The 69,339-nt window shown below is 42.7% G+C and overlaps 1 protein-coding gene across 1 annotated transcript; it reads left to right on the top strand.

Moving 5' to 3' along the window:
• Window positions 1-24,669: 24,669 nt before the first annotated feature.
• On the top strand, window positions 24,670-55,131 carry KDR (kinase insert domain receptor). The gene is made up of 30 exons (XM_066549101.1): window positions 24,670-24,736; window positions 25,992-26,082; window positions 26,575-26,771; window positions 27,938-28,062; window positions 28,352-28,520; window positions 29,696-29,835; window positions 30,035-30,203; window positions 31,604-31,715; window positions 31,808-31,971; window positions 32,774-32,930; window positions 34,021-34,141; window positions 34,733-34,841; window positions 35,607-35,951; window positions 36,851-36,997; window positions 37,141-37,272; window positions 38,943-39,049; window positions 39,476-39,611; window positions 39,875-39,979; window positions 40,591-40,704; window positions 41,959-42,047; window positions 43,863-44,019; window positions 45,484-45,584; window positions 46,940-47,062; window positions 47,203-47,314; window positions 47,703-47,802; window positions 47,919-48,024; window positions 49,066-49,217; window positions 52,360-52,456; window positions 52,556-52,644; window positions 53,509-55,131. Exons 1-30 carry the CDS (start codon window positions 24,685-24,687, stop codon window positions 53,711-53,713), a joined length of 4,023 nt encoding a protein of 1,340 aa, XP_066405198.1. The 5' UTR covers window positions 24,670-24,684; the 3' UTR covers window positions 53,714-55,131.
• Window positions 55,132-69,339: the final 14,208 nt, after the last annotated feature.

Genomic DNA, 69,339 nt, shown 5'->3' on the forward strand with positions numbered 1-69,339 from the left:
CATCCGGGATCTAAAGGCTGATTATCTTTCTGGTTTCAGCCAAGAGAAACTCCTCCTGCTAACCCTGCACTGCAGCTGCCTCTGCAGAACCAGAGTTGATTTGAGTGGGCTATGCATTGGCTCATACAGAGAGATGTGCTACAAGCTCCCTGTGACCCTTCAAGTCACCTCTTTCCATTGCTGAGGCATCTTCAGAAAGCTGTTTTAGGAATAATGCCACTTTCTAGCTTATCATTTGTGTCAGTTCTTCTGTTGCAGTGCTTATGGACTCCCTACAGTCCTACACTCTGACAGCAAATACTACTTCCAAGTCTTTCAAATAGTCACTAAACCCAAAAGATCCTGATGACTTTCCAGGTTTGTCCTGCAATAAAGCATTAGCAGTTTGGAGGTGTAGGAAATTTACTGCCAGACCACTACTTTCCCATCCAAATTAGACACTCAATGAGCAGTTGGTTCTTCCTGTGGTCACAAATACATTTATCTGGTTGTGTCTGTACAATTAGCCATTTTAACAGGCATCTCTAACTGAATAATAACAAAATTATGCATGGAAATCCTTTACAAATTCAACATGGCATAGATACTTTCCAAGAATATAAAATAGTAAGAGCAAATAGTTTTTTAGTGTAGCAGAAACTCTTTTCAACTGCATTGGCTCTAGGTCTTTTCAAATATGAAGGCCATGGCTCTACAGAACTCCAGCACTGTCCTACAAACTTGTAGGACATTACTACCACCAACCTGCTCCAGGGCTGCCTTTTTCCAAAGCCAGATGGTTCAGTCCTTCCTGATGTAGCATTGTTCTGGGTTCAGAGTCAGCAGTGACTCCTGGGGTTCATGTAGGCTATTTTGTGTTTGCATGCTTGTTTGTACCGGCATGCCATATAATATCCATGAATTATCAGTTAAATATGTATTGATATACAAAATAGGCAACAAAAACTAAGGCTGGAGCTTAAATCTCATTCCTGAATTTTTCTTTCCCCTCCTGTGTTCTGGCCCCTGCAGGCAGTTTACTGCAGGAAGCCATACACTAATCAGCCTGTAAAATGCTGCTCTGAGGCAGACCGCCTTGGGCAGATAATAGACTTGCCTCACTTGACAAAAAGATAAAAGAGTGCATTTTGTTCCTCATTATTTCACTGGTTTGGGGAGGTGAGTTCTTTCCCTCTCTTGTTTAAACCACATAAACCATGCCAAGTGTCATGACAGGAGTGGGAGCCTGTCGATGCAGCCTTATAATTACAAGATTTCCATGCATGAGGCTAAAGGGGTGTTTCTAGGCCATTTCCTGACTTGCTCATCCATAGATCAAAAACCCAAGTAAGATAAAGAAAAGAAGATGCCCAGGAAATGTAACATGCTCCATACTGCTAATTCAGACAGTCTTGTTTTGTTGTGGTCAGGGGCTGCCTCGCGTGGCTCTTCAGCCTTGCCAGCTCACCGTAACCTCAGTCTTATAAAGGTTAGCAAGACAAAAGTCTGCTGTCCTGTTGGGGCCAAGCATTTTGTCTTCCTTCCTTTGGTCTTCTTTCTTAACCAGAGCACCCTCACCAGATTATTCTGCCCAAACTAGTAGGAGAAGAAAAATCTGCCAAGCAACCCAATGAAATATTACTCCAGTTTAATTTTTCTACTCATCTGGTTGCTTGCTGGCATAATCCCACCACAGGAACACCTTGCTTTTTGTGAATGCCTCAGCTGTACTCTCTTATTTGACTCTGTACAAACACAGAACATGTGAACACAAATAGCAGTTAGGAATATCTGTTTCTGAGTATTTATTTTCTTGGTTAATACTTTTCAGTATTAAAGTCAAATTAATACCAAACTGTTTCAAAGTCTCACTGCTTGGTGCTGGGGTATGGCAGGCTGGTTCACCACAGATGTTTACAGATAGCCAGGGAGGATAGGGCAGGAGGGTTTTGCTGGCACCAGCATCTGATCTGGTCAGACTGATGATCCTGATATCTTAATTCTCATGAAAAGCACCATGGGCTTTTCAGCAGGAATGTGAGGCCAAGACCTTGGTCCTGCAGCTCTGCTGAGCGTGTGGACAAACTTCTCACAAGTGGGAGAGTTAAGATCGTCTGTCAACAGTTCTGTCCCATAATGTGCTGAGAACTCTGGCCCTGCTCCAGGGCTGATTCTAAGCATATGAGTAGCTCCCTTCGAGTCAGTGAGAGCAGCAGAGTGAGCTGCTGGCTCCTTGAGAAGGATGCTTAGGCACTGGTGCAGCTGTACCCTGAGGAGGTAGGGGCAGTACCACCCCAAAGTCTGAGCTCATGGGTTTGCACCCCAGGTTCAGCCACCCCCTTCCCTACATACAACCTCCCAAGGCATGTGAGGTAGTGCAGGGTTGCTGCACTGCTCATATTGCATAGGATTTCCTGTACTGCCTGGCCAGCTCCCATGCACCATGACAAGCATACAGGATATGTTCTTTCCTGTATTTTTGCAGTCCCACTGTCCCAGAGGCTTGGCAGGCTGGCAGCTGTCAGGAAAAATGTTACTGCACACCTACAGATAAATCACTCTGTATGTACCAGCCTTACTGTGCCCATGCTGTGCTACTCATCTGGGTGTGCACAGGGCTGCACAGATGCAATTGTGTCTGTCTGAGAGGAAAACACAGTCAGAACCATGACTTGAGTCTATAAAAGCCTTAACTCCTAACCTTTACTAATGCAAACATCCAAAGCAACGTCAAAATGTTTTACAACATTAGTTTTTTTTTTCACTTGACATGAGTGACATGAGTCTGTAATTTTATGTAGATGTCATGTAGATCACATTTTTAGCAGCCAAAAAGTTTAACAGGTTTCAGCTGCTGGTGTTGCACTTATCTACTGAAACATTCCTGGACATGTACAATTACTAGAACACTGATTTAGTTTCAGTTTTCAGAATTTCCTAGTGAAGATTATGTCTTCAAAGCTAATACAGTATGTCCATCTTTTATCTAAATCACTCATTATCTCAGTGAAGGCCATGTCTATTACAAAGCAGCACTTACATGAAAAACTCTTATTATCTAAGCACATTTAACTAGGTAAATTCTGTCTCTCCCTACAATGTTAGCTAGATAAAGAAGGCTACTGCATATTCATGACACAGCCTACAGAAAAAGCAATATACCCATATGGGTCTCTGCTTTATTAAAAAAGTCTTATTTTTACCCATTTCAGATTCCCATTTATTCTAGGGATTTTTTAGATACATTGATGCCTCCCCAGCTTTCTATTTTCTATGCTTTGTTTCTCTTCTTCCTAATTTCCAGAAGATGTAATTCCTTTCCCTTCCTAGCTGAACAGAAATACTTGCATTATAAACCAGTCAAATGTACCAGATGGGTACTGGCAAATGACTGAATAATTTCTGTCCCTTATTATGTCGAACCAGGCAGCTCTTATGCTTATCAACTCAATTAATGAAAATGATTTCTTTCTGCCCATGTTCCTTTCCTGTGATCTAACCTGGTCAATATGTTGGCTACATTGAAAATACCCTTTGAGGAGCACCTTGCCTTCCTCTTCCAAACAGCAGTGTGGGGCTGAGCAGCTTTCAAAACTGAAGGGTCCTCCAGGCAGTCACAGAAGTTTGTTGGTTGCTATTGTTTTGGCATTTCAGTTCTTGTGAGCTGCACCATAGTCTTGCCCAAAGATGTTTGCTTAAATATCCCTTGCTGCTTCAGAGGCTATGAACTAAAAAATCAAACCAATTAATGCAGTTTATAGCCAGAAAATGTTGACAGTTACGAATCAGAACCAAGGCTTTCTTCAGAGGTGTTTTCTTTACAAGTAGAAATTCAGGAACTTGTGCTATTGACAAGGAAGCCCAGAAACAATGGCTCCTTCCTGTAAGTATCAGCAAAGTGATGACTAAACAGGCACTCAACAGGCAGACAGTGAGCAAGGCCATCTCCAGTGGGCATGCACTGGAGTTAGGGTGGCTGCTGGGAAAGATGGTGAAATTAGACCCTCTTCATTAAGACTTCTTGCCATATTTCAAGAAGGGAAAAGTGACTAATAAGCCAACCCCAGACAGTGACTGCCGGTAAAGTGTGTCAAGGTTATTTGGTAATAAAATGTATCCCCACATGGTCCAAGGCTCTTGTGCAGCTGCATCACACCTGCATTTCAAATTATGTTCAGGAAAAACAACTGCTGCCTCCTGCACACGCTGTGTGGACTGCTGGAGAAAAGGCTTTTCTGGCTCACCCAGACCCTTCCTTGGCCATCAGTTCACCTCCTCATGGCATCCTCTCAGCCATGCCCTCATCCCAGGCTGCAGGGCCCCAGTGATGGTCACCTACCAGAGATGACTGCACCCTGAGTGTGAAAGCATCAGTTGCTTTCACCAGTAAAATGAGTACAAGTTCTCTAGGACTACAAGCAGAGAATAAAGTCCTGTAAAATGCCTAATGGGCCCCAGCTGACTCTTGGAGGCCTCTCCAGGCAGGAGCAGATACAGGCTGTTACCATGGGACAGACAGACTACTGTCTGCAGTGCATAAAGCAAGTCTGAAGGCCACAGGAGGTTCTCAGGGAGGATCCAGCTGACGCAAGAAGGGAAGGACCTATGGGCTGTGGTGTTACTGCTGTTTCTCAAGAGTAACTGGAGATGAACTTGAGCAAACCTGTGTTTGTGCACTGCTGGAGATGATATTAGTAGAATATGCATTAGAGTAAGAGCCTAATTAGAATAAATACAGTTACATCGTCAAGATCAATTAAATAAAATACATTTTGGTACCACAAAGGATGGGGAGTTAACATAAGAAAACCCAAATTTATTTCAACCATCCAAGTCTTGCCTTTTTATTATGACTTTTCTCAGTTCTTTATGATTTTAATTATGATTAAATCTTGCCTCACATTCTGAGAATCTCCTTCTGGCCCAGCCCATACTTCTGCTCATAGTCCTGTTTGCACACCTGGTTTGGGCATTGCTCTGACATTCTCAGCATGACAGCAACCACCTTTGTTTAGAAATAAAGTTACATGAAATCATTTTAAAGACTTGTTGAACTTGGCCCATTATTTCCCAGAGAAATGACTGGTAAATAGATTTATTTGTTATAAATTTTAGTAGTGTAATTTCTGGACATGAGTTTTGGCTGCTGACCATTTGCAAATAGTTTGCAATTAATATTTGACATCTGAGATGATTTGCTGTAGGCTACATAAGAAATTTCTGCACTCTTAGCTAAATGAATATAACTCCTAGAATCAGGTTTCTTGCAGAAATTTTTCTGTGCATAAAAGGCATATTTACTTTCTGCAGATTCTTGAGTGTATAAAAGGATTCTGCAGATTCTTTGTAGTGTAGATCCTGCTGGGGGCTTTTTACACTGTGTCTGCTCCAGAAAATACACTTATACCTGTGCTCAACTTCAAGGACAAGGTTAGTTCCCCAGAAGCCAAGTCAAAGTTAATTTGAGCATGTGTAAGAGAAAAAGCAATCAAAGTTATTTAAGATTATATGATCAAAAGAAAATGGGTGTCCTTTCTTGGTCCTCAAATGATGCCACAGTGCTTGCTCCTGAGCTGGCCCCATGCTTGTGCCAGCTCTAGCCCTGCTCAGCCAACACCTGCCCCACTCTCCTGCTCAGCAGCAAAACCCCAGTGCCTCTGGGGGGGTCTGTGCTCCCTGAGCCCTGGGGTCTCTGCACCTTCTCCATCACTCCCAGAATACTGCACCCCTTCTCCACCCCCTGTCAGTATGGGACAAGCACCCTCCTGGCTGGGTCTAAGCAGAAGAGTTCTGAGATGTTTGAGGTGCAATTTCATCATTTTACCAAGTTAAAGGAAAGGGCACACCATGGTGGTAAAAGCCCTCTATTTGTAAAAACCTCCTCCAGGGATTTTTCTCCTCTTGTTGCAGGATCATGCCACACAGCAGCTATTTATTCATAGAAAGAAATGTAACTTTCTTTTCTGGAGCTGGTAGAAAAAATTACCAGAGCAACAACCTGTTCTGAAGGGGGCTGTGGTTTGTCTTAAGGACAGTGGCATTATGAAAAGCCTAAGGTACAAGGCATGTAAAAGACCAGGGTTATCAATACCAAATATTTACAAAACCTCAGTGAGAGCTTCTGCAAGTCCAGAATGAACAAGCCATACATTTCATAAAGGCTTCTTGCTTTACAAAAGTCCTGTAGCATCACAAACACTGCCTTTGCTTCTGCTCTCTGCATTATAGCAGCACAAGGACCAAGGATATCCCTTGTCAACCCTGTCACCTCATGATACGTTTCTCATTAATGTCTGAGAACTGTTGGGAGAATTCCATAAAGGCCATCCCATAAACAGCTTTGTACTCTGCCTTACACTTGTCAGTTCTTCTAACTGAGCTGCCCACTGGCTAAATTCTTCTCTCATACCTCAAAGGCCGAATCAGTTGGTATAAATGGAGATGGTTTCAGTGACTTTGAGTAAATAACACCAGTTTACACCAGCTCCAGCTTTATCCCATGACACTTCTCTTTCTCCATTATAAGTGAAAACTTGTCCCTTTGTAAAACTGATTACCTCAGGAAGGCACCTGTCTTGAATTTTTTATGATAGATATAAAATCTCGTAGGAGCATGCTGTGCTCTGGAGCCCAGTACAGAAATCCCCAGGCTATGCATCACCATCCTGGGAATGAGAATGCCTCCAGTCCTGCTAGAAGCCCTCTCCAGTGGCAGTGCAGGCAGACCTGCTCATCTGGAGGTAATATGGAACATTTTGCATCCCACTTCCATCGTACAGCCTCAGGATGCTGAGCCCTCCCTAACTGCCACTGTGGCTCCTAATTCCAGAGCTCCAGGCTAAACACTTGCACAATTTTCCAGCAATTTAAATTTCTACTCCTGGGCAAAACTCATTGATCCAGTGTTTCATTCTCCAGCCATTCTGGGTGGGAATGACGGTCATTCATGGTCATGCCATGTGTTCATGGATCTGCTTTCCATAACAGCAGCATGGATGGCCACAAATCCTGCTATGATTACTGGTGTAGTAAGAGACCATGTTGGCCCATTTTGTCTAAGTCTGGGAGACCAGATGTCCTGTGTTGGTGTAGACAGTCCTGATGTACACAGACTTTCCCAGCCCTTCAACAAAAGGCTCTGCACTCCTATCTTGTCCTCATGATTCACAGGGATGCAGGATTTTCCTGGTCTTTGCCTTTTGAGCTGCAGCTTGGGGACCTCACCATTCATCATGCTGCCACAGGGAGGTGGGGAAGGGGGACTGCCCTGCTCCTGCCTGGTGCAGTGAGGTGGAACAGCTCAGCAGGAGCACAGCTTCGTGCTGGAGAGATCCCTGCTTCCTGTTTGTCCCCTTTTCTAAAGAAACCTAATCCAAACGCAAATACAAAACCTATTGCTAAAATCTTTAGGCTTAGGACTGCCTTAAAACTCGAGTAAAATTTAATCTTCCCTTTCCAAATGTTTTCACCTGGATAATGACAGAAAATGCTAGTGTTGCAATTGAGAAAGAATGCCTGTGTCTTTTCTCTGTAAGCAATCAGAGGGCTTGAGACCTCAGACTTTAAGAGTGTGAGCCTGCTACAAAAGCTATTTCTATTAATAAATATGTAAAATTAAGGGGGAATTTGGTGTCCCATCCTTCCACCTCAGCATGCAATAACAGTTGTCAGTAAGCCCCATGTGAGAAATAAGTCCTCACAGCTGCTATCCTGTTAACTTTAGCTATTTTGTTATTTTGGCTAAGTTGTCAAAACGTTCATTTCCTGATGTCTGGGAAACTGGCTGAACAGCATATACAGCACTGGGCTCTGCTGCTTGCTCCTGAGATAGAGGGAGGCTAGCTATGAGACACTGGACTTCAGTGAAAGGTAATGCAAAGAAAGGACTGCTCTTAGTTCCTCAGCAGCAATTTTATCTTATCTGGCACATTGCTCTTTCCAAATCAAGACCAGCCTTTTCATCATTATAAACACCAAAGAGTGGGAAAATATTCCCTGAGGCAAGAAGCAGCACTTGAAGTAAAGCACTGTGGTGGAAACTGCAGCATGCAGCAAAATTACTCACTCCTTAAGACATATTCCTGCTCTCAGTGCAAAAGTCTCTTTTCTCCAAATGACACACAGCCTAGGGTAAGCTCCTCAAGCTCAATGAGCCCATATTAAAGGACAGCATGCTGAGTCACAGCTTTAAATCATGCAAAGCTTGATCTCACAAAGTGCTGCAGATGAGTGTCCAAGCTGCAGTCCCATAGTGCATGTCAGCCTCAAAACACTCCTCCTGTTTGTGAAAGCCATGGGAGATACATACGTGCTTAAAACTGAGGACACAAGCTGAAACCTCTTCAGGAACAGCAAGGGCAGGATCTTGGAAGACTGAAATAAAACAAACCATAAGTAACTGGACTTTTGTGAAGTCAAATCACAATTGTTGTTAGAGATGACGTCCAAATCAAATAACCTTATTTAGCAAAGAAAGTTGCATATTGAAATATAGGGTTTTGTCAATGAACCTTTTGAAATTTTATGACTCCTCCCACCTCTTCTCCTGAGCTGTCATGCTGTTGCTTTTATTAATTATGACCATCCTCATTGTTATTACTCCTACTGTGGATCTGCTTGTTGCTCACTGCTATATGTCCTGCAGTGTTGGTGTATTTCACCCCACATTTTCTCCAGCAAAGTGACCCAGCCTGCCTGTAATTGGAAGATGGTGTTTGTGAGAGTGTGGTCAAAGTGCACCGCACAGCACAGGATGACAGCCTCAAAGTCAGCCCTGCAGCTGTTGTGCTTCTTTGAAAAAGGCCTCAGTCAGCTCTTACAAATTTGCTGATGTTTTTTCATTTACATCAAACAGGCCAGAGCCCCAGAGCTGTTTCTCTCCCCATCTGCTCTTGCCTTCCCTGTACACCTCACTGAGAGCTTGCTGGAAAGGTTTCCTCTCCCTTTGAAAGCCTGCTGGCATTCTGAACAAGGTCACTGTGGGCAAGGTGCTCACAAGTAGTCACAACTTGACATAGTCTTGAAATGTGATTGTATCAGATCAGGACTTTCCTTTTTAGTAAGTATGAGCTTTTTTTAATCAACTGCTTCCAAAAGGGAGAAAGAAAACCAAAACTTGTATGAAGTTAAATTTGGTGAAAACTCCAGGGCAATCCTCCAGACTCTGTGCCCTCAGGAAGGAACGGGAAAATACAAAGAGGGAGTCGAGAATGTGATTCAGTCTGCAGAGGCAAGTAACACTGCTGCTTATGCCAGTTCTGGAGATGATTTTTTGGAAAACAGGAAGCTTTGTAGAGAACACGATCCACTAGACTCAGCTGAGGCAGCAGCATTCTGGTGCAATTTCATGATTTACCAAATTAGACCTGGGTGCTTACTGCCAGCAAGGAGTTGACCTATGCTTCCCAGCTTTTACCATAAGTTCTCTGCTCTCTAATAATTGCATGATTATGGGTTGTGTTGATCTGTTGATCTGAGCTGATGGAAAGCTGTTTCTTGGAATTGGGTCTGTTGTTTGCCAGATGAACTCAATTGACCAACTCACTGCGACTGTATGACTATGTCAATAAAGAGAACTGAGAACTTATGCCTGGAGGTGTAGCAGGGGATCCCTTCCAGTGCCCCTGGATCAGACTGGAAAAGGTGAAATATTCATCTTCATTTTCGGATGCCATGTCTGAGGTACCAGCTGGCCAGCAATATTCACATTAGCCCTAAAACCAATGCTCTGTTGAGGGAGGGCAGGATCTGTGTTTCCTCTAGGACTGTAGCACTAATGCTGGCCCTAAGAAAGCCACAGGGATATCTGGGGAAGAGGCTGGGACCATCTTTCTCAGAAATAGTCTCAGCTCAGCCAAGATGTGGAGCACAACACAGGGCCTGAATCTGCTGTGTTTATGGGTAATGTAAGTCAAATTTTCTGTCTCTGGTTGAGATGAATACTCAACAGTAGATAAAACACAATTCCCGACCAGTTTTTCACTACTATCAGTACATGTGTGTCATGGTGAATTATTCAAGCTCAAGATTTTGAAAGCTGACCATCCAGCAGCTTTGGCTATTGCTACAACTATGTGGTCAAAACCTGTTTAGCTGCCAAAAAGAGAACTTCCTACTTGTGCAGTTTCATTTACCGGGGCAGGGAGCACAGTGGCACTCACCACATGGAAGGAAGATGAGGGATCAAGCCATGGCATCAACAGCCCAGCTCGGAGTGAACGCAGAGGCCTTGTGCCCATGTTGGCAGTGACAGACTGCTGAATGGTTTTTTTTTTTAGCAAATGGTAGGCATGACTTGGTAAGAAAGTGGAAGGGGAAGCTCTAAAGCCACTTCTGTGTTCATTGGTGTTCCATCATCCCCTTCCTTTAGAGGTGTCTGATTGCAAGTATCACGGGACTGGCCAAGTATTACACGCCCAGCTAAGTCCATGTTGTGGAAGACTTCAGAAGCAGGATACATACCTAGGCAGATGTGATGGATTTGGGTGAAAACCAGGTCCCTATCTTCAGTCTTCTTCTTTCCTAAAGGATATTGCCCTTACTGAACCATTGCAGCTTATAATCTTTTCACAAAATAGGCACTCATTCTGAGATTTTTCTGGATTGCAAAACCCATGGATTCACAGAGGCCAATGAGATGTCCTACAGCAAAAGTAACAGCTTCTGAGAAATGGGTGACAGAAATTGCCACGATTTTTTGCAGTTCATAAATTAGACCTTTTGCAAGGAAAAACCACAGCTTCTGTTTTCTTAACAATTTACATTTCTTTTAAAAGAAGAAACTATGCATAACATTTGGGATCTGTGGACTTATTTCCCTCAAGTAAAGTTTCTGATTCTTGGTAAAAAGGAATTACATATTTAGACACATACAGCTAACTCTCCTGTTTTGTTGTTTGGGTTTTTTTCTCAGTGGGCAAGTACTTGGGCAGTAAACAAAATGAAGGAAGCAATACCTTTAAGATGTGTGAAGAAACACCAAAGACTTCTGCCCAGACTGGGCATTGGGAATTTATCAGAACCACTGAAATGAAGTACCTTATGCCTTACTAATTAATTACTCCCTGATGACTAGAAATTCAATAGACTGGCAACTGTTACTTAAAAACCAGCTGAGATAAAACTATATGAGCTTTCTGGTATTTTACTTGTTTTGCTGTTTTTTTTAACTCAGATTTGATAAGTACAGAAATTTCACCATGTATTATGTTTTCAATTTCCCTTTACCTAATCTTTAGTCTTAAAAGCACAGTCTGCTTTAGATCAAAATGGAAAAATGTGTAGTAAACTTCATTGGGCTGGGATATAGAACAGCCCCTGCTTTAAAATGCATTATAGGAAGTGGGATGGGCACACAAAATAAGTGCTCTGCTTCCTGACAGTTAATTTTCCATCCTTTTATTTTATCTAAGTCTGGGTGTGCTTGCCACTTTCACTGGAAATCCATATTTGTCTCTGAGTTATAAGAAAAGATTCAAGAAGTAAAAATCAGATGGAAATATTCCCCATAATGAAAGGGGCTGTTAGAGCCTTTTGCTACAAGATTCCTTTTATGTGTGAAATATTTATTAGTCCTTGCCTGTTCATTATTTGAAGGGATATCTGAAGTAGTGCATCCTTAGGGAATTATGAGGGGAGCAGAGAGAATGTTTACAATGAAAATGGTGCTTAATCTCCATGAATGACAGGAAAAGATTAGGCAAACAACAGATAAACCATCTTATCATTTAGAAGTATACACGCTGAATGCGTTGTAAAATAAATACACTGCTGGTCTTTAAATCCTTTGTGCATCAAAGGACCAGGAGCACGAAAAGGACTTATTCACCTCAAACAGGATTTACATGGATTCTCCATCCAAAGATTTAAAAATACTTCCATTGATCAACCACTCCAGTCTAGCATCTGAGCTAGCCTGGATGTCCCTGTTGGGCCCAAAAATTGTATCTGCTTGCTGTGCTGCCTCCATAGCCAGAGTGATGCTGCAGCATGGCCTATGGGCTGCAGCAGCTCCCTCTCCTCCACTGTGACTCAGAAACCAGGCAAAGTGGCCTCTGTTCCTATGCTGGTTTCACTGGGCTATAATGTGACTATAGGACCTTTATTTTGGGAAAACCGCCATGGAGCCCATTTGTTATACAATACAGCAGTCAACTTGCATAGCCAAGAACGGGTGGCTTGGGTTTTATGCCCTCTCTTGTTAATGGTGACTCAAAACTGTAATTGCTAACACTGGATTAAGACTGCCAGGCTCTAACAAAACCTAAGAAAAACCTAAACATTTACAGACTTTGACCCCTAGATTGACAATGGTAATTTTGGGAAGTATTTCACAGAAGGAAAAATTTCTGTGCCTTTATCAATTAGGTGAGAGCTCTTGAGATACTTCCCCCACTTACATGTTCAGAAGATTGTGTCTTCAGATACTGTGTTATCTTCCCACTATAACATCTTCCCTCACAACCTAGAGCATTTTTCTACCACTAAACATACCAAATTCAGACACTTCTAGCCTTCATAAAAATTCATTTTGCAGAGCCTTTCCTGGTGTTTGACATCAAATGAAGGTCTTATCCAGTCCATTACAAGTCCTCCAGGGTATAAAGGCTGCAATTCCAAAGTGCTATGCAGCTATTACTAAAGTTGATCCAAAGATAAGGGGCAGTTTCATTCACCTCTGGAAGAGGACAATGTACAAACCTTTCAGTGTGATGGATAAAGTGTGAAGAGCCTGATTTGTTGTTGTGTCATCTCCCAAAGTAAATCTCTTCCAGGTTAAGGCTGTCTCCAAATGCCACCTCCAAAATTTGACACAAGTTTTTCCCCATATTGGAACTTCATTGTCCATCACTATGTGTTGATGTCCACTTTGAAGAAAATGATGTCTCCGTTCCTTCTGCATAAAAAGCCCCAGCCCCACTACACTCACAGTAGAGGATTATGTCTTTCTCTAGTGCAGTTTTAAAAGTAATGAGTTCAGGTAGATAATTGGTAAAATCTAACCATTAAGAATTAAACCTGTTCATACTGAAGAAATCTAGATTAACTTTACTGGTGGAAATAGCCTTAGCATTTATTCAAACCAATTGTAGCTGAATTCCAAGGATGTGTTCCTGCCCTGACCACATAACTTCTGTAGTTGTGTGTTTTTTATAAAACAAATAGATTTCTATAGGCTGTGCAAACACCTCCTGATGAATGTAAGTCAGTGTTCTTCTTTGTGCAGGTTCTTTCTCACATGGAACACTGACCATTGTTTTTAGGAAAACAGATCTGATATCAGCTTATGGGTAAAATGATTTTTTACTCACTGGTGGAAGTTATGGTCCGGTGTGAGGACTCTTTACATTGCAATCAGAAGATCATATTTCAGATGAAGAACGACTTGGCATTTCTTCTTTCATTACACTGAGCAGAAGTCACTATCAACTTCAGAGAATTAAGGGTTACTGAATTTGAGTTACTGTCAAAAGGATTATTAAATTGAATAATCTTGTCAGGGAAGTTGGGGATTTTTTTTTCTCTGTCTTTTGGTGAATTACTTTTAAGCAGCATTTTCAATATCTTACATTAACCAGTGAAGGGCGTTCATGCAGACTTTTCCAGTCTGCATCAGTGCACAGGAGGTCAGAACTGGACTTTGGAAACACTGTGGTTTCTTTATGGAAGGCACTGGCCTTTCATTTTTCTATGATTTGCAATGAATAAATCCAAGGCCCTTTGGCATTTGGCACCTGAAGTACATTTGAACATAGTAACATTGAACATTAACACACTGAATTTTGTTGTAGCCCTCGTTAGCATGTTCAGGGTTTTCCAAAGTCACCACATGGTCAGAGAGTGTTGTGCTACTCCTTGGCCTGCCTTGTCCTCTTGGAGAACACAGCACTGGGGACTCATGTGGGAGATTCCCCTGCTCAGTCACTGTCCTTCGATGATACAGCCTGATAACTGCAGGTGGGCAGTAATTTCTTTTGCTGTAGCACCAGAATAGCAGCCATCTGGGGTGGTGGATCAATAAAGGTAAGAAAAAGTCCATGCTGAACTCTAACTGGACTGAGGAGACTGAACGCCCTCAGGGCATTCATCATCCCACCCAAAGAGGCAACCAGCCTGATGCTGCACAGTCTTTGGTTCCTTTTTTACTGCTCAGCTCTTGCTGCTGCAGCCTGCAATGGAAACACTGGTTTGTTTTCATTCACCAGGGTCGTTTGAACCCAAATACCTTCCCATCACACTGCTATCCTCGGGGCTGATGAAAATCCCGACCCCTGGCCACGGGAAGGTACAGGATGTGGTTGTGCTAGCAGAGCCGGTGTGCAGGTGGCAAGCCCTCGCAGCAGAGGAGCCAAGGGTCAGGAAACATGTGGAGCTAAAGGGGCGGAAGAGAAAGTTGGGAGCCTGGGCTGAGTTTTCCTGATGACACGCATATCCAAGAGGAAGGCCGGGGGCTGCGGGAAGCGACTTTCGCTGACTGCACCAGGCCAGCGTGGTAAGGCTGCCTACCCTCTGTGTGCTCTCCTGGCCAGCTGGGACCATGCTTTGGAGGCCAGTGGATTAAGGAAGGGAAGCAGTATCAAAGTCATTTAACAGCTTTTAATCAGGATCTGTCTTTTTGTCTTTTTTTTCCCCCTACTAGCTAGAAACCATATACCTATATTTTCCCACTTGCTTCCTTTAATACCGGGATAACGTTATTACATACCAGTAGGTGTGTTATTCTCCTAGCATGTTTTGACATCCATACCTTGGATTTGCCTGAAATGTTTTTGCACCAGTTCAATCAAAATATTTTCACAGGTTCACACACACACAAAAATCTAGTGACTGAAATGATAACAAGAGGAGAGCAAATTCGCAGTTAAACTGTGTGAATACAGTAAATAACATTATAAATGAGGCAGAGGGAAAGGAATGAAGAGACTTATTCTACATAGTGACTGTTCATGTATCTGTGGACATTAGACAGGTTTGTTCTTCTCTGACACCTGCTGCTATATATTTTGGGTTAAAAACATTGTGATTTTCAAGATTTAGAAATGATAATTTTATGCTTAGATTCTCACCCTTCATAAATCAAGTATTCCTGTATTTCTAAGTCTGAAATAAAATAAGTCTTCTTGGCAGATATCAGTGACCCTGATCTCAATATCTTCCTTCCTTGAACTGCTCAGTTACCTTTTTCTTGGCACATGACAGTCTGCAGATGTCAAAGAATAAGGAGGTGTGTCGTGCGTGGTGCCAACACTTCAGTGTTGGCACAGTATTTCCTGCAATAAAGGTCTAATTTCAGGCTTATGGAGAATTCCTGCTGACTCACATCCTGTGGCATTTTATGGAAAAAAGTCCAAAACCAGATAATCTGAGGTCCGTCTCACTTTCATAAGGTTCTCACCCTTTTCACCCAAATGGTTGCTTTCACCCCTCATTTCTGATACCGATAGGTGTGGCTTCAGGAAAAAAGTCTTCCTACCAATTTAAGCCTGGAGATTTGCCATCCCTATCTACATCTGCACCTGTGTAGTTTGCACCATGTCGTTTTTGGACTCACAATTCCCATCTCACCTCTTCTCCATTGCTGGCATTTCACTGCTGGTCTCAGCTGAAAATGAGAGTTATAACCTCTGCAGAGAAAGCAGTGCCCCAGAGGACAGCCTGGCAGCCTCCACCACGCCGTGTCCCGTGGATCAGTTTCCCCAGTCTGTGGTGTTCTGTATCCAGGGCTTGCCTGGAAAATGTGATGCTGACTGTGGAAAAGAACACAGCTGGGCTCTTTCCCTAACTGCTCCCTCAGCTGCAGGATGGTTCTCTAGGAAACCCTCCAGCCCCTCCCAAGGTTCTGTGCTTTCCTTATTGTTTCCTTGGCACTGCTAGCCTTAATCAGCTCCTTCTGAGTCTGGGCAGTAGGAAAAAAGTGTCCTCATTGCTTGCTGTGAGTGTTGCAAGGAAGGGTGACCTTGGTGACTCTCACAGCTGAAAGGGTGTGAATAGAAATGTGTTACAAGCACTGAATCAGCAATTCAGTGAAATGAAATAATTTCAAAATGCTTATCAGCTATGTTTACTGTGTAGTTAATAAATTTTATACTAATAGAATTCCAGAAATATTCCTGACCTCTCACAAAGTACAGATATATATGTGTATAAATATAAATGTATATATTATAGCCCCATATATATGGTTATACAGTTTGTCTTTTTATAATAATTTCAACACAGTGCTAATGTTGCTATTATATATGATCCCAAACTCCTCCTGAATAACATGCAGGCTCTGAGCCCTTCATCTAGCTCTAACTTCAGCCAGGCTCAAGCTTCTAGTAAATATTCCTCTTCTCTTCTAGTAGAATTTGTACTTCAATAATGAAGCATTGCGTCCCAGTGGGCTCCCTTGCCTGCCTGTGGTTTTCAGAGGTCAGAATACATGTCCCATTATTTCCTTTTGTCCTTAATGATTATTCTATGAATTTTGTGCCTGGCTTGTTTGGGCGTCCCCCTCCAGAAAACAATGTGGAATGTATTTTTTAACCTTTGGTTGGTGACAACCTTTGGTGAGACAAACCCAGGGAAGAATACGGTCAGTGCCTGGTCACTTCCTTTCCTTTCCTGTTGATGCTTTTCTTCTGGTCCCATATTGCCACACATCAGCCACTAAATGTTCAGAGGATTCATTTAGCTACAGCCACAGCAGAAAACAATGAACAGGTAGTACAATATTTGCTATGATTTTTCTTATTGGATGACAGATGTGAGAAAATAGTCAGATGATCAAAAATAGTGTAATCAATCAGTCAGCTTGTTCACAAAGGTAAAATACATAGAAAACTGAGCTTTGGGCTAGGGTTTCTGGCTTTGGGGTAAAGGATTTGCTTGTGAGAATTGATGTAGTCTGCTTCCCCAGGCTGTTGAAACATGATTTGTACCCCTGTAAAGAGAGCTTTGATGAGCAAAGAAGCTGTGATATTCTCCCTGTTCCTTTTCAAACCTGACTGATATGTGTCCTGGAAGGGAAGCCTGAACAGAAGCTGAACTTGCCCTTAGTAGAACACTTTCTTTCTTTGGAACAAATGACGACCATTATCTCATGAAAATGGGTATGAAGCAAAAGAAAGAAAAATACTAAAATGAAAAGTCACAAATTGTGATGAATTCTTACATTTTGTAAGAAAAGGCTTTTGAGATATAGGTGCTAAAAATCAACTTCCATATAACAACTTTAAAGGGTTTAATTGCATTTAAGTTATCTGCTGTGCAAGTAAATTTTGACTGTAAAAACAAGGGCTCCTCACTGTTGAGATAAAAAATAGTTCTTCAGAGGGACTGTGAGAGCCAGGTGTGCTAGTGCCCAAAAAAGTCTTAGAAGAATGGTAGAGTGATGAATATCCCTCCTATATCTGTAAGAGCCCTTGCTGTGGCTTTTGTGGATCTCAGAGTTCTTTGTGGATCTCAGAGTTCTGAAGTCCCTACATTATATCCCATAATACAGTTACTATTTAGTTATCCTGCCTGTGAAAATATTTGAGAAGAAAATGGAAGGAAAATGGAAAATGGAAAATTGATATGGAAAATTCACCTGGAAGGAACCATTTTGGAAGTTTTCCCAAATGCAGTTTAAGTGTACTAGCAAGTATTAGTTGGGAAAGAGATGTCACATGCTCTTTGCCATTGGCTCTGATTTGGGAAAGTTGTTTGATGTAATTTTGAACCATCTTTATAAAACTCTGCTTGAACTTTGGCAACTGTTGACATATTTCAGAAGTCCTCACCAATTTTTGCCCTCAGATGTCTCCCAGGAGTTCCTAGCTGGAAGTAGGGTGATGTGAATAATGTTTTGGAGGTCAGGTGTTTCTGGATTTCTTTCAGTTGTGCTGCCACCACACAAAAAATGACAGAAGATCCAGTCACTTCAAGATAGCTTCCAAGAGAAAGGTGTAGAAGAGATACCAACTCAAACTGATCACATTAGTTCTTCTAAATGAAAAGGAATGCTGAAATGTTGTTGTAGGCTGGATGAAATATTACACTTGACCCAATAAAGAAGTACTTAATTTTGGGTTGTTTTATTAAAGAATGGGAAACCACAAATTGTATTCCTATTAATTATGAATACATGTGACTTGAATAAACCTGGGAAGGCTATCTAATACCCACTTCTATTGCAAATTAGAATTAAATTTCATCCCTTACAAAGATCTGACAGACCAGATCTGAAATACCTCAATTGATGTCAGTCCCAGACCCTTCAGACAACATTATTCAGTGCTTAACTGCCCTGAAAATCAGAAAATGTACCCTGCTATCTGAGATGGATCTCCTGTCCAGAAAATTAGACTGATTATTTCCTCTTTTACCTTTGGTGACTATAAGGATAATTGATCAGGCACCTCCAGCCTGTCCCCACTGGAGGTTGTTATCACGCCTGTCTGTCTGGTCTCCTCTTCTTCAAGACTGAACAGTCTCAGATCTGTCAGCCTTTCCTTGTAGGCTGAGTTTTCACAACTCCTGACAGCCTTTTGCTCTCCTTTGAGTTTCCTCCAGTTTCAACTCTTAATGCTGTCCTACGAACTGCTGGCAGTTTTTTCCAGTTGCTGTGACCAGTAAATTTTAGGCTGGTTCCCTAGGGAAATTGGACTTACTAATCACATTTTATGTCTCTCTGTTTACTTCTTCTATCTACTTGACTCATAATTTTTTAACTCTTCTGCCAGTTTCAGGCAAACATGACAGTGGTTAAATGTCTCTAAGATATTAGGTCCTTATTTTTCTCATTTAAGAAGTGGTAAGGTGTAGGAGAGATATCTGATTGGAGTGCTCACCAGTGAAAGGCTGCAATATGACAAAATCCTTGGCAGACACTGAGGCACCTCCATAGCTGAAAAGTGCTACAAACAACACAAAACCCTTTGGATTTTTTCTCATGCAGTATGGGACACACAAACACCCTGGGAGCTGGGGAGCTGGGGTGCATTGCTTCTCTCCCTAACACAATGATGACTTTTAAGAATATATTGGATTGGTTGGCTCCCTGTCAGATACATTCATAATTTTTCTTTATTTCATAAAAAAAACAGTGACATATATGTGTGGCAGACTGTTTCCCAAAGTTAGACTTCTACTACCATGGAAATTCAGAAATTCAGCTGTGGGAGGCCTGGCTTTGTGTCACTAGAAATCCTCAGACACTATGCCATAACAGGTGGCTGTTTCAGGTTTCCTGATGGTGCTGTTCCACCTCCATCAAACTCCTTCCCCTATTTGCAGGCACATGGTCCAGAATCCAGGTCTTTGCTCCAGGACCTTCTCTGTGAGTAGTGTGATACTTGCTCCCTTGTTTTCCTTCAGTGAACGTTAAAGGAACTTGTGCAATAACACAGCCATTTGGACATAGTGCCTAAAGATGCTGCTTTCCATTCCTGCAGCATGGAGGTGAGGATATTCTTGAGAATGCAAATCTCTTCACAGGAGGGGATGCAGGGAAAACATGCTGCACCAGGCAAATAAGAGAAAAAAAAGATTTTGTCCTTCTCCAGCAGTTTTTTTGACCTAGGCCTTGAGACTTTTTTCAGAGGCTTTCAACTTTGAGCCCCAAAAAGTAAAAAAGAAAAGTCAAGGGGAAAAAAAAAGAATGAAAAAAAAAAAAAACAACAAGGAAAAAAAATATTGCATGCCACTTCTGTGTAAGAATCTGTAGCTTATCCCTGTCACCAGTTGCCCATCCATTAGCCAAACTGACCAGGGGCCCCAGACACCCTCTGCTTCCTGCTCAGAAAGTGATGCTTCAGAGCTGCTTCCTGCTGCAAGCAACAGGGAATCCACAGACTTCAGCCACATAAACAACAAAGGCATTTGTCCCTTCTCCACAGAGCCCTTGGCCCGCAGAGTTTGGTGGGAAAAACAACTAGATAGGGTAAAAAAAGGAACAGCTCCTTGAATGAAGAGTGTGTAGGGCCCTGTTGTCCTGGCAGGAGTAATTATGCAGAGTTTTAGGACAAAATAGGGATAAGTAAATAAACAACTATATAAAATGAGTTTTTCAAAGGTGCATCCCTAAAATCCCAGATGCCTGGAACCATAATCACATGCCTAGGAGTGAAGAGACATATCCAAGGTACTTTAGACTACTCTGGGGCTTGACAGCAATGAACCTGCTCCTCCAATTTTGTTACCATCAGCATCCAGCCAAGTTAGAATAGAGCTGCTCTGGGGATGTCCAAGAACACCAAACTCACACCTCTTGTTTATAGACGGACAAAGCCAAATACAAAGCACATATCCCTAGATTCCAGCACAGGTACCAATGGTTTTGGCATACCCTGAAGATAGAAGCATTCACACCTCTACATTTAGGCGACACTGTCTGAAACTTAGTGGATTTATGCCATCTCATTCCTACTCCCACATCTGTTCTCACCTGAGACAATTTATTATTTCATTTCTAGCTGGAAGGTTAGATTTTGTCCTTTGCAAAGCCCCTTGCAAACCAACATGTTTTGGGAGGGTCTACACACAAAGTGTACGTTGTGGTAAATGTATTTCTGATCTTGCATGCCATTTACATGAATGCCATCTCATTTTCTTGAAGCAGCATCTTGTACATACTTCGTGTCTGCCTATCAAAGTTTATTGGTGTGCTGGGGATGCATGCCTGGTGACAGCTGGCTGGGGCCAAGGCTGCAGGCTGCTGCAGTGGTGCAGTCTGCAGTCTAGACAGAGCTGAAGGGAGCATCCACTCCTGCATGAGATGCGGAGGTGCTGCAGCCGCGGCTGTGGCACAGAGGTGGGCCCGGGAGGCGGCACAGCTGCTGGCTGCCGCATTCCAGATGTGCTCTGCACGGGATGCTGAGCCCCGGTAAACTTGTTGAGCTACAGGAGCAGGAAAGCACATAATCGGTGTTGCCAGGGCCAGCCCTTATCTCCCCCAGGTTGTTATTTGAATAATTAAGCAAACAAAGGCCCGCTTGGCTGCTGCTGCTCTGGCCTCTGCTCGGACTCCTCGGCAGGGCTGCCCGGGACGCCCTGACAGAGCCAGAGAGCCTGGGGGAGTCGTGACAGGTTGGGGAGGAGACGGGAGGGGGCTTGTCCGGTTCCTCTGCTGCTTCTTTGTGTCCTGTTTTTAATGAGCTTTTGGCGGTCGGAGGAGCAGATGCACAAACAAAGGCTCGCCGGCCCTGCTTGGCCAAGGCAAGGCTTGGTGCTCCCTCCCATGGCTCAGACCATTCCCGGGGACTGCTCATGGACACGGAGCTTCCCCTGCGTGCAGCAGAAAGAGGCTGATGAGCCCAGACACTGGGAACACACTGATTTCAGAATGGGGCTCTGGGAGATGCTCTGTGAACTGGGAGTCAATCTGATGAAGCACGGAGTGATGCATTTGATTGCATTCTGTCTGTCAGCCACCAGCTCTTCCACAGCTCCCCAGGTCTGGTCTCATGCTGAGCTGAGATCTGCACAGTGTAGCAGGACAGATGAAGATTCATGGAGCTGCTTCTAGCGCCAAATTTCTTTGCTGCTATTGTCTGGCCAAGGCAGAGGCACTTTTTTGAAGTAAGACAAATTAAAAAAGTCTCGATGGGTTTTTTTCCTGTTGAGGCAGGTGAGAATGATGAGACAGAGAGTAGAGTATCTTTAGAAAACATTGCAGGCTGGATTTGGATCCCAGGAAGTTCTCTACATACACACTGTCTCTGGAGAGGGAGGAAATCCCATCCTGTACTCACTGAGCTACATTAATCTGTTCAGTTTTTCTCACTAGATCCCTGTGCTTCAGCACTGATAGTCTCTGGTGCAATCTGGACTATACTAGATACTCCACAAGTCTGAAGGATGACACAAAGGCTGTGCAGAGATCACAGCCTAAATGGCTGGATGAGGAAGCTGCCATCTCTTAAACCACTGGGATTTTGATTTTGTAACCAGACATCTGTGTCCCATAGCTATCACAGCAACAATATATTTACATGAATCTTTCACTTGGATTTTAGGTGACTGTCTTTATCTTGTGCTCTGGTTGATTTTTCTCTCAGAGGTTCCCCATGGCATCTTCCAGTGAAAATCCACTTGTAAAAGCCTCACTGAAGTTCAAAATAGAAAAATCAGTTTAGCAAAATACATACGACATCGTACACCATGTATTGGTAAAGCTACCTCACATCTTTTCCAATTCTCACTTTCCCCAAACATCTACCATTTTCAATGATACTTGGCTCTAGTTTTCATTTGATCTTCCTAGAGGATTAGTCTCACCAACACCATGTAAGCAATTTGAATCAGATGAAAATCCTGCATCTGTTGACTGACTCTTCAGAATAAAGTTACTTTTGTGTTTAAATGTTTACAGGGTTAGGGCCCCATTCAAAGAAGCTGCCTTCTTGTTCTAATTGGCACCACAAATGTCCCTGGTACTACAGGGATGGCAATTCATGCACTGAAGCAGCAGTTCCTGCAGAATTATTCTAGTTACCAAGATTATACTGACAGCCAAGCAAAGTGCTGAAGGATTGTGTCCCATTTAGGAAGCACAGTGTTAAAACTGGGATCTCACTGGGATCACTCAGGGAGATAAAAACAATTTGTGCTTTTGAAAGGCAGAGTTCTTTGTGGATGAGCTACAGTCACAACGTGCAATCTCCTTGCTGCCAGCTGCTCAGTTCGATGCGTGCACTCACCAGGTTTGAGTGTTTGAGGGGTCAGCCCCTCTCTCTCCTTCCCTTCTTCAGCATGCTGCAGGGCAGGAGGAGGCAGGGGACATGGCAAATGCCAAAGGGCCTGGAGAGGGCTAGCATTCATCTATCTTGGCTTAGATGTGCTCAGGGCAAACAGTAGGTATTTGTTTCCATAAAGCTCAGGCACCACAATAATTTTCAACAATGAATGCAGCTCCCCCTTCCAAACCACTCACTTAATAGCAATGACTGTGCATGAAAACAGAGCCCAAGTGGTATTGCAGCAAGCTGTAGCTGCACATCATCTGACTAAATTTTAGAAAAGTAACTTATTAAAATCAATATAGGGGCATGCTTTCTATAGCTGCATTTTGGAAGCTCTTGTAGGAATGCAGAAAGCATTAAAGCGAGCTGCCAGTGACTCTACTGTTTTCCATGGATCCTGTAACAATTTCATGTAAATAGTTTTTAACTTACCCCTATAATTTAATTTTCTTTGTTGACTGCCTAAACTGCTTTTGAGGCAAACACTTCTTGCAGGTCATCCAACCCTCATAAAATTTTTTTCTCTTTGTATTCAAACCCAACAAAACCAGCATGACCACAAATAAAGATACTAAAACTGGCTTTTTTTTTTAGCAGCAGGTACCTTTGGTTTTGACTAAGTATCTGTCACTAGCACATTAGCACTTACATGCAGCCTAGTTTCAGCAAGGTCAGTAGTTAACTCACTGCCAGAGTTCCCCAAATCACTCAGCAATACCAATGACCTGACCCACCAGTATGATGGAGATGGGGGTATTAATGAAGGCTGCCAATATTCTGGTTTAAGAACTCGTAAGAATAGCAAGTGCAGTTTTTATTTGCACTGTGTTGACTTGCTGCCACTTGAATCACATGAGTCTTATTTGACTTTTCATGGATTCTATTTGATCTCTAGGAAAACTTTGGCTTCTCCCATTCCCTGTATCTTTCTGTGAGCAACAGGGGTGTAATTTCAAAGGAAATTACACTCTTTCCCTAGTACAGTAAAACAGCTGGAATTGCATTGCATGCAAAATAAAATCACTGCTTCATTAACTTAGTCATTTGTGGACAAGCTCCCATGCAATTTGAAGGGAAAGAGGAAAAGGTGGCATGTAGAGGTACACATATGTATATGCATGCATAGTTATGTACCCAGCTGTGTATTTCTATCTACCTGATTATCTACCTGTTTATCTTTATACATCTCTTTACTGATCTATCTAGCCCATAGGATTTATATTGTGTGTATGGATAACACATTAATGACCATTAATGACCACCACTAATGATGTGTGTTTATTTTTCCCAAAGGAATACCTCACAAACTTCTCTTTAGCAGCCACTAGTTAACAATTCTGATTAAAAGGTGGGAAGGGCAGCTGCGGCAGCCACTTGTTGGATCCCATTGCTGGGATGTGGCCAGTTGGGGTGGCTGGGTACATGTTCGGGGACTCCACGCTGTGAGCTCAGCACTGTCGCTGCCAGGCACTCCACAGCCGGGGGTGCAGTCGCTGCCAGCAGGATCATGGCTGTGTCTCACTGACAGTACCTCATACGGCTGGCCTTTGGGATCGCTTCTCTTGGGGGCATTTTAAGAAACCCCAAAAAAGCACGACGAAGCACCAGACGACGCTGAATTTTACTGCTGAGGCCCTCCTGCCGCCGAGCAGGGAACAGGGAGAGCTCCCGCCGCCCGTCCGAAGGGGAGCATCCCGGCGGGATGCGCAGGGGCCGGGGAGGGGGCGGGATCGTGCTGGGGAGGGCGGGGGCTCGGCCCCGGGCCCGCCCCGGGCGCAAGGGGGGCGGCACCGTTCGCCGGGGTCCCGCATCCCCGCCGGGCGGTGCGGGGCGTGCGGAGCGGCTCGGCTCGGCTCGGCTCGGCTCGGCTCGGCTCGGCTCGGCTCGGCTCGGCTCGGCTTGCCGTGACTCGGCTCGGCTTGCCGTGACTCGGCTCGGCTGGACTCGGCGCGGCTGCCGTCGGGCAGAGGGTTCTCTCGGCGCCCCGCAGCCCCGCGGGATGGAGCCCGGCGCGGCGCGGCTGCTGGCGGTGCTGCTGTGCCTGGCTCCAGGTAAGCCCCGGGGAGCCCCGCGGTACCCGGCTCCGGTCTGCCGGGCAGCCCCCGGCGGCCGGCAGCTCCGCGGGACCCCGAGGAGAGGGGCGCGGGGACGCCCGGTGCCGCGGAGGGCGCGGTGAGGCTTTCCTATGGCTTTCCTATGGCTTTCCGATGGCTTTCCTATGGTTTGCCGAGGCTGCTTGGGCGGCTGGGACAAGGCGAGTCCCCGGGTGGGACAGAACGCCCGTGGCTGCGGGCTTGCTGACCCCTCCCGTCCTGTCCTCTCGGCCTCTCCTGTCCGGCCGGCCGGTGCTGGCCCGTCGGAGAGCGCTGCCTGCCACGGCAGAGTGTCCTGCCCGCTTGGCTCCAGCATCAGCTGTCGTTTCCGAGAGCAAAATGTCCCTGGAGCCAAACGCGGGAAACCTGTCATCGGAAGAACCTGCTCGGAATGCAAGTGATTAGAGCCCGGGGAAACGCTAGCGGCACGGGGAATGTCCCGCTCTGGGCACGCTTTCTTTGGCCCGGCTGTCACGGCTGGGGCTGCGGCTCGGCCCGGTGAGCCGGGACTCCTGAAGGTGATGGCAGCAGCTAGGGAGGAGTGAAAATCTTTCCCTGTGGTACTCCGAAATGTTGCACAAGCTGGGCTGGTGCCTCAGAGCAAGCACTGGCACCCAGATCACAGCCCTCACCAGCGCCAGTGGCTCCGGCTGCGTGCGATGCGAGCCGCTGTGCCGACGGTCCGGGAGTAAGTTTTGCCTAACCTCTTAGGAGGAAAGAGAAACTTAGAAAATCATGGCATAAAATAAATTAATGGGATTTCAGATTTGTGACAAACTATAAAAATAGTGTCTTTGCATAATTCATTGATCAGTAGTCTCAAAGAAGTATATTCGTTTTATTATAAGAAAAGTTGGTAATCCCCAAGGGAGTGAGATCATCAGATGAAGGTTCACTTCATTTCAATGTCCCACATCCTCTTGTTAGACCTTGAAGTTGGCAATGCAAGAAAACAGGAACTCCACCCTGGCTGCTGAATTGTAGTGCTCTGCAGCTAGCTCCTGACCATCTGCCTTTGCTTCCTGTTATGACAGAATGTTTGAACTTTTTGGGATGTGTGAAAAATCATGATTTACCCTTCGCTGCTAAATAGGTGATGTGAAAGTGTCCACTTAAATCCTGATGAATATTCCTGTATATAATATTTTTCTGATTGAGTAGCATTTACTTGTTTATTTGGTTTATTAGAGAGGTTTCATACATGTTTTTGCAGGTTTATGTATGTCTCTGGATCAGCCGAGCCTTAGCATCCAAAAAGATGTCCTCACAATAATGGCAAACAACACACTAAATATTACTTGCAGGTAAGGACAAGTCTGTTCAGCATGATTTTGATGATTGGTAATTTATGTAGTGAGCTTTTGTACAGAATCACACATGATGTGATCTCTCTCCTGTCAGGCCTCCTGTTTTCTCTCCACTCCCTTTGTGCCTTCTGCCTCACTTTTCCCTAACAAGTTTTAGAAATTATGTGCGAGGGCTGTGGCCAGAGAGAGCTGGGGAGTATAGGGTGGCTGGGGGAGGAAGCATTGGCTGTGTCCTTGTGGATCCTGCTGGTGAGCCATACTCTCAACGCTCTCTTTTGGGTGATTTGTCACTTAGATTCAGCAGAATGTAAATCTCAAGTAGCTTCAGTGTAGCTCTTGGCAGTAGGTTGTGTGTGTGAATTTGTCCTACATGGTTTGATGCTCTCTCTGTGTGATGGGGTGAAGCCCATCCTTCTCCATAGTCACAGAGACTGATGGGGCTGGGGTTCATATCACAAGTGTCTGCTGCTCTAACATCTGCTTTCCCAGAGGTCAGAGACCGCTGGAGTGGTCGTGGCCAAGCAAGCAGAGCAATGCTGAGAGGCGTATCTCCGTGACAGAATGCAGTGATGGCCCCTACTGCAAGACACTTACTCTGAGCAAAGTCATTGGCAATGACACAGGGGACTACAAGTGCCTTTACAGGGACAGCCAGGCAGCTACAACCATTTACGTTTATGTTCAAGGTAAGTGCTTACACAGCTCTCAGGTGTCTCTTTCCCTAGCGTCAAGAGAAGAAAGGAATATAGTGTCTCAAAACAGTTTTGATGCTAAAATATATTAATCCTAGAATATTTGATCCTATGAAACATTTTTCTTGTTTTCATGTTGACTAATTAAATTCAGGTGTGCTAGTTGCCACCAACATAAAAGCCTTTGTACCTATAATTCCGAACTGACCTGCCATATGCAGTACATGGTCTGCTGTTCTCCACCCAGAATTTAGCATAGCTAAATTCCACCCAGAATTTAGCATGCATATCTCTGCCGAGCTCTGAGCCTGTCCTCATGAATGCAGAGCTATTACTGACCTCAGCAGGAGTTTCATATGAGAGAGGATTACAGGGGGTTTATATTTGTTAAAAATTACAGATCTGATCTTGTGTATGATTTGTACTGATACCATTAAAAAAACCCCAAACCCTCCCAAACCCCAAAACATAAACTTTCATATACATTTGCTGATTCTGGTGGTAAAATCTATATAGGCTGTAAGAGCTCAGTTTTCAGCTGAGTGTCGCAGGCACTGCAAAGCCTCCAGTTATACACTCAGCCTCAATAAGTGCATTCATTGAGGCATCTGCCTTTCTGCACTGATGGCTTCACCCTCGTTTCCATATGCATCCTGTTTCCTCTTTATTGTTAACTTATAGTTACCATTTTGAGAAATGACATGTAATTAAGTACATGACTTAGCTTGTTTTATAATATCATGGAGCTATTTTTTTGGTGTTCTGCTCTGACTTTGAAAAGGATGCTGACATCAGGGGAGTCAGTGTAACATGTCACAATTTTAAACTGATATTTCCTGTAATGCTTATGCAAAGAAAGTCACACTAGGGTAAATCGGATTTTTGTCGACAAAAGGACTGCTGTAGCAGGAAGCCACTCTCCAAAGTGCACTCTGCTGCTGCTAACTGTTTCGAGAATAATGATATTCTGAATCTGGGGGGTGGGGTGTCTATAAAAACATGGACCTCCCCTATTTAGTCTCATTGTTTCAGTGCTTTATGACATGGAAAATAATACAACTGACTTGTGAAAATATAGAAATAAGAAATACTGGAAAGGTTTCCAGTTTCCATAGTCATGTCATGAATAATACCCGCTTATCAATTGAATATTATTCTAGATTACAGATCACCATTTGTGACTTCAGTTAGTGATCAGCTTGGCATTGTATACATCACTAAGAACAAAACTGTGGTAGTGCCGTGCCTTGGAACCGTGTCAAATCTCAATGTATCTCTACATGCGGTAAGAAAAAAGCCTGCTATTTTTTCAAGAGTTAGTTGAAGTCACTCTGGCATAAATATGTTTTTTGAAGTAAAAATACATTTCTTAAAAACTCCTTTTCATCAGTGTGAGTTTTATAGCCTGTGATTGCAAGATGAGTGCTGTACCTGTACTCTCAAAGCATGGACTAATTCCCTGAGCTAGAATGTTGAAATGGGGGCCCTGCCGTTATGGAAAATGCTGGAAGTGAAAATTCAGGGTTGTTTGATTTTTGAATTCTGACTATGTGTTTTATCAATATTCCAAACAGAAATATCCAGAAAAGATATTTGTTCCTGATGGTAAATCCATTTCATGGAATAATAAAAAAGGCTTCACTATACCCAGTCATTTAATCAACTATGCAGGCATGGTCTTCTGCGAAGCTAAAATAGATGATGAAAGCTACCAGTCTGTGATATACATAGTTGCAGTTGTAGGTAAGCCAAAGGTTTTTATTTCTCTATAACCAATGTTCTTTTGCTTTCTACAGCATACTGAACCAATTACATTTGGTTGGACACTAGGTTATTCAATACTGACAATGCAGCTAATGCAAAATGGATGTTGAGATTTATATCACTTTTCTTTTAAATGCAATGTATTGTGTTCTTTCTGGTTGATCACTGGGATAAGTGCTTCTATTTTTAGTGTTTTACATTGATGCCAGGGATTTTAATCCTTTTTTTTTTCTGACAATGCAAACCTTTTTCCTAAAATCACTTATCCACAATCTCAGTCACAGTGGAAGGAAATGAGAGGCAAGCAACCATCAGCAGCAGATGAAAAGAAATTGCTCTGAGTGGGTACCAAGGGAAGGGTGGATCTGAAGATCTCACTGTGAGCTGGGTTGTCTTGTCTCCCTAAAGACCTGTGTCTCAACTCTCACAGGGTTTTGTGCTTTCCTGCTACATTTTGTCAGTTGTTCATCATACCCCAGAAATAATGTGATAATTCTGTGGAGGCTTAAGCCTGAACTGAAACTTAGCAGCTCTTTCTCTTTCAGCTGAGGACATAGTGACAATTTCAAATATCCAAATGGCACCAAGGCAGTGTCTCCTGGCTTGTCAGGAAGGCATAGCCTTCCCTCTTTACTCTGTGCAGAAGGCTTTTCTTCTCCACCCTATTCACAAATCCTCACTCTGATTTGGAGGAATTTCAGAATATCTGTAGAATTTCTGCATTCAGAATATTCTGTTTTGAAATATTTTACTGCACAAAATAAACTTTGGATAATTTTGCTACTGCCCCACCATTATTCTCGATAAAGTTCCTGCTTACTGCTAGGAATGGGTGTACAATCTCCCTTGGCTTAGGTCTCACAAAGATAAGAAGAAGGTGTCCAAGGCAGAGGAACTGTGTGAGTCACTGTCCCTTGCTTGCTCCCACCACTGGAGGGGCTCTGATCAGGAGCACACATCCTGCTGTCTGACATGGGTCTCAGCTCAGGGCAGGCACGTCACTTCTCTCCAGGCTCCTTTCTACACCCGTTGTTGTGCTGCACTGGAGCATCAAGGGGCTTTTTTGTAGCTGGGGTTTCGGTGGGAGTTGTGGTGAATTCACCTGGGAAATTTGCTTACCCCCAAGTTTCATGTGTGCCTTTGTCTTTCTCTAGGGTACCGAATTTATGACCTGACAATGAACCCACACAACGAAGTAGAGCTGGCAGTGGGAGAAAAACTTGTTCTCAATTGCACTGTAAGGACAGAGCTGAATGTGGGAATAGATTTTAAATGGGACTACCCTTCCATCAAGGTAAAGTCGTACTAACTTACAGGTGCCTTCCTCACAAAGCAATTTGACTTACTTAGGTATAATGTCACTTCCCCCTTTAAAACATTGAGAAAGAAGATGATGATACAAAACAAAATTTCTGGTATATAAAAATGTGCAAAGGGTGACAGAAGGAATAACAATGGCATTTCCAAACATCTCTGTCTTTTGTCTATTGCAGGAAAAACGTGCCACTATTAGGGATGTAAAAACCACTGCAGGAGAAATAAAGAAGTTTGTGAGCACCCTTACCATTGACAGCGTGTCCTTAAGCGACAATGGTCGATACACTTGTGCAGCATCCAGTGGTCGCATGAACATGAAAAACAGCAGTTACTTCCTTATCCATGGTATGACATTTTTCCACTGCAGTTTTGTTGGTTGTTTCAGATTTGGGATTAATTGCTGGGATGCAGAAGGCATCTTGATGATGAATCAAATGACAGAAATGAACCAAACTGCAGCTACAGTATTTCTCTTGCAACTAGTATGGGGTTATTTTTATACCACAGCCTTAGTTAATAATAAGATTTTAAAGGATGCTGTATTTTACTGAAAGCTGTAGAATCCCACTGGAAAGTGGGCAGTAAAATAAACTGATGTAAGCCTTTGACCCTCCTCTGCATTGACCTCCTTAAGGTCCTGTAAAACTCAATTTGCGTAGGTGGCTTTGTACAAGGGCTGCCTGTTCTTAGTCTTGGTGAACTTAGGCTGGATCTTGGTGGCTCTGTGACACGAGAGTCTGGGTCAGCATGAATGAAGCTAAGAAAATAAAACTTTCAGCTTTTGCATTATGAATAGATGGATCAAATGGAGTTTTGGTGGTGCGGAAATGATGCAAGGGAAACAGCTTTGGCTAAGTGAATAGATAAGTATGAGGCCACATCCTACAGCCTTTTCTCAACCCCCTCTTGGGCACGGCCCCAGCTCCGCTAACTTACTTATAGAAAAAAATTACCAGCATGAGAATGGCTCATTTTTAATCACCAAGTTATACAAAGAGATTTATATTTTGAAGGAGACTGATTTTCCTGAGGTCTGATTTCAGGGGCCAGAATATTCATGGCGCTTTTAAAACAAAACAAAAGACTTTCAAACTTATTGTGGGCATAGTGATTCAAGGTATACCGAATTTTCTCCTAGGTTCTTTCTGTTCTGCTCTTCAGGAGCCAAAATGAGATCATGTGCTAAACTGAGTATACCAGATACTAAGTCTAAACCATCCTAAATCTTAGTCGAGAGGCTAATTTAGTCAAAAGGCTAATCACTGTCTTCTGTCCGAATGCAAGTTTATAACTTATAGCAAGTAATGTAAATAATTTCAAGGTACTCTGACTGCAGTGGTTGAAAAACATACTTGAGTATTTAACTTTATCACACTGAAGCTTTGAATAGCCTAATTTCCTGGAAGAAGTATATTGAGAGAGTTTTATGATATGTATATATATATATATGTATATACAAGTCTGACAGTTGGCACACTATCCTGAGAGCTGAGTCTTGTCTCTGCTTTCCAGCACTCCTCAGTGAGGGAACTGGTCTGTTCCTCTGTGTGAAGGAAAGGACTAGGCTTTCATGGTGGCATCTCTCCAGAGCCCAGTTTGGAGCCAGCTATGCTTTACCAATGACCCATAGTCCTGTCACTAACTCCTGTTTGTCATCTTGTTAGGTGCTATCCAAAATGGAAAGCACTTTTGCTTTGGTCCATGAGAAAAGACTGTTTAGTTTACTTCCTTTTTTCCACCCCCAGAAAGTCCTTTTATTCACCTGGAGAAAATGGAGAATGTTGTTGAGACAAGGCTAGGCGACACAGTCAAAATTCCTGTCAAGTTTAAAGGATATCCTCCACCAGAGGCTAAATGGTAAGAACTGGGATATAGTGTGTTTGAAAAAATAAGCAATTCGTAGTTAAAGCAAATCATTAAATATTCAAAGTGCTCTGTATTTTCTTAAGGTATAAAAATGGAAAAGCCATCAATGCAAATCACACAGTAAAACTTGGTTACGCATTAGTGATCACTGAAGCAACTGAAAAGGACGCAGGGAATTACACGGTTGTCCTTACAAACCCCATTAACAAGATGCAGAAAAGACACACATTTACCCTGCTGGTAAATGGTAAGTGGGGTAACAGAGGTGCCTTTCTTTCATGTCTGTATTTGGTATATTACCATCCTTAGGCTTAATTAATCCCCTACCTATGAAGATTTAAGTCCTGAAGAAGAACAGTCCTTGAGCCTCAGCCCTGGGAGGATGGCCTGTCTCTCCTGGCTCTAGGATGTGTCAGTCAAGAGGCTGCAGACTCTGGGTGTTGGTGTTGTGATGATACTTTGTGTGGGGTGGGGTTTTTTGTTTTGTTTTGGGTTTTTTTCTGTATATTATTCTTTGCCTCTGTGTCCTGCTCTTTTCCTGCCCTTCTTGCTGGCTATGCTGCTGGAGTCCTCCTCCACCCCGCTCCATCCTGGTCCTGTCCCGCCTCACCCATCCTTCCTGCCCCACACAGGCTATCCATCCTCTTCTGCCCTGCCCTCTACAACCTTCCTCCTCCTCCTCCCCTGCCTCCTCCTTTCTGCTCCCCAGGAAACAGCCTATGCTTTGAAGACAGCAGGTCTTGGAAAGGGCAGCAAGGCTACGTGCAGTGGGATCAGGCCTGGGGAATAATGTGCATTTAATGGCTGGGAATGGTGGTGAGAGTCCAGGAACTGCATTTTAAACCATGGAGTAATGAAGGGGGATTTTGTAGGAGATCCTAAGTATCCTGATCCTCAAAGCGTTGGGCAGGCTCAGTGCTTCCCCACATGTCCTTGGAGATGCTCTGTTGCACTGGTATTGGGGCATGGTGTGAATTGGTCTCCATGGGTCTAAAGCATGCACCCTGGAGCCTTCAGCAGGAGGTGTGACCTGCTTCTCTCTCCTGCAGTGCCCCCCCAGATCGGTGAGAATGCTCTGATGGCCCCCGTGGACTCCTACAAGTACGGCTCGACACAAGCGCTCACCTGCACCGTGTACGCCGTGCCGCCGCCCAGCACCGTGCTGTGGCACTGGCAGCTGGAGGAGGAGTGCACCTTCAGCCCCCAGTGAGTGCCAAGCCCTTGCTGTCTTCTGCAGCTTATGTAGGTCTAGAGGGATATTTGGGTTGGGTTGGGGTTTGTCCAGTGCTTCCCTCGTCCAGGCTCGTTACAGAGTGCAAACCCAATGGCCAATGAAGAAAGAGGTTGTTGTACTTAATTTGCAGATTGCTGCAGGCAGGCTCTGCCAAGGTCATTGTTGTTGGCAGAGGCGAGGGCCACCCGCAGAGAGGATCCAGCAGTGCTGGCATGTTGCTCTTGTGCTCTCTTGAAGGGCATCTCGACTTGTATGGGGTCTCAAATGCAACTGTTTGCATGCCTTTCCCTCAGATCCCCCTGGCCCAAAACTCCATCCCAAACAGAGGAAATTTGCTGTTTATGCTAATGATGCGTCCTTGTGGTGTTTTTTTCCCTTGTGCTCAAGTGCTGAGTGTGATGGTGCTCTTTATCTGTGTGAAAGTGTATCTCAGAGGAAGTGCAGTGATTGATGGTGGGGAGTGATAGAGAGAGTGCCTGACTGAGATTCACGCAGCTTCCCTTATCTGGAGCTGCCATAAGCCCAGATTTCCTTTAACAAAAAAAAAGTCCAGAGTTAAAAAAAAAAAAAAGGCATTCTTCTTTCCTGTTGTTGTTTTTAAAATGATTCCACTAGTTTCTTCCTTTGGTGCCTGGTTGCTTCCTACACAATGGCTACTGTCCTCAAGAAATTCTTCTAGGGAGTTCAGTGATTTTTATGTCCCTCTGTCTTCCTTTGAACTAAATCAACTTGAATCATCTACTTATGAATGGAGGTTTGTTCCCAGAATAGCTGCTTTGCTCCAGCCATCCCAACTGAGCTGACACAGGCAGATTAATTAGGAAATTCACCTTCAGGCTTGGGGATCCTTTACTTTAAAGAGCATGAAGGTCTCAGGAGGTTATAGGGTGATATTTAATAGAAATATTTCCAGAAGCATACACTTCCCTCATAGATGCAAGCTGTGGCCAGTGATGTATCTGACTTTTAAATATGTTCATATTATAAGTAGAACCCAAAATACCTCTCTTGAAGGGGGAATATTCCTCTTATCTAATGCATGTGTCTCTACTTACATTTCAGGAAAGTTCGCTCCGGAGCCAATCCATATGCATGCAAGAAATGGAAAGTGATCTCTGAGAGAAAGGGTGGGAATCAGGTTGAAATTAAGCACCGGGTCGTTACTATTGCTGGGAAAACAAAGGTGAGCACATTTTCTTTTCTCTTGGCTGGGGATGATTAACCCTGTTCAGCAGTCCACATGCCTGGAAAAACATCACTAGAGATGAGACCCTTACCACCTGTTGTTAAACTTGGGGATCTACTCTCAGCTAGATGAGCAAGCTCCTGCTGAAGCCAAGAGGCAGAGATACACACTTTCAGGTCCTTTGAACACTGATCCGAAGTGAAACTCCACTGAGGAATACAACTGACTTAGATTTCAATAACTACCTTTTAGTGGTGTAAAGTTAGATGAGTTAATATTGCAAATTAACTGTAATAGAAGTTGGAGAGATTGAAAAGCAGAAAAAATTGTGGGTGCAGCATTTTTTGATACGCATACCAAAGTCCACCTTCTGCTTCTTCCCATTTTCTTTTACCTGATTTTTACACACTTAGGGACAAAAATGTAAACTTCAGAAGGGGAGTGTGCTTCTGCCATGCCATGGATTTGTGCTTTGGAGGGATTTTTGGTTGTGCAGATATCTGCAGAGCCCTTTGCTGAGCTGTTGAGGTGGTTGGGTGTTACTTTAGCACTGATGTGGTATGAAATTGATTGATTGTTCTCTTGTAGACTGTGAGCACCCTCGTGATTCAAGCAGCAAATGTATCTGCTTTGTACAGATGTATGGCCACGAACAGGGCTGGGTCAAGTGAGAGAGTGATCTCCTTCCATGTGACCAGTAAGTGCCCCCTGACAAGGACAGCCATGTTAAATTAATGTTATTTTGTCTGTTTGCTGATGAAAGGCACTTCAGTGATGTTACCTGATTCCTGACCTTTATTAAATCCTTTAATTCTTTTGGATTTTAGGTTTACTTAAGGCTTTCTCTAGGCAGCCTTTAAAATTGCCACTAATTTCAGCCAAGTGATTAGTTCTACCAGCATCAGTGGAGTGGCAGGCCAGTGAAAGTGATGCAAGATGGGCACTGTTGTCCCACGAGTGACTACTGTTGACCTTTAGCAGTCACTTAAAAGAGCAACAGAGAAATTATGGTAGTGTCACAAAATGAGTAAAGATTTACTGTAAGAGCTGAGGCTAAAATTTTCCAAACCAGTGGCAAAGAGCTTCTGTCTCCTTAACGATCAGTCCCCATATTCTTGTGCCAAAATTTTATTTTAATCCAAATCTAAAATCCAAATCTAAAAATAAGATAGTGCTGAGAATCATCTTAGGTTGCTGTAAGTTTCTACAGGAAGAGTATCTGTATTTGTTGCACAATCCTTCATTTGATCCATTTGAAATGTATTACTTTTAATGAGATTGTACTCCTTAGATAATTGATCAGTTGACTGACTGATTGATTTGATTGATCTATTTCAGTGTTTCTTTTCCTTATTTTCAACCAGATAGGAAAATCTGTATTTTCAAAATGACTTTTCCAAGTTAATGTTAGCCCCAAAATGCACAATCAAATAGGAATTTATTTTACTTTTTTAACTTTCAGGGGGTCTTGAAATTAATGTCCAGCCTCAGAATCAGCTGACAGAGAAGGATAACATGTCCTTGCAATGCACAGCAGACAAGTTCACCTTTGAGAAGCTGTCATGGTACAAGCTCAGTGCTCACGTTTCGCAGACTCCCTTTGGAGGACTGCCTATGCCTGTTTGCAAGAACCTCAATGCTCTCCAGAAGCTGAATGAGACAGTCTCAAATACCAATGGTGAAAACGTCACCTTAGAGCTCATCCTTCGTAACATCTCCCTCCAAGATGGAGGGGATTATGTTTGCATTGCTCAGGACAAGAAGGCTAAAACACAGCACTGCCTGGTGAAGCACCTCACCGTCCAAGGTACAGATCTCTTACTCTGAAGCAAAATGAGTGGTTCTGTATGAAAACAATTGCAGTAGTGGCAGTTTTTGGTATGTTCAGGCTTTGCATGTATTTGATTAATGGTGTACTCAGTTTGTTAAATAGATTTTCAGTTGTTGTAACACACTGTTCTGGGGTTTGCCCAGGCAGCAGACACTGTTCCATTAATACCAGTGAGGAAACACTGACTGAGCCACTGTACTGTGCAAGGAGATTTGTTTGGCTTCTGCTGAAGTAATGTGTTTAGCTCAGTAACTTCTCTACTTTTCAGAACACATTTTTCTCTGTAGCTGTATACACATGTGTGTACTCCTAGCATTAATGCTGCTGCTTTGTGTGACTGGCTCTTGAGTTTGGAGTAGTGCCTGTAATTTAAAACTGCCATGAGTGATACTGGTATTCAGGCACAAGCAATGCAAGCTGATAATCAGTCAGCTTTCCACACAAATAGTGATGACTTTGCTTTGGGACCTAGACATCTAGGTTGATTAGGCAGATTCAGGAAAATACTTATGCATGTTCATGGCCTGTCCTGAATGGACATTTAATGGACCAAGAGTGTCAAACCTCTCATAAGGGCTCTGGACACAGAAATGCAAGAGAAGCAATTTCTCAATTACTCCCTCTTCCCTCAGCAGCCTGAGCAGTTGAAAAATAATTCAGCTAAAGCAGGTTATATCAATACTATTGAAATTTTCTTGGCTATTATAATTTTTTCATGTCATTGGAAGTTGAACTATGATCTTAACATGAACACTGTGGCTCTTGGTGTAATAAAAGGATTTGAGACTTTGTTACTGGGACATGAACTGCTACTACTGAAAAAATGGATCTTTTTCTTAATAAACAGTAATTTTACTGTATTTTCAAACCAACAGAGCCCATGGCACCCACACTGGTTGGAAATCTGGAAAATCAAACAACAAATATTGGTGAAACAATAGAAGTGTCATGTGCAGTGAATGGCATTCCTCCTCCAAGCATCATGTGGTTTAAAAATAATGAGACACTTGTGGAAGATTCAGGTGAGGATTGCTCATTTACTATTATCATTAAAAGGCTTTCTTTTGTGGGACTGACTGCTGATTTTCACCATGAAAAGTTTTGTTTTGAATTCTTAACAAAAGTGGCATAAAAATAGCAAAACTAAGAATAATTTTTTCCCCAGGTATTGTTTTGAAAGATGGAAACAAAACACTAACCATCCGTCGGGTGAGGAAAGAAGATGGAGGGCTGTACACCTGCCTTGCATGCAACGTCCTTGGATGCAGCAAAGCAGTGGCTTATTTTTCAGTGGAAGGTTGGTGTTAGCTTCTTTCCAGATTATGCACAAAATCTTCAGAATAACTAGAAGGGAAAATCTACTGGCTATCCTGATGGGAGATCTGAAAATATACTATGAAATTTGTGAAAAGTCCTGACCATTCCTATCAAGCTGAAATTGGGTGCTGTCATAGCTGTTAAGGTCGATGCTTTCTTCACCACTATGCTGCTTAGAGCTTTTCAACAAAAATTGGTTCTCTCTTACTTGTGGTTGCAAAGAAAACTCTGCCAATCTATATTACATGCAAACCCATACAACAGAGCTACATAAACATGCAGATATCCTGGGGCATCTCTGTCGTCTAGGTAACATAATTGTCGCACTATATTTTTTAGCATAGTGTGTTGTACCTTTTGAAATTATGTAATTGCTTTCACGGCATCTAAGGAAAACATGGTGAAGACTTTTTGCAGTCTGTTGTGATTGCTGTCCCATTTCAGTGAAACAGGTAGTGATTATGAGTTAGGGGACTCCAGCCTTGGTCTATCTGAAAGCAGCATTTGTAAGACCCATCTCTCACTTGTTCTAGTCCTATTGTGGTACACCAAAATACAAGTTGCAATGACAAACAGTAAATGGTAGTAAGAGGTTAGTCTGAAGTGTGAGTAGCTGGGACCATGATGGACTTTCCACTAAGAGTTGCAGCAAGAAGCCTCAAACTAAAAGCTCCTTGCTCTTGATATTATTTCATTCATTCATTCATTAGTACATTTGCATACTTCAGTCACTGAGCCCTTTGCACCCTTCTGCGTTTAAAGGTCAGGGTGGTTGTCTGATCCGTACCATTAAGTTAATTAAAGCAATATCATGTTGTTCTTTTAGGTCCCTTTAGGATATTTAGATGTTGGGCAAAATGTTTAAATGTTTAGATGTTTAGATTACGTTGATGAAGATTTCAGTTGATGTGGTAAATATGGCTGGGGCATATCTATAGAAGTTTGAAATTTGTGTAGGACATGTTGTTTCACTCAAAAAAATTTATAGTGCAGCTCATGGGGGTCATGCAATGGAGTGTGCTGCTGTGTAGGAAAATCTCAGTGGTGCAAGGGATGAAATACAGGAGCATGATGTGGCAAAGAGGGGCTGAAGAGGAGACCCGTGTCTGTGCACTAAAAGGTGCTCAAATGATATCTGCTGGCCACTATTTTAGGGGAAAAGGAACATTGTAAATAAGACCTTATTATCATGTGTTCTTGTAGAACCACATTTCTCATGCCCCAGCTGAATGATGTCAAGAGACAAGAGAGAGATTGTTCTCTAGGTCATTCTCACAGCTCTTTATTTTCTATATGATGAGGGTGGTTTTTTTGATTTCTAAAGAAAGAGTAATTACTTTTTGGTATTCTAAAACAATTATTTTTTTCCAAAATGTGGATTTTACTTTTTTATATTTGCCAAATGCCCAGACACTGTCTTTGGAACAAAGTTGATGCTGAGAAATGTGATGGTGTGTAAAACAGCATGGAACTGTAATATTCCAACATAAACCCCCAGGCTTTTTGTTTTGTTTTGCTTTCGTTTCCTTGCCCCATGTTGCACCTTTAAAACGAACCTTCAGAACAAGGACCTCTATTCTTTACTTTAATGAATGAACAAAACAAATATGCTTCCAACTATCACTCAAATATTCATTTATTTCTTCCCAGGCGCTGAAGAGAAAACAAATCTGGAGCTCATTATCCTCGTTGGCACTGCAGTGATTGCCATGTTCTTCTGGTTGCTTCTTGTAATCATCCTCCGGACCGTTAAGCGGGTAATGAAAAAATTCTCATACCATCCTATCAGCACTGGTCTTGCATGACAAATGAGAGCTGACTTGAGGCCTTTTGTGTTGCTTCTTTCCATTGTTCTTAAATCAACAGACACATTTTTTCTCTCCATGCCATAACATTCTTGCCTGGAACCGGGGGTGCAGAAATTTGTTTTTAATTGAACAAGCCCTTGCAAGAGAAAAATGTTTCATCTGGTTCTGTTGATTAAAAAAAAAATGAAAAAGAGGGAGACAGAAAAAAAAAAGTGCAAGTAATTAACAATGATGACACACATGATGACATGGTGTAGCGAAATGGTAGCCTGGCGTTTCTGGGAACTGATGAAATACTCTAAAGTGAGAAAATGGCATTTTGCCTGCACATTGCCAGCAAAAAACTGTGCAACTGCAACTAATACCATTTTCCAGGCCAATGGAGGGGACATGAAGACTGGCTACTTGTCAATCATCATGGATCCTGATGAAGTCCCTATAGATGAGCACTGTGAGCGGCTCCCATATGATGCCAGCAAGTGGGAGTTTCCCAGAGACCGACTCAAGCTAGGTGAGTTTTCATGGCATGAGCCATTTAGTGATCCTGCAGCCAGCACTGTGCTGGGGGGTGTTTTGGGTCCTGGCTCCCCACAGGACTGCTCTGCTGCACGATCTCTGGGTGGGCTCTGTATTCCCATAGGATATGGTGCATCCTATCGACATTTTAAGTGCTCTTGTTAATTTCTGCTTCATTAACTCATTTTGGAGTAGATTTTTTATTCTATAACTTTCTCCTGCTGTGTCAAGCAGATATGTTTGTGTTCTCACTTCAAGGTAAACCTCTTGGACGTGGAGCTTTTGGCCAGGTCATAGAAGCAGATGCATTTGGGATTGACAAAACTGCTACCTGCAAAACAGTGGCAGTGAAAATGCTTAAAGGTAAAAATAATGACTAGAACTTCAGCTTGAATATACAATATAGGGATATTTGTCAACACTATAACCATTGTACCCATTGTAAAAGTTAAGCTTAATGGCTGTTATCAGGAAAAGTACATGCCTTTCCCTCATTGATAACTGGAGCAATGCAGCTGTGCTTTCCTAGCCTCTGCTTTATAATTCTAGTGAAGTTCAGAATGTAAAGTTGCTCCTGCAATCAATTTGCTTGCGTCCCTTATGCATCCTTGTTGGAAGCTTTCTGCAAGTCTCAAGACAATGGCTTAGGCACGCTCCAAACTGAGCTGTAGTTTGGAATAGCTTTCTCCTCACTTTAAATCATATTCTACTGCCTCAAACTGGCCACAGAAAAAATGAAATGTGTGGTTCCCAGACATATTGTTCCTAAAGAAGATGTAATGGGGCAGCAAAATAGGGCTGCCAGCAGCTGGGGGCTGTATTCCACCCAGTGCTGTACTGGCATAGCTGACACAGCCTACCAGCCAGCAAGGCTCCTCACTTGTTGGGCTGGTTAAATACCAGAAGGGAGTGGGGAGGAGGGCACAACCATTCTGTCTGTGATGCTCCTAACTTGTGTTGCTTTACCTCTGCAGAAGGGGCAACCCACAGTGAGCACAGAGCACTCATGTCAGAGCTGAAGATACTCATTCATATTGGCCATCATCTCAATGTTGTCAATTTACTTGGAGCTTGCACAAAGCCAGGAGGTGAGTGACTTCTTAGTGGGTGAAAAGGAGGTGCGAATGAAAACCCTATTTCTACTAATTCTGCTGCATAGACAATTGAAATTCAAAATTAAGGATTGGAAAGAGTAGTTCTTTCTAACACACACACACACACACACACACACACACACACACACACACACACACACACACACACAAAAGAACATGCAAGTCTGATAGGAGTGAGCAGGTAGTAAGGGTGGAATAAGGACCATGCAGCTCTATCCCTTATTTGTTCTATTTTGCTTTTCTGTACTTGAAATCCATGTTTATAGTGGGCAGCCCATGTGTAATAGACTTCCAAACTAATAACTGATTTAACAAGTTACTTTTACTCTTCTCACCAGCTACAGGGGACTGCAAATTGGGACTTCCCCACTCTGTCTTTGGATGGGCTCTTGGTGCCTATGTGTGTGTGTGTAGGAGGGGAGATTGCAATTTGGAGTCCAGCTCTGGGTGGATGAATCTATTTCACTTTATAATCAGAGACAGATGTTTTGTTTAGCAAATCCAGTACTACAAACTAATTTGGAAGAAATTCAATGTAAAGTAACTCAGTAATAATTTTTCAGGGAAGCTGACTTGTTGGCTTACTGTGGGATGAAAATTTAATTTGTAAAGTTCCATGACAGAAGTCAGTAGTTGAAGGAAACATAATCCATAAATATTTATTTCCTTGTTTATTCCATAATAAAATAGAGATGGCCAGTATGTGGAACCTAGGATGAAAATTTATCATCATAGCAAATGCCTATATGAAATAAATTTGAACATGAAATACGATATTTAGATTGTACATTAAGGCATCTATGTCTGAAACCAAGTTTCCTGTTTTAAATGTTTAGTACTTTTATCACCTGTAGAAAAATACATGGATAATCACATGTGTATTCTATTGCAGAGGTTAATTGCACTGAAGCTCTTTCAAATATTTATGCTGTATCCTTACAATGTTAATTAATTTGGCTGTTATTGGCACTTCAAATATAAGCACACCACTATACTTTTTGACATATGAAATTAAGCCCATGATTTTCAAAATTATGTGCAGGTAATGGCAGAAAAATGAATAATTTTGATGCATTGATTAGATTTTTTTATTATTATTACTGATATTTTAAAAAACCTTTGGCTGTTGGAATACTCTTTGAACTGTATGCATTTCTAGGCAGAATTTATGCTCTGAGATAAGGTGGGATATAAATGGTCTAATGAATTGCTTTATGTGTTGCACAGGACCACTCATGGTGATTGTGGAATATTGCAAGTTTGGAAATCTGTCTGCTTACCTACGGAGCAAGAGGAGTGAATTTATCCCGTACAAGGTAAGGAGTCAAGGTTGACAGTGAAATGTTTGGTTTGGTAAGGAGTCAAGGTTGACAGTGAAATGTTTGGTTTGGTGGGTTTTTTCCACACACAATGTTTCTTTTTCTAGTGCAGACTGCAGCGGCAGTCCCTGGGGACACTGAATGTCTTAGCACTTCCCATGGGAATGAGAGATGGCAAAGACATCAGAGGTCATTTAGTCTTTCCTCTGGCCCCTGCAATGTAGTTGTTTTGTTATTGTTAGCTTAAAATGTGCAAAGGAACTGGGCTTCCACTATTTCCTTTGGCAGACTGTTCTACACTTGGCTGTATCTTTCAGGAAGTTTTTTCTGATTATCAGCCTGAATTTTTTCCTTTCTTAGTTAAGCTCCAGACCACCTTAAATAACTGCACTCCTTGCATAGTGTATATATCCATCAGATATCCATAGGTATCTGCTGTGACATGATTATCTGTTCTACTGTCCCCTTGGCTCACATTTCTTCTGCTGTTATTAGTTTTGGATAATTGATGTAGCTCATGAGTTTACATTCAGCTTTTCACCTCCTGAGTCCTTTGCAAAAAGGAGCCCCTTTACAGCACCTTGATTTGAAGGAAGTGGGAAGATGGGGACTGGCATTTTCAAACTCATTTCTGGGCACCTCTGAGAGAAGTCTTATTTATGCAGGGCATCCATCTGGTGGATCCATGCTCTCTGAGGGTCAGATTGCTGTGTGAAGAACTTGGCTGTGTGTACCCAGCACTCAGGGTCACTCTGGGGACCCTACCCTTTTCCATCCCCAGCCAAGAGGGAGGCCCCTGGGTTGTACTCTGCTGTGTTGGTGGACTTGAGCCTTCCTGCAGCTGCAGGAAGATCAGAGCTTCTTCCCACTGCTTGTTGGCTCTCCAAGGGGTTATTTTTCTTTATCCTTGGAGACATTGTTTACTATTTTGTATTGGCAAGGGCAACTCGCTGCATCTTCTTGTGAGGTAAAAAGAGAAACAAGTATCTTGAGAGGCCTTGAAGCAAGTGACAGGGTTTCATGAGAGTGCTGACCCTTGCTTACACAAGCAGTGGGAATAGGATTTGGCAGTGTTAAAAACCAGCCCTGCCAGGGAAAACATCACCAAACCAAAGCAGGAGAAAATGGAAATGTTTTGGAGGATACCTGTGGGGCTGGAGTCCTCCCTAGAGGCATGCAGTGGCTTAGGGTAAGAAGGAAATAAGTCAGATTTTGATGACTATTAGGGTTTTGGCCAAGGTAGAGCTTTAGCAAAGGGCCTCTGCAGCAGCAGGAGGTAAAGCCATAGCAGTACAGAGAGGCTGGAGTGTACAAGAGGGTTTGGCAGCACCCATCCACATGTTTTTCACAAGTGGGGGGCACCAGGGGCTGAGGACACCAGCTCCTCAGTGTGCATTTAGTCACCTGCATGTGGAGATGCTGCTGGGGTTTGGCTGAGAGATTGTGAAAGCAGGAGAAAGTTGTGCTGTGGAGTGGCAGAGGGTGTTCCAGTTGGTGAGCCTGCATGGCCATGGGTTGGGTTTTGCTGGTACCATCAGTGCACTAGCCTGGTGCCCTGGGTTGGGTTTTGCTGGTACCATCAGTGCACTAGCCTGGTGCCCTGGGTTGGGTTTTGCTGGTACCATCAGTGCACTAGCCTGGTGCCCCAACCAGAGGTGCCTTGGAACAGGGCAGCTGATCATGCCTTCACTGGTTGATCTCCCTGCCTTCCCCAGTGACCTTGGCACAGACCAAGGCATTACTGCCTCTCCAGCAGAACCTTCTAGCATGCTTTCAGCTTCGGTTTTTCTCACCCTCCTCTCATATTTCTAGACCAAGTGTGCCAGATTTAGGCAGGGGAAGGAGAACTACGTTGGTGATGTCTCTTCTGACCTGAAGCAGCGGTTGGACAGCATCACGAGCAGCCAGAGCTCAGCAAGCTCTGGCTTTGTAGAAGAGCGGTCCCTGAGTGACGTGGAAGAGGAGGATGGTAGGACAAATCTTCTGGTGTTGGAGCATGTGCCATTGGTGGGGCTGATGAGGGACACTGGGGACTGTGTGATTTCCGAAGCTCCCTCAAAACTGTGTGTGGGGTATTCTCTGGATGTCCAAAGTTCCTGAGTGTGGATTATCTAGATCAGCATCCCAAACCCCTCAGTCCAACCCCAGATAATGTCCTGTAGGAAAAGGGTCTGTTTTTAGTGTGAAGTTTTTGGAGATATGTCTATTTAATACCCCAATATTTTGAGGGGAAATTGCAGAGTACGAACTCCAAAGGCAGTGCAGAGAGAGATGCACCAGCGTGCCAACTGAGTTTCCTTAATGTCTACCCAAAAGTTAAATACTGTGAAACGCTATTTGATTCACTGCTTATTAGCAGAGAGCTTGCATTGCCTTCCCTCTGCCCAGGTGGTCTGTCAGGAACAGGAAGCCTGAATTATCCAGTCATTCAAAGCCTCTCCAGGATGCACATATCCTCTGCAGTGGTTTCACTGATGCATTTGCCATGTTCTCCTTTGGCAGATGCAGCATGAAATGCTCAGTGCTGTCATTTCAGAGGCTGCTAATTTCACCTAGGGGTGAGATCAGACTAGTTATGAGGAAAGCTCTACTTCCTGTACCTCTACTGCTACTAAAAATCATTTAGTGCAAAGAATACATCAGTTATGTGAACGGGGAGAATGATCTTGCAGTTTCAATCCAATCTAATAGGTAATGTCAGGCATGCACTTCATGCATTTCCACACCATCTTGGTCCCTTTCCAGTACGCCCTGGTGTAAATGTTGACCCTCTGGGCTGGAGCATTACAAGAAGTATGTAGACCTGAAGGAGCCCTTATGGTGAAGGTTTTAGCCACCAATGTTGTAGTTTTTGGTAGATGTCTGCTTAAAATCAAAAGCTGAACAAAGTCACAGAGTTGTTTATCTCAGCAGGAACTAAATGCCTAGGTATCTCTGGATATTTGAGTACATTATTCCTCCAGGTCACCAGATGATGAGGTTAGGATTCTTCTACATTAAATTAGCAGGGCTTCTTGCCAAATCAAAGTCCTTCTCCCTATGGCATATTCTTTTCTCATAAAGACTAGGTGGGGCCTCCCTCTCCTTGGTTTCTAAATTCATCTGCTGAAACCAGAGAAAACTTTACTGTCGTAGGAATTTGTGAGCTGAATTTCAGTTGTTTTTCTTTTGAGATTGTTTTGCAAATCTTTCCTCTGGAAATAAGCAAGGAGACGCCTAGGGCATAACCCGTTGTCTCAAAGTTTATTTTGCACAAGACTGGTTTGATGGAAAATGGGTTGTTAGTGATAATTATATAGCTAAAAAAAAAAGTGCTTGATTTGCTCTTTCAGTCCAGTGTGGCATAAGGTTCGGATGGACTTTTACCTAACAAGCAGTTATTGGTGAAATCAGTGACAAAGGGCATGTTTGACTGTCATCTGATTCTTTGCAGCTGGTCCTGAAGACCTTTGCAAGAACCCTTTGACCATGGAGGACCTCATCTGTTATAGCTTCCAGGTGGCAAGAGGAATGGAGTTCTTGGCTTCACGCAAAGTAAGGAGCTTCTCAGGAAGAGTGGCATGTTATTTATTTGACTGCAGGAAGTAATGCTGTAGGTCTACAGAAGGAAACAGCATGTTCATCTTTGGACTGGCAGTCAGCCGCAACATTTTCTTTTTGCTCTAAGACATTCCCAAATCATTAATGCTACGGAGTGAAACAGCCCATGCATTTATTGACACAAATGTTAGTGATCTGTATAAGGTTTATGGGCCACCAGTTCATAGAGAAATGGTTAAGTAGTTGGAGGAGGGGAACTGACTTAAAAGGACAATTGAAGGAATTAGGGAAAAATCCCTGGTAAGAGGAGCTAAAAAAGAGTAAAGGATTTTGCTCTGAGGAGGTTGGTTGTACCTTCTCCACTGGGATTGGAAGGGCAATGTGAGGAGAGACAATATTCAGCTGTGAAATTTGTATGGGTGACTCTTTGGAGAATCTCTTGCCACGGACACCCTGGCAGTCAACATCACTTCACCTGAATTTTCTCCTTCTAGAAGTATTTTTCTGTGATTTGTGGCTAAATATGTAGAGTACATGTTTCAAAGGATGACAATTCCAGCAAGAGTGAGGAATTGCCTGCAGCTGTATAGAAACAAAAACCACTTAGAAATGGGAATAGAAAATAGAAGCAGGAAATACAACACTGCTCTAGAGTGCAGGCTCGGCCTTCAAGAGCAGACTTCAGAGTCTTTTTCTAAAAACATACTTTTGTCTGCCTCTCATATAAATCCCAATTGACGTGCAAATGTAAAAATACCTGCTTCCAGAATCTGCAGTTTCAATCCATAGTAGAAGCAAATCTGAAGCCACTTTTAGAGCCTGATTATTTTTTTTTACTTCAGGCTATTGAATCTTGAGTTTTGAAGTGTTTGGGTTGTTAACTAAGCTGCTGTTCTGCATAGGAGAGATGTGGACTTCTTTGTCTGTAGTAAAGATTAGTTTGTGTTGGAATCAAGTCAGCATTTTAGTGTGGTGTTTTTTCAGAGAAATAGTGGAGTACACAGATTTGAGTGAACCTAAGTAAATCTAAAGGTAATCAGATCTGAACCTGTTTTGTGTTAGCTTCTTAGGATAATTAATTAGCTAACTTCAAAGGCCCTCTCTGCTCAGTGGATAAACAGACGTATGTTTGGACTTGGGAACACAAGTCTCCCTGAGCCAAATCAGTTGTGACCATCAAAAAAGCACTTAAAATCAGCAACTGTTGATGCTGAGGTTTCTTTTTCTTAAAAGGTTTTAAGAATTATCTGGCCTTTGAGGGTAAGAGAGCACATATGTGAAAGAAATCAGCCCTGTGGACAGAGCTGTGACGACAGGCAGCACATGAAGTTGTTTACTTCTCTTTGCAGTGCATCCACAGGGACCTGGCTGCTCGTAATATCCTCTTGTCAGACAATAACGTGGTCAAAATCTGTGATTTTGGCTTGGCTCGAGACATCTACAAAGACCCAGATTACGTCAGGAAAGGAGATGTAAGTTTCAGATTATCTGTTTGATAGAGAATTAATATGAAATCAGGACTTCTTTTTTCTTTTTTTCCCTTAAAGAGATTTTTGGAAACTCGGTGTTTTGCTAAACTGTGATACCATTTTGTTTATGGAAATGCTTTTAGGCCAGACTACCCCTAAAATGGATGGCACCGGAAACCATTTTTGATAGAGTATATACCATTCAGAGTGATGTATGGTCCTTTGGAGTTCTGCTGTGGGAAATATTTTCATTAGGTGAGTCACTTTAATTTTACTGAGCCGTCTCTGAACAAAAGAGTCTGAAGAAAGCAGTCAAAGTGTTCTTGGAACCTCTGTAGCATGTTCTTTTTACTTCTTGAAAAATTCCTGTATATTTTCTCCATCAAAATAAAATACTCAAATTTTCTTTAAAATGCAAATGTAGGAACATGGGCTTGAAATGCTTCTTCGTACAATTTCAGTATGTGATGATGTGCCTCATTTACTCAGTCAGTTGCTGTTTCCATCATAAATATAAATTGTTTACACATCCAAATACACCAAATTGTCTTATTAACACAGACCATAGCAAGTTATTTGCTTGAAAATGAATCCTAGAATTTAAGAGTCTAATGCATTAAAATTACTGTTGCTTTCATTTTAGGCGCATCACCGTACCCCGGAGTGAAAATTGATGAGGAATTTTGCAGAAGACTGAAAGAAGGAACGAGAATGAGAGCACCAGACTATACAACACCAGAAATGTGAGAAACTCTTCTTCCATCTGCCCACATTTACCCCACACTACTAGCGGATGCAGGAGCAAGCAATGGGTGCTGTCTTCTTCACGCTGGTATTTTAATTGGTTTTGTCATTCCAGGTACCAAACAATGTTGGATTGCTGGCATGGAGATCCTAAGCAGAGACCAACTTTTTCAGAGCTGGTGGAGCACCTGGGGAACTTACTGCAAGCCAATGTCCGTCAGGTATGTGACCTGTATTCTCTGGTGGCTAAAACCACTGGCTGAATCTGTCCTGTCCTGCCAGCCATCACAGCACTCCATAGCTGGGTACTGTCTGCTGGAGCTGTCAGGGAGCCTGGGCCTCTTCTGCTGCCCCCACTACTGACCAGCAGTTGGGTCTCTGACTAGCAGAGAGTGACTTGTGGTGTAGGGATCCCAGAGGTTGTGTTGTGGTAACCAAAAGCCACCCTGCCCTGCCAGCAAAGCTTCCCGTGACACTACTGCTATCTTTGCTGGGCAGTTGTTGGCACAGGCTCAGTTCCCTGCTCTGCTGCTGATTTCTCTGCTAGCTGCAGAGGCATTCCAGCAGGTAGCTCCTGTTGATCTTACTGTGGCAAAGATGGTTATCTTTGCGTATTTGAGGGTGTGGGCTGCAATGCTTTTAATGGCTATCCTGGAAAACAAGGATATAAGAACTTCATTGCCTGTGAGCAGCTCCATGCAAATTAATGTGGTAAGACATGACCTGTGTGCGGGCATTGCAGTAGGAGAGCCCACTGTGACCAGGTGGGGACATGGGCCTCGCTCCCAAGCTCTCCATCTTGTGGTTTCCTCTTCCATAGATGTGAGCCCACTGAATGAAAGAGGATGGATTTGGCTGTGTGCTCTATATTAGACAGACTCTCCCTTTCTAACCTCTGTGATAATGGGAATTACACTGCCCTTCTAAACTGTCAGGTTAATTTTCTTTGTGGCATTGGGATTCAAACATTAATGAGATCTACTTTTATTTTTTCAAAGACATCAATAAAAAGTCCAGTTTATACATTATGTTACAGTATATAAGAATTTATTTAAAAAATAAGTAAAAGTACTTGGAAGATTAATAAGAACCACTTCCTTCTTTTGATGTAGCTGCTCCTGCAATGGTGTTATAATGTTCATAGTTTAATAAGACACCCACCCTGTTGGGCTGATGCATTCTCCATGTACGTGCATGTATCTGTTTATGTCTGTGTGTCTCTGTAGCCTATTTAATTTTTGTGTTTTTTCACTGTTCTACAGGATGGTAAAGACTACGTTGTCCTTCCTTTGTCAGTGTCATTGAATATGGAAGAGGATTCGGGTCTCTCTCTCCCAACTTCACCTGCTTCCTGTAGGGAGGAAGAGGAAGTCTGTGATCCTAAATTCCATTATGACAACACAGCAGGAATTAGGTATTTTATATGGTGGACATCCTACTGGGGCCTCTGGGAAGGTTTTGTTCATGCTGGAGGAAGGGAAAATGAAAGGAAGAGACTTCAGCTGCCTGGTCCATATTTAACCTTCTCCATAGGGATAAGAAGGAATTTGTAAAGCTTTTTTAGGCAAAAGCTAGTTTCTTACCTTCCCAGTTAGTGATTTTCTTATTTATTTTTATTGTTGCTACCCTTTCAAGACTTGGTATTCTCATTCAAAAACAAACAAACAAAAAAAGTAAACCCCATGAAAATATCTGTTGTTTGTTTTTCAAGAACCAGAACATATAGAAAGTTTTACTGTTCCAATTCAGTTGTGGTCACAGTGTTCTTGTGTTGCAGCTGCCAAGAACATTAATGATGATAGAGCTATCATTAATAACCTCTCTGGCATTTCTCCTCCTAAAGTGAAACATTGGAAAACAGCTCATGAATTGATGGCCAAGGAGAATGTGACATAAATAGTGTTGTCACTGTTTTTGTCCACTGCTTCCTTCTGGTGGGCTCGTGGGGCATCCTCAATGGTAAATGCTGTTAGGTATCATGGCAGAGGTGACTTTCCAGTAAGGAGTTTGTACTAATGCACTTCAGGGGCTTATGCTGGACCCTTTGAGGACCTCTGGCATGGGATATAAGAGAGAAAGGAATTTTCCCATCCAATGCAGCCACTGAGATACTGGGAGCCCTGGATTGTTCAATGCAACCTCAGAAGAAGGAGGGTAGAAAGAGCAATGTGAACACCAGGGTGGGGACAGACTCTGTTGACAGGTTTCATGGGGCTTCCATGAAGCAGAGCCCTCTGCCTCACTGTGTGTATCATAACCACCACAGACTTGGGGTAGAACAGGATAACGTTTTTATGTCGTCCTAGAAAAGACTACGTAGGCACAATGCATTTCACACTTTGGGTGAACTTACAGTCCTGCAGCTGAACTCTGAACCCCATGTTTTAGCAGTGGGGCAGTTCACACTATACATGTTTAAAAGAAAAAAAAAGCATGATTTAGCACTGAAAACATCACACTTATTTTCCACTTTTAGTACTTCCTAGAAGGCTTTTCTTGTCCCCATTTCCTGTTACGAACAGAAGTAAAGCGCTCTGTTGACATTTTAAGGAGACTTTGAATCTCTTTTCTCTCATCTTATATTGTGACAGGATTGTGAAAGCTACCATGCTAGAAGAGGCAAAGTGAGGAGGTCAAGTCATGCTTAGGGGCTTTATTCTTATGTTCTGGTAGCTGAAAATTATTTTGTAGGCATGGATCTTGCTATGCTGGTAGTGGAAAAGATTTATCTTTTCAGAGATGTCGTTTTCAATCTTCACAAAAGTGTTAACTATGAAAAAATATAATCTCTAGACTAAAGCTAGCGGAGGATAGCAAGCGCAGGGAAAGCATGGAGAATATTAAAGAATCTTTAAATTGTTGATATAAGTTAAAATCAGCAGGACCTCCTAACATCTGCCCTATTTGGCATAGGAAAGAGATACGTGATTTCTGAATCTTGAAAGATTGTCATTAAAGCCAGTCAGGTGAGGTATAGAAGAGTTAGCGTAAAGTGTAAAGATAATGCCTACTCTTGGAAAGAACAGAAAAAGTGTAATTCTGCAATCAGTTTAATTTGAATTCTAGGAACGATCCTGGAATAAATGTTCATATAAATAATGGTAAATGCCTACAGGAAAACAAATTAACTACAAATGGCCAGCATGGAATTGTCAAGAAAAAATCAAGTCACAGTAATCTTGTCTGGGCTGAGCATGGGTGGGTCTCCCATACTTGGGAGGTCATTCAGATCAAGGCTGGGCTTCTCAACCCTCACCACCCTGGAAAACTGGCCGTGCAGCTCTATGCATATGTGTGCGTTTAATGCAGGCACACAGGGAGCTTCCAAACACAGAAGGCAAGTTGTGGAATGAACTTCTAGTTGTACAAGATCAGGGTGTCCAGGAGGCTGCATGGACTAGATTGTCCATTTGAGGGTTTGGTCCTGGAAGTGTTGGATGGGAAATAGATTAGATACCACTGCAAAGGAGCAGAACACATGGCCAGTGGAGAGAGCTTGAAAGAACTGGTTTTGTTAAGTTTAGGAAGAGAAAATGGAGAGGGAATATAGTAACCGTTTTCAATATATGAAAATTGCTCCAAAGAGGGTGTTAAATAATTGTTCTGTGTCCCCAGCATTAGGACAAATTTTATTTGAGCAAATACTTTTAATATTTTTAAATTTAATAAATAATAATATTTAATGTTTGAAAAATGTTCTGAATTGTGATTGAGTACTGGAGCAGGCTACTCAAGGAACTTGTAAAATCCCCACCAATTTAAATATATGTCTATTGGAGATAAGCAGGATTCAGCATAGCTAAAATGGGAAAAGGGGGGAATGATGCTTTTAATTGTCTCCAATTTTGCACTTCTAATGGATGCAGGTTACTCTACTAATTCCATGGCTTTTCCTTCATTAGCTGTTAAGAACATAAATTTGCCCCATTTAACTGGGACACCATCCATTTCATTCCATTTTCACTTAGGCAGAAAGCTGAGGGTGCCGTTTTGTTTGCTGTGTTAGTATCTCCATGAAAGTCAATTTTATTTTTTTTGTCCAATATTTTTTATGGATGTCATCCTGAAGGGCTTCTTTTGGAGAAGAGCCTTCAAGAGAGATTTAGCACTCCCTGTCCTGATCCCCACGGCTTAAGGGCAGCAGTGTGCTGACTCTGCTGTTGTTGTCCTAGGTCCAGCCAGGGGTCTCAGAAGTGCAGTCCAAAGAGAGAGACACACGTCTGTGCTCCAGGCTTCTCTGTTTATTATAGTTCTAAGCAAAGCTTGCAGGAAGTTAAGCCCTCCAGTGTAAATGAGGAAAGAAGCTGTTTTCTCAAAGCCATTTCTTAGAATTTGCTCAGAGATCAATATTGTCAGGAGCAAAAGGTCAGAAATATGCCACTTTCTAGGCTGTTCATCCCTTTCAATAAATAGATATTTTGAAGTTTGCATAATATGTTTTGACAAAAGGATTAACTTCTCTGAAGAGAGATAAAAGGATTCTGATATCATTGTGCTGTTTGCAGCCAAGTTGTGGAGAGCAGACACAAGATTTTTTTATTTTGTTTTCTTTGCAGTCAGTACCGACAAGGTAGCAAGAGAAAAAGCCGCCCTGCAAGTGTGAAAACATTTGAAGATGTCCCATTGGTAACCACTGTAAAAGTTGTTCAGGAGGTGAGTTTGTCTATTTATACATATTGTCCTTCTGTTGATGCTTTTTTTTTTTGTGGCTTTAATATTTTTCCATTCAATGCATTTCCAATACCTTTACAGGAAAACCAGACAGATAGTGGGATGGTTCTTGCATCTGAAGAGCTGAAGGCATTGGAAGAGAGTGAAAACCAAGTGAAAATACCCTTTAGGTAAGGCTTGGGCTGAACATAGAATTCAATATGACCTTTTACTGCAGTATGTCAGAAGACTGATGATTGGTTTCTAAAATTGTCCAGAAGAAAAAAAATCTTTTCTTAAAGTATTTTCAAAAACTTCTTTCTTTCAAAAAAGAAAGCAAAATTATGCCTAATATGCCTGGTCATCTGCATTTGGTATTAGGCGAGGGGAGGTAATACAGCTTTTGGAAGCCTCAGTCAGCACCCAGAAAGGACTTGTATTTATCAGCTGCAATAGCATCAACCACCCCTCAAAGGTACTGAGCTGGTGCACACAACTGAGCATGTCTGAACTGATGAACAGCTCTTGGTTTTTTGCTTGCTTTATTTTTTTTTTCCCTAATAGCTGGGACTCAATTTTCAAGATGTACCTGGGTGTATTTTCAGAGCATAGTACAGGGGTTTCATTGTGCAGTTCACAGGAAGCACAGTGGCATTCATGAAGCTGAGACCTCATATATGCTCTCTGAGAGCTTCTCAGGAATTATTTTTTTCCAGAACAACTCAAGTGCAGATGAAGATATACTGCAGTTACAATTGCACCACAGCTGAAGTAAAGCCTCTAAAAGCTTTCTCTCCATTTCATCTGTGGTCACAATCTAACTCCTTGTATCATCATAAAATTAAACATCTTTTTCATGCATTAGTGAAGTTAGGGCATATGAAAAGGTCTTTCCTTGTAATCAAATGCATGTTTAAAAAAGCTTGAAGCCAGGTTTAAGTACAGCCTCTTGCTTTGGTTGTTGCTGTGATGGAAAGCAGCTGCCATCCAGAGTCGCCCACCTGCCCTCCAGAATACACAGCTCTCTCAGCCCTGTTTCTGATTGCTTTTTGCAGCACGCTGGTGCCCAGCAAGAGTAACGAGTCCGTCATGTCCGAGGCCTCCAACCAGACCAGTGGGTACCAGTCGGGATACCACTCGGATGACATGGACACCACCGTGTACTCCAGCGAGGAGACCGAGCTCCTGTGTGCGCAGGAGGCGTCGCCCCCGCTCTGCCGCGCCCACGGGCTCCCCTACGAGAGCCCCGCGCCGCTCTAGGCTGAAGCTGGCAGCTCCAGCTCCCCCTGGGATGTGCCTTCATCGCCTGGGCTGGTGGTATTCGGGTTTGATGTATTGGAAGATGGCATCCATGGGACTTAGAAAAGACACTTATTTTTCCTGAAGATGATGCAGAAGCATCTGGCAGCAAAACTGTGCCGTGCCAGGCTGGGGCTCTTTCCTCAAGAGACACTGGTGGCTGAGGGTGCCAGCAGAGCCCTGGCTGTGGTGTGTGGGCTGTGCCAGCCCCATGGCACAGGCTGAGCCTGGTGATGTCGAGCATCTGCCTGATGCGGGTGGCATCATGGCATTCGACTTAACTGTTCCTACTTGTACGAAATAATGGCACCTCCCTGCTTTTGTGGGGCTTTTTTTTGTTTGTTTTTCCCCTTGTGGCTGGACTCCAGGAAGGAAACAGCACGGCACTGGCTTCTTGTTTCTCAGAGTTATTCCTTGCTTGTACCTTCACAAACAAAAAAAGGAACCTCCAGCTCAAGGCTCTGGCACTCTGAGGGCCTGAGACTAAACATAGGCTGGGCTAAATATAGGTGTGGGTGATGGTCTCTGTCCTTGGCAGAGGAAAAAGGCTGCTGTACAAGTCCTCATGAGTTGCATTTTCTCAGTGAAGTTTGTTAGTAGGGAGAAGACAGAGCACTGAGCCAAGGGATGGGACTCAAATAGCAGGGCCATGCCTGACCTCTGAGGATGGCTCTGCTCCCCTTTCATCCCCAGCACCCTCACTCATGCCTACCTGCCTCTGAGCTGCCCGAAACTGCTGCAGAAAATACTCTCCTCCCCTCAGATCACCACTTGGGCAGTCTCTCTAACAGGTAGAAAAGGCAATGTCATTTACTCCAGGACCACAGGAAGCACTGTGGTTCTGGTGGGGCATCCTGAGGGCACCCTACCTTCTCATCTCATTCCCCCTTCCTCAGATTTAGGTCTGACTTTTTCACTTTGAAAACTCAAAATCTGTTTGCAGTGGCAGAGATCTCAGTTTATGTAGCCTTGGGAATCCGTGACTGGTTTCATGGCAGCTCTGCTCTTCTCCGAGTGGTGAAATTGTGCCTAATTGTTGGACAACTTCTTACCTGTGCTCTTGTAGTCCCAGAACTCTATTGATAGACACAATGAGGACTACAAGATTTTAAAATGTAAAGCTATTTCTACTGAGTTCTTTTTGTATTTTTATAAGTATTTTTTTGTTTGTACTTACTATAATGTCAAATGCTGGGAACCATGAATATAAGGCATATACAGTATTTATAGCCTCTTTATGTAGAAATAAATGTAATATATTAAAATATAAATATATATTATATAACAGATATTTTACTATTCACATTTTGTATCTGTGTTCTGTAGCATTGAAAAGGTCACAAATTTTTTTAATAGCTAAAACTTTTCGCTTTATTAAAAGGGACTGGAAATTTAGACCTAGGGGCTACAAGTAGGTTTGTTTTCTTTTGTTATATCTGTTCATGGGGAAGATTCTAAAGTACTACTTGTTTCAAGTCTACAAACATGTAGTAGGCGTGTGTAGTAAAGGAACTTCAGTGATTTTTAGCAGTTGGCAATAAATACCTTTAGAGAAATGGTCAGAGGAAGAGACTGCTTGTATGAGCTGAATCTCCCCTGAGAAAGTTTATTATGTTCCTTTGGGGATGGTTGATCTAATTTTATTGTGGCTTTTGCCTGGGGAGTGGCATTTTCCCTTAAAGCCTTATTCATCTTTTCCCACTTTTGTTTCTCCTAGCTCACTTCTCACAGACTAAATGTTGTCCCTGCTCTGGTGCAGTGAAGTCTTCCTTTATTTTAAACCTGTACTTAAAGCTCCTACCTTTTCACTCTGTTGTCCAATTTTTGACTTACTCTTCTGCATTGTGTCGGCCTTTGTTCTGAGGGCAAGGCTGTCCACTGCTAGGGACATAACAGCTTATGCTACAAAACAGTGCAAGGGAAGTTAAGCCACAAACTGCAGACTTTAATTCAGCTTCTCTTTATTGCAGTTTGAAATGAGACAGGCTACTGCATAGTGAGAACATTTGTCTAGGAAGTGAGAGATCTTGCTGCTAAATTCTTCTCAGGCTGAACATGGGGCTAATGCTCTCTATACCTTATGTGCATTACCCAAATACAAGGCTATGAGATGTTAAGCTGTAAATGTTTCTCCATTCCTCCCCCTAAATGTAAAGCATTTTATAGCCAGGAAATCAGGAGCAGGGAGGTCAGACAGAAAAAAAGGAAGAAGCTTCCTAGATCATGTGTAAGGGCTTCTAGGAAGGATTTCACAAATATATTTGACATTTGCCTTGCTTCCCAGGCAAGAGTCTAGCCAGCAGAGTGTGCTCAACAGACAATGCTACATCCTTTAACATCCCCCCTCTGCAATATTTTTCAATGTTTTTAATAAAAGTGCTCTTCTGTGTATTATTACACAATGGACATGAAATACTGATACAGGCAGGACTTTGACGAGCCATATGTTGGAGAGTCCTGACACTGAGTTGGAGAGGAAGATGTGCATTGGTATCCATCTGCCCTGGACCTGCATTCCTCAAGGTTTGAGATGTTCAATTTAGACATCTCATTTCATAGTTTTTTCCCTCTCCAGCTTGGTGTAACACACGATATGTGCCACATACACACAGTCAGATATCTGTGTGCTACTGGTACCTTTGGAACCGCCTCCCACCACAATGCAGACTAATGAAGTTTCAAGACATAGCCATGTCATTTACTAAGTTCACACTTACAATCCTTGTCAGCCAATTAAATTCTCTTCTGGGTCCAAATAGTTTTAAATATGCCTGCAAAATGTGGCAACTAGCACACACCTGCTTTGGGAAAGGAAATTAGTTTCTAAAAAAAAAATTCAATCCCAACCATATAATCACTGTCAGAAGCAAGCAAAGGTTCTATAAATGTGTTCATATCTTTGGCATCCAGTAACACAATTCTTTTCTTGAACCATGGCCATTACATCCTTTAAAACACCTGGACTTTTTGTTGTATTCTGAATACAGCACATTCAGCTAAACCCGAGTCATGCCACATCTGTCTTTGAGATGCTTTAAATTCCAAACGGGATATTTTCAATTAAACAACAGACATATAATGCACAGATTTCCAAATGCCTTGCAAACCAGTCCCAGCTTTATCTCTATCCTGCAGCCATGCAGCAAAGTGTCAATATTTGGATCAGCATCCTTATCCATGAAATTCAGCCTGGATCTGAGCCCAGTGAGCTAGAATAAATAGAAGGGACACTTAGGAAATTATGTATCCAAACATATCACTGTGAGCAGCTGGGCTGGAGTGAGGAGAAACAGTGATGGGATTGACTTGTCTTGTTCAGAGGAACTGCCAGAGTGAGCAGTAATTGCTGGTGGGTTAGGATGTGGGCAATCAAGCACAGCCATGCCAGAAATAGGCAGCTTCATGGCTTGGAGATGGCTCATGTCAGCCCTTATCAATGTAAACACAGCCCACCTGAAGAATGTGTTCAAGAATAGTAGGTAGGCCCTTCTCCCTGCAAGAGATACTATAACATGTATCTCATCATTTGCATGGAAATGTCTTGGCAAATCCAGTCCTTGCCTAAGCTTTTCTTATTAATGCCTCTCCAATTGCAAGCAAGTGCATTTCACATGAGAAAAAAAGTGTTAGGATGATACTGCATGTCTTCTGATGTGGTCATCCCAAAATACCATGCCTGGATACTTTTGGGACAGAATGCTTATTAATTCTTAAGTTCTTATTGATTCAGAGTGCTTATTGAAAGCAGCATGTGACTAAAATCACTACAATCAGAGCTGCTGACACTGGGGACAAAAATTTCCTCTCCATGGCATCTCTTTTTATGGTTCCAAGACTGGAAAACATAACTGGGTAGTATGGATAGCCTCCAGATATAAAGCTGGAATTTGCTATTTTTATGCAAAACATTCCCAAACCATGAATCATCTGAGGTTTCCCCTCATCACTGGTACTTGAGTACACACCCTGTGTTACCTCGCAGTGTGGGACCTCACAGAGCAACAGCAAGGGCAAGGAAAACAAAGTTAACGTTTGTTCTTTCTAATTGACAAATTTATTAGGGACAGAAGTTAACCAACAAAGACCTTTTCTTTGGACTTCTGCCCTGTATTTTTATTCTGCCTGGCTGAGTGTTGCATTCTGTGTTGTAATATATGTCCTCAGCTCCTCAACCCCTGACATTCAGGCTGATTAAGTCCCAGAAGGTCATTGGGAAACATAGCAGGGGCTTGTAACATATGGTGCTGATAAACATCTTAGCATCAGAGATAAGGAGCTGCTCAGTGTAATCTTAGGAAGCTCAGGTTTTGTTGCCATAAAACTGTACAATGTAAAGCCTAATCCCTACACAGGTTTAATTAGCTGTTAAACATATCAGATCCATGATGAAGGGTGTTCTGGTTACGTAGACATTGTTCACTGGCTGTCACCAGTTGGTTCAAATGTGAGGTATCTCTGCCCTGCAGCTTGTTGGGATGACATGTTATGGTGAATGATTACTGCTCTGTAAGTTTTGGGGAGGAGTAGGGGGGAAATGAATTCAATTTCCAGACCCAGCTTTAATGTTAGACGCAGCCTCTGGTGCCACATTAAATGGCAGTGCCGTGTGGTTTCCTAAGTCCTGGTCAAAAAAAAAAAGACTTTCTCAAAGGGTGGAACATATGAAATGAAGTTCAGTTATCTTTTCCAAGGAAAGCTGAATCTGTTCACCATCCTGCAAAGCTGTTTCTCTGGGCTCCATGCTGCTGTCTCTTTCAGTATAGTCATGCTAAATGGTGTGGTTAGCAATGGTTTCACAAAGAGAGTTTATTTTTATTTCTCTTAGTCTGTTTTCACACTACAGTCAGAAGCATGATTGCCACTCATTGTAGATAAACATAAGGTAGTTTTCGTTCTGCCCAGCTAAGCAGCAGTACCAGTGAAGGTTTGGCAGCCTGGACCTCTGCTTGGCCCAGAATTATTGTGATGGTGCCATGACAGTGGGGCACAGCAAAGTCTGTGCTGCTGGCACCAAGCTCACTAGCAGGATGTCAGCCACAGGGTAGCCTCTGTATGTGCTGAAGGGACACCTTCAGCTGCAGCATCTCCCCATCTGGGAATAACCAGAGGAATGCAAGTCATGTCTGCTTGCTGGAGTTTCTTGCACTTCTTGGTGTATTCCATTTCCCTGTTGTGTCATGTACTGCAGCAGCAAAGGTTATCTGTCATGTTTCACCTCTATCAGACTTGTGTGAGGCTGAAGATGGCAGGTTGTTTTCCACCACTCATTCCCAGTGTACTGGACCCTGGTTAACTCTGCAGCTGATGGGGGCCAGCAGGCAGCAGTGGCCTTTGTTTGGGGATTGACACTCTGCTTGGGCTGGGCAGTGCTGCATTGCATGGAGCAGAGGAGAGGACCTAAAGAAAGTTTTAATAACTGTGTATATCCTTTTCAAATATGCATAGGTCCTGGAGAGTTGTGCTTTCGCATCAGGAACTGAGAAAGAACAAAGGGGTTTTGCTTGTTAGATACCTTCAGGTTGCACTGTTGGATTGGAAGACCAGCACTTCTTTCTGCTAGTTATGTAGAGGCTGCTTTATCCTTCCTAGGAAGGATAATTATCCTAATTATCCTTCCTAGGAATAAAGGGGCATATTTCATGCAGAAATATGCCCCTTTATTCCTAGGAAGGATAATTCCTGAAGTTTTCCAGGTTTTCACTTGTAGACTTGCTCCATTTATTTCTCTGTTTACCATGTTTAGGCTACGGTTTAAGAGCTGATCAGTTGGGCAAGGCATCTGAACCAGCAATGGACCCTTATGTTTAATATCCGTAATGGATTTTCCACTTTTGGAACTTGTGTGTAACCCTTAACATCTGCAACATCCCACAGCAAGAGCTGTTTGCATGCCCATTTTCACTTGATGGCCCAAGCTACTTTCCAGCACATTGATCAAGTTTTCCCCACTCACTGTCTTCGTGGATTTTATGGACAGCTATCCCCCAGTCTTTCCCTTTGAAGTCAGAGTATTCCTGTAAAATGTGTTTGCATCTCCCCAAACCTGTAAACAGGGCCCCTTGGTGAGAGGGTGACATCTGTCTGGCATGATTCCCAAGCAGGACTCCGCAAGATCTGTGGCTTCCGTGGGGAGGAAGGAGGCTGTGGGACAGGCATCAGAGGGCCGTGCTTTGTCCAGCGCTCTGCGTGACGGACGGACAGACGGACGGACAGACGGCGGCACTAGGGAGCATCAGTCAATGTCAAGACCCGGCTTTGCCGGCACCTTCCCAGAGCTGCTATTTTTGGCTGGTGAAAGGTTTCCAGGGGCTGGGCTGGGCTGGTCTCCCGTGGGGAGCGTCGCCCTGCTCCCAGGCTGTTTGTGCTGGCTCCTGGCTGGCTGCAGGGAGGGATAAGAGGCAGCAGGCAGGGGCTGGATAACTGAAATGCAGCACAAACAGCAGCACCGTGAACCGGCCAAAGATGGGGAAAGCCAGGCCTATCTTATCAGTTACTTTCTGAGTTAAGACTCAGGGGTATAAAAGCTCTCTTTAAACTCTGGGTAATACCCATAAACGGAGCTCTTAGGAGATAACTTCACCAGCAGAACTTTTTAGGTGCACTTATGTGTAGTTTTGTATTGCAATCACAAAGACATCTTTATATTGTCTGATAAACTTCTTAAACTGGCAACAACTATTTAGCATTTCAGTAAAGTTAAGTACTAAAACAGCAGGGAGTGTGCAGCTAAAGCAATACAATTATTAATGTATGTTTGCTAATGCTATCAGAACAATGGCTTTAGTCATTTCCAGCCTGCTCCCGGGCTAATGTTGCTAATTTTTCAGGACGATTATTGAGTTTTATTAGCAATTTGCTTCTCAGTATAATTATATAGCTATTAGAGAAATCAATATTGTATCATGCAGTGTCCCTTAATAGCTGTAGTTTGTAGAGTCTGTTATGGGGACAGCTTTGAAAGCAAATAAGGAGGAATCTTTATAATTCTGCTGAAACTGGTCTTTGCATGATGAGAAAGATGTTTTAGACATTGAAGAAAAGGTTGCAAAATCTGCCCACAGTCTTAAATTAATTTAATTAATATGAATTTAATTAACGGTTTTACAAGTTGACTGTAGAAAAACATTGCTGTATGTTTAAAATTTTCCCCCCTTCTGACTCCTAAATATCATTAAAATTCCTGACCACTACATAGCTTTCAAGCAAATTAATATATTAATCTAAATATGTATATTCAAATCACCATACCATAAATATATTTGTCAATTATTCCAAAAATTCACTAGCCTAATGAAGAACACTTTGCCACAGAAGTATCTGTGATAGATTTCTCATCTGAGTTGATGAAGTGCTTTTTATTTTTCTTTATTAAGAGCATATTATTAGGTTTGGGCACATTAGAGTTCGTCAGAGCTTAAATATCATGGTAAAAAAATGCAAGGTACATCCTAGGCAGCTCTTGTTTCACAAGCTGTAGTTGTGAAACAAGCTTATATACTTTCAGTATAGCTCAACCCAAAATTCTCTGACGCTTACTCTGACATTAACTGTCAGAGTTGGGCAGTTTCTTCATCAGAAGAAACTCTCTAACTTTGGCTTAGGACTCTTAGGCTTAACCCTTACCCCATGTTCTGTGGGGGTTTTTGTGCCAGCAGAGGATAGACCTGACTGAAAAACACATTGGGATGGGGTTATTTGGTTGGTTGGTTGGTTTTCTCGGGTTATTTGGAACTCAGCTCCCAGGACATGGTTTACTGAGTATCACAGCTATAAAAAGGGATGTGACAGCTGCAGGAGGGAAAGCTGTGGATGCTGGCAGTAGTGGAGAGGCACAGCTTCAGTCCTTCCTCTAGCTAACACTGCTTGTGAAATTAAAACCACTGCAACCTTTTTCAGATGTAGCACAGTGTGTCTATGTGGCTGTGGGCTGCAGATGGGGGAGAGTCACCCACTGCTCCCATCCGGGGCACTTTCTGAAATGGTAAGAAAGACATTTCCCTCTGTCCACTCTGTTCTTGTGTTTTCTTCAGCAGCTGAAAGAATTTCAAGTAAACCTGAAGATATTCTTTCAGATGTGTAAAAGTCTTCATCAAAAGAGTTCTCTGCATTCCTTTTATTTGTGTTACAGAGAATAAGATAATATAGAGAATAGATAATACTTTGCTCACACCTCACATAGGTTGTGTCTTACAGAAATAGAGTTGTAGGGAAAAACTGGTTTTCTGTCTCTTCCAGCATAAGAACTAGGGAGCATCAGCTGCAAATATGTTAATATAGCTTCCATCTGTGCTCAGTAAACTTGTGAAATTATTTCCCACAGGTTGTAAAAAATTACATCAGTTGAGCAAACTATTAAGCAAATTAATGGAAGAAGAAAGCATTCAGAGGTACTAAATATATTAAACACATCACAAGTTCAGGAAATCTCTGAGCTGCAAATCATGGGAAACTGAGACAGGGTGTTTGGGAGAAGTTTTCTATGTGCTTATCCTGCTGATTTACTGTTACTTTGGATTCCACTGTCGACTGCTAAAGCTCCTAGAAGGGTGCTTTGGTGTACTGTAATATGACCCCCTGAAGCTTTTATAAGTGAACTTGTAAGCTCTTATTGTTAACTAAAACAGTGTCTTGACACTAATTCTCTGCAAGAGTTACACTTTCTGAGCTGCATGTAAAAGATGATAAATGTGTGTTTTCCAACACACACTTAAAGTGCTCAGCAAAGAGCATCGTATGCATGGGTAAAACAAATTCTGCTAAAATTGCTCTAAGTGGCTCCAAGCCCTTGGAAAATGAGTGTGTCTCTAAAGAGAGGGTGAAGGGCAGTGGACCAGACACTGTCACAGACACCTCACACGGGTGGCTGCACCCTGCAGTTTGATTTCAGTGATGCTTCACCCCACCAAGTACCAGCTACACAGCTTGTGTCTCTCTCAGCAGCTTGTTGAAGAGTCATGTAACCTCTGGATGAGAGACTTTAGGCCCTGATTTTCAGCCTTTTTGCTGCAAATAAACACTGCATTCCTGACATTTCAAGTACACAGGCAGAATATCCTCAGCTCCATCAGGCTGCTGACATGTTGTGCAGAGGAAATCTATTACAGCCTCAGGAACTGATGGGTTTCCGACTCATTCTGAACAGATTGACTGGTGCTAAATATATATATCCTGTATTTCCACACAATCTTGGTGAAGAAGTCAACCTGTTTACCATTTCTTTTAAGATGGAAAAAACCAAAAGGTGAATGTAAATTGATAATTCATAAAGGAAAAACTAAATTATATTTTTCTTGTCACTCCATGTTTCTAGCTCAAAGTTCACTGAACACAACACGAGACCATGCTCAGCAATGCACAGAGAGGGAAAGCTCATTGACACCATTGGGATGCCTGTGTACCTAGTAACTTTACAGGGAAAAATTTCCTCGAGGCTAAAGCATGGAAATTCTCAACAACTGCTGAAAGTCCATGACATGTAAAAGCTGTTTACTTTGGTGTCTTTGGATGTTGCCCTGTGGCATCAACCTTTAAGAGATAGTCAATATTCTTGCCTTGGGAGAATCCCCAGGGACAAAACATAGCTAGATACACTGAGCTCAGCCCTACAGCTGGTGGGACTTGTGCATCCACAGCCTCTCTGCAAACAAATGAATAACTGCCCTGAACATGAGCCTGAGCAGAAACAACCTGTCAGATTTGCAGCTTGGTATTTAGTGCAGACAAGCACCAAGTATCTGGCAGTGCAGCCACAGCTCTGTCAGCCCATGCACAGCAGGTATGTGAGAGATCTGGATCCAGGGGCTGTACAAACCATGTCAGGCAGTACAGGTAAGACACCTTCACAGGGCTGTAACACAGCAGTGAACCTGTCTGACTTCTTCCAGGCCTTTCCCATAAGGCTGAAGAAGGGGAGAAAGGGAAGGGAAGAAACAGAACAGACAGCCTGATAAAGCTGCCCTTTGGGAAACCCAGCTCCCTGTTTCAGCTGACACCTCACTACTATCTGTGTCCTTTTCCATCAAGTCACTGGCTCGCTTTAAGTCTTCTCCCATGTGAGATATATGATATGAGCTTGTAAACAAGTTTCTTCTGCAAATATCACTGTAAATCTGGTGTGGGGCCACAGGAAATTTCAGACACAACTTACTTTACTCTCCCTTAAAATTGCTCTGCCTTATGACTTTAAGATTAGACCGTAGGTGTTAACTATTGAAATAGGTTTTTTCTTCCTTATTCCTGTTTCACATACTCTCTGACACCTTAACATTTCAGTCATTCTCCCAGCTAGCTTTAGAGCAAGACTGTAGAAACCTGGTATAGCTTTTCTTAGTTATTGCTGGGAATAGATGGAGATGCCAGCAAGGCTGTGATTGGCATTGTCAAAGCAGGAATAATCAGCCCCTGGGAACAAACATTTGCTGTTCTGCCAGGAAGGCAGTAGAGAAAAGTCCAGTTACATCTGATTTTCTCTCAACTTGGCTTTCTGCAGACAAGGACATGTTAAAATAAAACTCATGAAGAATATGTTACTATTACCTGAGACTGAAAAAAAAGGGGAAAGCAGGCAGGTCTGCCCTCTAAGCCTAGAATAGTGAAGCTGAACTAGCTGTGGCTCCTGCTCTTGCCATCAGATTTTGTAGTGCCTATTAAGTCACAAACTCCATCTGAAGTCTTTCCCCACCACTAGACTATATATAAAATAATAAAATGGAAAATGAATATATTCAAGTAGTTAGTTGACCAAAAGGTTACTGCAGGGGGCAGGAAGGGAGGACAGGCAGACAGTGTGATCATATTAGAGTGATTTCCTGCCCAAGGTCTGCAAGAACCATCAGAGTGATGTTATGCAAAAAGTTAAACACCATACATATTATACCACAACAACCAAATACATTTTTTAGAGTGTCCAGGGAACCAGTTTTCTCTGAAGTTCACAGGATTTTTGCCCTCATATAAACCTCCTCCTTGGGAGGAACATCATCCCGCAGAAAGAACTGGTGAAACTTTGTCCTCATTGAAACCCAAGAGTGTTTCACCTTGGATTTTAAACCAGCCAATATTTTAAGTGTTGCCATCTTGGCAAGAACTGTGCATAGAAAAATCACCTTTCACTGGCCTCACAGTTTCTGAATCCCATGGGACAGTATCTGTGGAAAAAAACAAGGCCAATTAGACAACAATAACCCAGGCTTCTCCCTACAAAACGGCAGTCCCCTCCCAATGCAGCTAAAGGAAGCAACAAGCCAGATGAGGAAGGTAAACTTGAGATCTGAAAGGAAAGAGTCTCTGGTATTTATAAAAGCCAGAGGTTCACACGGAAACTTGGTTACAGCACTGATCCTCTCCAGTCTATTTCAGGACACACAACCCTTTTTCAGCTATAGTATTTGACTCATTAGTGCTGGAATATTGCTTCTCTTTTTAACCCTTTAGATGGAAAACCTTGTGCTGATTTGAAATCAGAGAGACAGCTAGAATATATGAAGTGAGAGCCGAGTGCTGAAATTCATTGCTTGAGTAAAGTCAGAGAGAAAACCAAACCACAGCTTCAGCATGTGAACTGTAAGCAACAAAGACATTTGACCCATCATGGTCTTCTGTGATGGACATACCCACGACATGGAAAAACAGATAAGGAAATTGCCTGCAGCAGGCACTGTGATGAAGTGCAAAGAATGCTGATGCATGCTACATTTTAAATGTTAATACTCTCTGAAAGAACAGCATAAATTGCATTTAATATCTTCCCACAGAATCTTGGAATAACCGAGGTTTAAAGGGACTGCAGAAGGTCTCTCCTCTAGCATCCTGCTGAAGCATGGCCAGCTCTGAGATTAGATGACAGTGGACCTCACCACCCTCTTTGAGACATTGATAAAGATGTTAAACACAACAAGAGTTTACAAGAAGGACACCTGTGGTACCCCACTTGTTACCACCTTCTAGGTGGAGGATGACCCATTAACCCTCAAAGCCTGATTATCCAACCACTTTTTCAGCCCTCTAGTTATCCACTCATCCAGACTGTAGAGCTCTAACATGGGATACAAGATCATTGTGAGTGCCAGCCTCAAAAGCCTCACCAAAGGCACCTGCAAGGCCAGTCATTTTATCACAGGAGAAATCAGGTTGATCAGGCATGATTTATCACTCTTAAACCCATGCTGACTGATACCAATCACCTTCATTCCTTTATATGCCAAAAAAAGTCTTCCAAGAGTACCTGTTTCAAAGTTTTCCCAGGGATCAAAGTGAGACTGACTCTCTGCGGTGCACTTGATTGTCCTTTCTAGTCTTTTCCGACCATGTGTGTGTAGTGTTTGCTTTTCCCCAGTCACTAGAGAGAGGCCTCTCCCAGTTTGGCTGCCTTTTCAAAGCTCATACAGAGGGAACCTTGCATCTCAGTGGACTGAGCTACAGCTTCTTGAGGGACCAGAGTCACTTCAATCCTTTAACCCCAAAAGCCAAGAAAATATTTTGAGGTAGCTTGTCCCCAGCCCTGTGAGGTCTTCTGGGGTCTAATCTCTTACATTTTCTATTCAGTATGTCTATATGATACTAGATGAGAAATAAAGGCTCTGGCTATGATGATTAATAGATGTCAAGCAGCAACAAACTGTACATGACACCTGACTCTTAAGTTTATGTTGCTCCTGTCCGGGTGATATGTTGACTCAAAGGAGATGATCTTTTTATTTAGAGAGAATTCAATACTAAAACCTAAAAGCTAGCTAGATGCCTCAATCCACACCACAGGAAATACACTTACATATGCCTAAATATCTCCAGCAGGAATAACTGGGAAACAAGTGGGATGTCCTAAGGAAGGAGGTGTGCAGCTATTCACAACCCAAGTGAAAAATGTCTCTATCACAGAATCACAGAATATGCTGAGTTGGAAGGGACCCACAAGGATCATTGAGTTCAAATTCTGGCCATGTGCAGGACCATCCCAAAGAGTCACACCATGTGCCTGGGGGTAAACTCCTCTTTCCATCCATAGATGACTGTAACATTTTAGCAATTAATGCTGGATTATTCATCACCCACTCGTATGAACAATGGTTTGTTCTTGGATTTTCTGCCTTTGGACTCTGTTTGGACTCTGCACTGACCTTCATGAACTTTCTGCTGCAGTGAGTGTAGAAAGCAGCGGCCAGCCCAGCCAGAGTCACAGTTACATCCTTACATACATTACCCCATCACACAGACACTATTGCCTTTCAGGTACTGGGAGGAGACCAGTACATGTAATTTCATATTTCTTTCCTTGGAAAGCTCAGAAAAAATGCCTGGATCCTTAGAAGTGCTAGGGCTTCCCCATGTAGTTATGACCCATAGAAAAGGCATGCCTGGTTTTATTTGGCTCAAGATTTTTCTGAGAGCCTTTTTGCAGAGATATTATCCTAGGAAGGACAGGCATGTTGGGAAAAATTCTGCTGTGTGGGAAATATCCTCCTTTGCAATTGCCGATGATGCATAAGGAAAGGTGCAGGCTCAAATTTAATATATTGGAAGGTGGGTAAGCCTTTCATCATCCTGGAGAATATCTCTTGTTTTTTTGCCATTGTATCTGAGTAATTTTTTGTAAATAAGTACTCTTGGATTTGTCAACTAACAGAAATTGTCTCTAAAACTTTGTCAGCATTAGCATCAATGCAACTCTGCAGCATGATTCATGAGCTGGTACCAAGGACTCGGTGACCAAACTGTATGTGGGGGAAGGAGGTTGATTTGAGCAGTTTCTAATCTGACTCAGAGCCCGCATGCCCTTAGGTGGCTGGGGCATGTCCGTTGTGTTTCTCAATCTCATCCTTTTGTCTGGCATCATCTGAAGGGATCCTGGCCTACACATGCTATAATGGTATCAAAGAATTCAGCCACGAGCAGGAGTGGAAGATTTGCTTTCAAAATATTCCTTTAAAATAATAACAAAATGCTAAGGTCAGTACACCTGCTAAGACCAGTACAATACTGGTCTTGATTGTAGGAGTTTCCATATCACTGTTAGTCCAGGTTCCTCTCCTTGTCCAGACCTTTTCTACAACTTGTAAATATAAGCCTTTAGCTTTTCTCAACAAATTGGTTTGAACTTTCTAACCTCAAAGGTTAAGCCTGCTGCTCAGCAAGTATCTCCTATTATCTGCCATAATATACTGGAAGAATGCCTGTGTCATTCCAGCTGTAGATGTTTGCTCCACTCCTGGTAGGATTTTAAAATTGCAGGTTACACCTGTTTATCATCTGGAATGAGAAAAGCAACGTGACTCTCTCTGTAGCAGTACTGTGTTTATCTGACAGCTCAAGCTCAGGATCATGAGATCCTCAGGAGACCATGTTTCAACTTGGTATCCTGATTTGTGGCCTCTAATTGTTTGTTTTGAAAACAGAACTGTCACCAGCATCCCTTGAAAACAGAGCTCTGGGTTTTAACTATGTTGTAGCAGTCACTTGATATTACTGCTAAAATGAGAGAGCATGTTGGTGTTAGTTGAGGTCAGCATCAGATGTGTTTTATTGGCTTCTGATTGCTACCATTACAACCATTATTCCTACTGCTTACTTTTCTATAACCCTCTGCTCATCCATTAGTTAGTATATCAGTTAAGCAGGTTTCTTCCCATCATAATGATCAGCAAATGAGGATAATAAGAAAGTCAGCTTCTACTCCTTGAAAGTAATGGAAGTGTTGTCATTTCACCAGCATCTTATCAAGCTAATTGTACTGAAAGACATATTATAGCATTTCCCTTCTTAAAAAAAAAAAAAAAAGAAAGAAAGAAATGAAAAGTTAGGACTATGCACTTAAATCAGTCCTAAAACTTAAAACCTACCATTCCAAAAAGGAATAAGAAAGAGGCAGGGACCTGTCAGCACCATCACCTTGAATAATGATGGCCTCTGTTCTCACTTCTTTGGCTTTGGGGAGACATCCATGCCTGAAAATACTCACAGGGCACACAATTCACATTGCATTCAAATGTAGTTGTGTCACAGGGAATTTGAGATATAATAGAGAGATGTGTTGGACAGAAGTGCTGGGAAGGTCGTACCATTCCAGGCCATTTCAAACAAGATCCTGAGATGATGGAGGAAAGAGCTAGTATGGGCTAGCAGGAACTTTCCACAAATACCTATGAAGAACTGAGGTGTCCTGTGTCTTTTTCTGCTTCATGGTTTAGAGGCTATGCTAGACCCCTTTTCAAAGCATTTGCTGAGTTTCTCAAAAAAAATTGGATCTTATTTTTGCATCAGGTGTTGATGTTCCCTGAATCCATCCTTAAAAGGAATGATGTGCTTTGTAAGCAGTTTAAGATATTTCCAAACACTGCATTCCTCACTAGGTAAACACTATTTCTTCTCCTTCTGCTCCTATTAGCTTGCATTTATCTGATCATCTAAGTCAAGTTCCTGTGGTGGTTTTATTCTTAGTGGTAATTTTGATTTATTTTGATTAGGGTTTCGAGATTTTACAAGGGAGCATAAGAGGAGAGAAGTTTTGCAATAACTCAACTCACATTTGTGGGGAGATAATGGAGTTTGAATTCATGTTTGAACATTCCCTTTTCTCTCCCTGGTGAGTAAGG

This window comes from Molothrus aeneus, chromosome 4 (assembly GCF_037042795.1).
Source record: "Molothrus aeneus isolate 106 chromosome 4, BPBGC_Maene_1.0, whole genome shotgun sequence".
Classification (NCBI taxonomy): Eukaryota; Metazoa; Chordata; class Aves; order Passeriformes; family Icteridae; genus Molothrus; species Molothrus aeneus.

What these genes read in the sequence shown, in the direction of transcription:
- KDR (XM_066549101.1), top strand. Translation starts at nt 24,685, where the DNA reads ATGGAGCCCGGCGCGGCGCGGCTGCTGGCGGTGCTGCTGTGCCTGGCT. An exon ending in GAGTGCACCTTCAGCCCCCA is followed by an intron (nt 32,931 to 34,020) that starts GTGAGTGCCAAG and finishes CTTACATTTCAG; the next exon opens with GAAAGTTCGCTCCGGAGCCA. An exon ending in GGCTTATTTTTCAGTGGAAG is followed by an intron (nt 37,273 to 38,942) that starts GTTGGTGTTAGC and finishes ATTTCTTCCCAG; the next exon opens with GCGCTGAAGAGAAAACAAAT.